At 43.5% G+C, this 67,717-nt stretch overlaps 1 protein-coding gene across 1 annotated transcript; it reads right to left on the bottom strand.

Moving 5' to 3' along the window:
* Positions 1-7,038: 7,038 nt before the first annotated feature.
* Positions 7,039-56,852, bottom strand: dbh (dopamine beta-hydroxylase (dopamine beta-monooxygenase)). Its single transcript, XM_036936939.1, has 12 exons — positions 53,746-56,852; positions 48,802-48,948; positions 38,256-38,513; positions 36,634-36,810; positions 32,378-32,480; positions 31,655-31,821; positions 30,697-30,840; positions 29,722-29,760; positions 28,421-28,480; positions 23,492-23,619; positions 14,499-14,658; positions 7,039-7,670 (listed from the first exon to the last, which is right to left on the bottom strand). Exons 1-12 carry the CDS (start codon positions 54,109-54,111, stop codon positions 7,533-7,535), a joined length of 1,887 nt encoding a protein of 628 aa, XP_036792834.1. The 5' UTR covers positions 54,112-56,852; the 3' UTR covers positions 7,039-7,532.
* Between the last annotated feature and the right edge of the window lie 10,865 nt (positions 56,853-67,717).

Raw genomic sequence — 67,717 nt, 5'->3', positions numbered from 1 at the left:
GACTTTTACTGCGGTTGAGCTAGTGTCCAGGCTTGGGCCTGGGTTAGACAAGCCTCCAGACAAGCTCGTTTGTGGAACAGAGCCAAGGTTACAGCGCTGCGAAGGAAGGAAGCAAAGGAACAGACTCAAATGGTTTTGACATTGAGACGTGAATGAACTGGTGTAAGTGTTTTGTGACCTCATCAGAGTCTATCTTAGACCTCTTTTTTTAAATGCGGTTTTCATTAAAGAAAGAGACTACTGGTGGGACGGAGCTTTCGGGCCTGTAACCAAAAGGTTGCTGGATCGAATCCCGAATCTGACAAGGGAAAAATCTGTCGTTCTGCCCCTGTTCCCTGGGCGTCGATGACGTGGATGTTGATTAAGGCAGCATCCCCCCTCACCGCTTTGATTCAGAGGGGTTGGGTTAAATGCGGAAGACACATTTAATTTGAATGCATGCATTCATTTCTACAACTAACTAGATATCCCCTCTCTTTCCCTATTTCCCTACTAAAATCCATTAGCTGATGTGTCCATGTAACTGTTGAATTGTTGGGAGCACTTCCTGTCTTTATTTTTCTACATTAAAGAAAAATAAATTCTAAAATGTTTAGCATGGAATAGTTATTTTGAAGAGAGGAGTCAGGTTTAGTTTAGTATCATTAAGAACAGTCTCAGGTTCTCTGAGCCGACAGTTCTTAAGGATGGATTAAGAACTGTCTTTAAACACTCTGGGCCAATTGCAACCATGGATGAGCCACCAGTTTATTGCCAACTGATCTCTCGTTAAACCATCAATACGCGCTGAAACCACCTGCACTGCTGATCTCAATTGCAACCAACATTGGCCCGCAATTTACCACAATCTAACTCAGATGTTGAGGTTATCTTTATTCTTGATGGCAGCCAACATTTTTCAAGACTATTTCATCCCTCTGGTTGGTATTATCCTTGGAACAACCCCTTACAATAAAATATTGCAGTCAGAGTGCAGTATAACTGCAGTTAGAGTGGAGTATAACTGTAATACCGTGTGCTGCAAATACTGTATTCTTATCAGCAGACTTGGTTTCTCTAGTGACTGCCTCACCTGGTTCACTAACTACTTCTCAGATAGAGTTCAGTGTGTCAAATCAGAGGGCCTGTTGTCCGGACATCTGGCAGTCTCTATGGGGGTGCCACAGGGATCAATTCTCGGGCCGACTCTTTTCTCTGTATATATATCCAAGATCACTGACGTGATCTTCCTGTCTAGGTTGGCACACCCCCTTGGGTTGTGCCGTGGCAGAGATCTTTGTGGGCTATACTCAGCCTTGTCTCAGGATGGTAAGTTGGTGGTTGAAGATATCCCTCTAGTGGTGTGGGGGCTGTGCTTTGGCAAAGTGGGTGGGGTTATATCCTTCCTGTTTGTCCCTGTGCGGGGTTATCATTGGATGGGACCACAGTGTCTCCTGACCCCTCATGTCTCAGCATTCAGTATTTATGCTGCAATAGTTTATGTGTCGGGGGGCTAGGGTAAGTTTGTTATATCTGGAGTACTTCTCTTGTCTTATCCGGTGTCCTGTGTGAATTTAAGTATACTCTCTCTAATTCTCTCTTTCTCTCATTCTTTCTCTCTCCCGGAGGACCTGAGCCCTAGGACCATGCCTCAGTATTTCTACTTGCAGATCCTCATCTGCACATATGTCACTCCAGTGTAAATTGCTAAATTGTAATTACTTCGCCACTATTGGCCTATTTATTGCCTTACCTCCTTATTTCATTTGCACACACTGTATATAGATTTTTCTATTGTGTTATTGACTGTATGTTTGTTTATCCCATGTGTAACTCTGTGTCGTTGTTTTTGTTGCACTGCTTAATTTATCTTGGCCAGGTCGCAGTTGTAAATGAGAACTTGTTCTCAACTGGCCAACCTGGTTAAATAAAGGTGAAATTAAAAATGTTTTAAAAAAAGTCCAAAATAACAGTTTTTTTTGCTGCAGTAGTTTTGCTGTGTAACTGCAGTTACAGTACAATATAAATACAGTTTATTCTGCAATTACTGCGCCAAAATACCACAGTTACTGCACTTTAACTGCAATTTCAAAACTGCAATCTTTTTTTGTAAGGGAACTTAGTCCTATTTTATGAGCAGACTAAGGGCGACGTTGTCTATTTGAAAATGGTTTCATACAACTGAAATAAAGTATTTCCTCGTTTACTGTGGCAATTTACCCAACACGTTATATGAATGGAAAAGAAAACCAATGTTAATGGTGTTGCATACTAGTATTATTTTATTAACAATTTTTTATATAAAATTTTCCAATGTGGTCATTTCTTATCAAGATTGTGGCAAAAATATCCCTGGACAGTCCATATTTGAAATGTTTAACTAAATCAAGTAAATAGTGATTGAGTTATTTAAACTTTTTTTTAAATCAAATTAAAATGGGGTCTAAAGTTATTTATAATGGCATGTATTATATTATTTAGCCTTTTAAGTGAAACATTTGAATGAAATATAGGCCTACTACTTCTCTATTCTGACATGAATACAGTGTTTTTACCTTGGTCTTTACTTATCTCTTCAGTATGATTGAGTGTAGTCTGTGCTAGGGGTGCGAAGGAGAACCGCAAGAAACTAGAGTGAAGAACCGCCCTTGCTCTCTCTCCCTGGCTGGCACCCCTCTCTCCTCTGGGATTCTCTATCTCTGACCCTATTACGGAGGCTGAGTCAATTGCTTACTATTGCTCTCCCATGTCGTCCCTGGAAGGGGTGCGTCCCGTCGTGCCAGGCTTTTTCCGCTATACTCGATTTGAGTGGGTAGAATCACTGACGTGATCTTCCTGTACGTTTGAAAATCTTGAAGAACGATGTGGCCTTAATGTAGAAGCTTCTACATCCGCATTGCTTGCTGTTTGGGCTTTTAGACTATGTATCTGACTAAACACATTTTATTTGTATTCATTTTATTTTACCTTTATTTAACTAGGCAAGTCAGTTAAGAACAAATTCTTATTTTCAATGAAGGCCTAGGAACAGTGGGTTAACTGCCTTGTTCAGGGGCAGAACATACAGTTAAAGTCTGAAGTTTACGTACACTTTAGCCAAATAAATTCAAACTAAGTTTTTCACAATTCCGGCCATTTAATCCTAGTGAAAATTCCCTGTCTTAGGTCAGTTGGGATCACCACTTTATTTTAAGAATGTGAAATGTAAGAATAATAATAGAGAGACTGAAAAAAGCACACGCTTTTTCAGTTCTGCCCACAAATGTTCTGTAGAATTGAGGTCAGGGCTTTGTGATGACCACTCCAATACCTTGACTTTGTTGTCCTTAAGCCATTTTTCCACAACTTTGGAAGTATTATTGGGGTCATTGTTCATTTGGAAGACCCATTGGCGACCAACCTTTAACTTCCTGACTGATGTCTTGAGATGTTGCTTCAATATATCCCCATCATTTTCCTGCCTCATGATGCCATCTATTTTGTGAAGTGCACCAGTCCCTCCTGCAGCAAAGCACCCCCACAACATGATGCTGCCACCCCCGTGCTTCACGGTTGGGATTTTTTATTTTTTATTTCACCTTTATTTAACCAGGTAGGCTAGTTGAAGTTCTCATTTGCAACTGCGACCTGGCCAAGATAAAGCATAGCAGTATGAGCAGACAACACAGAGTTACACATGGAGTAAACAATTAACAAGTCAATAACACAGTAGAAAACAAAGGGGGAGTCTATATACAATGTGTGCAAAAGGCATGAGGTAGGCGAATAATTACAATTTTGCAGATTAACACTGGAGTGATAAATGATCAGATGGTCGTGTACAGGTAGAGATATTGGTGTGCAAAAGAGCAGAAAAATAAATAAATAAAAACAGTATGGGGATGAGGTAGGTGAAAATGGGTGGGCTATTTACCAATAGACTATGTACAGCTGCAGCGATCGGTTAGCTGCTCAGATAGCTGATGTTTGAAGTTGGTGAGGGAGATAAAAGTCTCCAACTTCAGCGATTTTTGCAATTCGTTCCAGTCACAGGCAGCAGAGTACTGGAACGAAAGGCGGCCAAATGAGGTGTTGGCTTTAGGGATGATCAGTGAGATACACCTGCTGGAGCGCGTGCTACGGATGGGTGTTGCCATCGTGACCAGTGAGCTGAGATAAGGCGGAGCTTTACCTAGCATGGACTTGTAGATGACCTGGAGCCAGTGGGTCTGGCGACGAATATGTAGCGAGGGCCAGCCGACTAGAGCATACAAGTCGCAGTGGTGGGTGGTATAAGGTGCTTTAGTGACAAAACGGATGGCACTGTGATAGACTGCATCCAGTTTGCTGAGTAGAGTGTTGGAAGCCATTTTGTAGATGACATCGCCGAAGTCGAGGATCGGTAGGATAGTCAGTTTTACTAGGGTAAGCTTGGCGGCGTGAGTGAAGGGGGCTTTGTTGCGGAATAGAAAGCCGACTATTGATTTGATTTTCGATTGGAGATGTTTGATATGAGTCTGGAAGGAGAGTTTGCAGTCTAGCCAGACACCTAGGTACTTATAGATGTCCACATATTCTAGGTTGGAACCATCCAGGGTGGTGATGCTAGGCGGGGATGCGGGTGCAGGCAGCGATCGGTTGAAAAGCATGCATTTGGTTTTACTAGCGTTTAAGAGCAGTCGGAGGCCACGGAAGGAGTGTTGTATGGCATTGAAGCTTGTTTGGAGGTTAGATAGCACAGTGTCCAATGACGGGCCGAAAGTATATAGAATGGTGTCGTCTGCGTAGAGGTGGATCAGGGAATCGCCCGCAGCAAGAGCAACATCATTGATGTATACAGAGAAAAGAGTCGGCCCGAGAATTGAACCCTGTGGCACCCCCATAGAGACTGCCAGAGGACCGGACAGCATGCCCTCCGATTTGACACACTGAACTCTGTCTGCAAAGTAATTGGTGAACCAGGCAAGGCAGTCATCCGAAAAACCGAGGCTACTGAGTCTGCCGATAAGAATATGGTGATTGACAGAGTCGAAAGCCTTGGCAAGGTCGATGAAGACGGCTGCACAGTACTGTCTTTTATCAATGGCGGGATAGTGTTCTTCGGCTTACATGCCTCCCCCTTTTTCCTCCAAACATAAGGATGATCATTATGGCCAAACAGTTCTATTTTTGTTTCATCAGACCAGAGGACATTTCTCCAAAAAGTAAGATCTTTGTCCCCATGTTTAGTTGCAAACCGTAGTCTGGCTTTTTTATGGCTGTTTTGGAGCAGTGGCTTCTTCCTTGCTGAGCTGCCTTTCAGGTTATGGTGATATAGGACTCGTTTTATGGTGGATATAGATATTTTTGTACCGGTTTCCTCCAGCATCTTCTCAAGGTCCTTTGCTGTTGTTCTGTGACTGATTTCCACTTTTTGCACCAAAGTACGTTCATCTCTAGGTGAGAGTGGTATGACGGCTGTGTGGTTCCATGTTGTTTATACTTGCATACTATTGTTTTACAGATGAACGTGGTACCTTCAGGCATTTGAAAATTGCTCCCAAATATTAACCAGACTTGTGGAGATCTACAATTTATTTTCTGAGGTCTTGGCTGATTTATTTTGATTTTCCCATGATGTCAAGCAAAGAGGCACTAAGTTTGAAGGTATGTCTTGAAATACATCCATAGGTACACCTCCAATTGACTCAAATTATGTCAATATCCTATCAGAAGCTTCTAAAGCCATTACAGAATTTTCTGGAATTTATCCAAGCTGTTTAATGGCACAGTCAACTTAGTGTATGTAAACCTCTGACCCGCTGGAATTGTGATACAGTGAATTGTAAGTGAAATAATCTGTCTGTAAACAATTGTTGGAAAAATTACTTGTGTCATGCACAAAGTAGATGTCCTAACCAACTTGCCAAAACTATAGATTGTTAACAAGAAATGTGTGGAGTGGTTGAAAAACTAGTTTTAAAGTGTATGTATACTTCCGACTTCAACTGTATGTGCTGATGTAAAAAGGTCTTTACAAATAATTTGTTTATTTTATTTAACCTTTATTTAACTAGGCAAATCAGTTAAGAATGAATTCTTATTTACAATGATGGCCTACCAAAAGGTAAAAGGCCTCCTGCGGGGACGGGGGCCTGGGATTAAAAATAATAATAATAATAAATACAATATAATATAGGACAAAATACACATCACAACAAGAGAGACAACATAGCAAGGCAGCAACACATGACAACACATTTGATTGATTGATCAGCCTTACGGTTTCCAATGCTCCTGATGGGTTGATATTTTGGGGCGAGAGTAGAGAATCTAGACCAGCTGTCTGGTATCGTAGTCACTTGACACGGTAACAACAGCAGATCAACTAATCTGATGGTTTATCCTTGTAGGTTTTTCCTAGCAATCAAGCTTCAGAGGTGAATGTTGTTAGAATGTCCTGTTAGTAGCATTGTAAGACATCCATCGCTAACCTGCAGGAGGTTAAGTTCTGCCTGTTCATTGCAATCAAGCCTCAGAGGTGTTGATTTAACCATGTTTGTGTGTGCTCTCTCTCTCTCATGTCAATGCTGACTTTTTAAAGATTGAGAAGTTCACTCTGGGGGGAATCGGAGTGGTATTCGAGGCTAAGGCATACCTCAAGTTGCACTTTGACCCCTCAAACAACTGCGTGAAGGACATTTACCCTGCCGACCACCTTATCCTAGAGAGATATACACGGTTATGAAAATGTCACATCAGGGTAAGCCTACACAAAACACAGCCCTTATTTGAACTATTTCTAAAATCCCCCATGAGAAAAATCTATGGTGGAAAACCGATTGGAACCATTTCCCTGTTTGACCGCTAGGGTTTATGGGTATTATGACTCTTACTGTGGCATTCTATATGTGAGCATGTTATATGATCCCATTGGTTTCATTTAGCTGTTGTGTTCATATTAGTGTTGTATACTGCGCTATGTTAATTTTAGAACTGAATACCCAGTGTTTTCTTCTTGATGAATTGGAGTCAATGATAATGAATTAACGAAAGATAATTACTTGCCTGTATAAAACAAAAGGTAGAACTGCTTGCCTGTGAATTCTTCAATACACTTTATTGATTCATTTCAAATGCAATGCAGGAATTCTTTCTTTGGGACAGACAATAATGTTATTTGTTAAGCATGGGACTAGAATTAGGCTTAATCTGTCTCTGGGAAACTGGTCCTATATGTCCAAATCAATTGAGTGACAGGTTTAGAAGACTTTAACACGTATCATTGATATGCAGTTCTTGATGTCAATGATTAACATACAGCTTAAAATGATAAACCACGACGACCAGTAAAATCAAGCTTCATATTTATCCACCAGTATCTTCACCCAACAATGTGACAATGTTTTCAGATTCATTGGACAAAACATATCTGGTGAGAGATGTTGGAGTATGTTGTCGTAATTCACTGTGTAATAATACTGGAATGTGATGATGACAGAGCTGATATCATGCTAGTCCTTGTGTTGTTGATGTGGTGGAGGTGAAGTAGATCACCAGAGAGAGAAAGAAGGGGGTTGATATTCAGAGGGGCATCAGACCTCCTCCCCCCTGTCAGGCTGCACCACGGTGGGCTCACTGCTCTGGGAGGGCAGCTTGCCCCCCTCACACGGGTAGAGGGGCCTCTGGAGCTGTGATGTCACAACAGGAAGCTCCTGCTTTTCCCAGTCGCCCTGGCACAAAAAAAAACACAGAAGCAGTCAGGCAAGGTGTGTGTGTGTGTGTGTGTGTGTGTGTGTGTGTGTGTGTGTGTGTGTGTGTGAACATCATTGTACTGTGAAGACCTTAAATGTACTGTGAACCTTTGACTTGTTTTGGGTGATGGTTAAGCGCACATTTGAACTGTGTGTTTGTGGAATTGTGGAATGTGTTTCTGTGCAGTGTTTCTCTATGAGAATATGCTCTATACGATAGAGTTAGTCTCCAGTCACCAGACTCTATACGGTAGAGTTAGTCTCCAGTCACCAGACTCTATACAATAGAGTTAGTCTCCAGTCACCAGACTCTATACGATAGAGTTAGTCTCCAGTCACCAGACTCTATACGGTAGAGTTAGTCTCCAGTCACCAGACTCTATACGGTAGAGTTAGTCTCCAGTCACCAGACTCTATACGGTAGAGTTAGTCTCCAGTCACCAGACTCTATACGGTAGAGTTAGTCTCCAGTCACCAGGTCTCTATACAAATCAAATGAAATCAAATGTATTTATATAGCCCTTCGTACATCAGCTGATATCTCAAAGTGCTGTACAGAAACCCAGCCTAAAACCCCAAACAGCAAGCAATGCAGGTGTAGAAGCACGGTAGAGTTAGTCTCCAGTCACCATGTCCCTATACGGTAGAGCTCCCGAGTGGCACAGCGGTCTAAGGCACTGCATCTCAGTGCAAGAGGTGTCACTACAGTCCCTGGTTTGAATCCAGACTGTGGGAATCCCATAGGGCAGTGCACAATTGGCCCAGTGTCGTCTGGGTTTTGCTGGGGTAGGCCGTCATTGTAAATAAGAATGTGTCCTTAACTGCCTAGTTAAATAAAGGTTAAATAAATAAATAAAATAGAGTTAGTCTCCAGTCATCAGATGATTGGCTGGCATGGCCCTCAGGCCCTCTGAACACAGGGACCAGTCAGTCAAAGATCAATGGCCGCAGGTGGGGATACCATGGGATACCATGGTAAATTAAACACTCACTAAATGCCTCCCTCACCTTCCACTATCCTTGTCTGTTACTGTCCCAGCAGCCATCAGCCAGTCCAGTCAGCCGCATACACACCTCTCCAGCCAGCTATGCGCTCACCCAGACTACTGGTGAATGATTTCAGACTGACAGCGATGGGTGAGGAGGGTTGTTGTTATGGTGGTGCTCATATACGGTATCAGGGCCAGTCTGAGAGCAGAGTAGCAGTAAACTGAGACCGTAAATGATCAGAACAGACTGCACCCTGCAATCTATACTCCCATTTCGTTTAATGGTGAAGCAGCATGCGCTGCGCAAACTCTTTTTAACATTTTATGAATATCGTTTTGGATTTTCAGCAGCAGCTCAGAGTGTGTATGTACCGGTATTGTACTAGACTGTCCTGTACTATACTCACAGGGAAGAGCTTGGTGAAGGGCTGGTAACAGGCCATGGAGATGGGATAGGCGTTGTAGAGAGAGTTCAGCACCTCTCCACTGTCCTGAATTATACATAACTATACTCTACTGTACTGTCCTGAACTATACATAACTATACTCTACTGTACTATACATAACTATACTCTACTGTACTGTCCTGAATTATACATAACTATACTCTACTGTACTATACATAACTATACTCTACTGTACTGTCCTGAACTATACATAACTATACTCTACTGTACTGTCCTGAACTATACATAACTATACTCTACTGTACTGTACATAACTATACTCTACTGTACTGTCCTGAACTATACATAACTATACTCTACTGTACTGTCCTGAACTATACATAACTATACTCTACTGAACTATACATAACTATACATAACTATACTCTACTGAACTATACATAACTATACTCTACTGTACTGTCCTGAACTATACATAACTATACTCTACTGTACTATACATAACTATACTCTACTGTACTGTCCTGAACTATACATAACTATACTCTACTGTACTATACATAACTATACTCTACTGTACTGTCCTGAACTATACATAACTATACTCTACTGTACTGTCCTGAACTATACATAACTATACTCTACTGTACTGTACATAACTATACTCTACTGTACTGTCCTGAACTATACATAACTATACTCTACTGTACTGTCCTGAACTATACATAACTATACTCTACTGAACTATACATAACTATACATAACTATACTCTACTGAACTATACATAACTATACTCTACTGTACTGTCCTGAACTATACATAACTATACTCTACTGTACTATACATAACTATACTCTACTGTACTGTCCTGTACTATACATAACTATACTCTACTGTACTATACATAACTATACTCTACTGTACTGTCCTGAACTATACATAACTATACTCTACTGTACTGTCCTGAACTATACATAACTATACTCTACTGTACTATACATAACTATACATAACTATACTCTACTGAACTATACATAACTATACTCTACTGTACTGTCCTGAACTATACATAACTATACTCTACTGTACTATACATAACTATACTCTACTGTACTGTCCTGAACTATACATAACTATACTCTACTGTACTGTCCTGAACTATACATAACTATACTCTACTGTACTATACATAACTATACTCTACTGTACTGTCCTGAACTATACATAACTATACTCTACTGTACTATACATAACTATACTCTACTGTACTATACATAACTATACTCTACTGTACTGTCCTGAACTATACATAACTATACTCTACTGTACTATACATAACTATACTCTACTGTACTGTCCTGAACTATACATAACTATACTCTACTGTACTATACATAACTATACTCTACTGTACTGTCCTGAACTATACATAACTATACTCTACTGTACTATACATAACTATACTCTACTGTACTGTCCTGAACTATACATAACTATACTCTACTGTACTATACATAACTATACTCTACTGTACTGTCCTGAATTATACATAACTATACTCTACTGTACTATACATAACTATACTCTACTGTACTGTCCTGAACTATACATAACTATACTCTACTGTACTATACATAACTATACTCTACTGTACTATACATAACTATACTCTACTGTACTATACATAACTATACTCTACTGTACTGTCCTGAACTATACATAACTATACTCTACTGTACTGTCCTGAACTATACATAACTATACTCTACTGTACTATACATAACTATACTCTACTGTACTGTCCTGAACTATACATAACTATACTCTACTGTACTATACATAACTATACTCTACTGTACTGTCCTGAACTATACATAACTATACTCTACTGTACTATACATAACTATACTCTACTGTACTGTCCTGAACTATACATAACTATACTCTACTGTACTATACATAACTATACTCTACTGTACTGTCCTGAACTATACATAACTATACTCTACTGTACTATACATAACTATACTCTACTGTACTGTCCTGAATTATACATAACTATACTCTACTGTACTATACATAACTATACTCTACTGTACTGTCCTGAACTATACATAACTATACTCTACTGTACTGTCCTGAACTATACATAACTATACTCTACTGTACTGTCCTGAACTATACATAACTATACTCTACTGTACTATACATAACTATACTCTACTGTACTATACATAACTATACTCTACTGTACTGTCCTGAACTATACATAACTATACTCTACTGTACTGTCCTGAACTATACATAACTATACTCTACTGTACTGTCCTGAACTATACATAACTATACTCTACTGTACTGTCCTGAACTATACATAACTATACTCTACTGAACTATACATAACTATACTCTACTGTACTGTCCTGAATTATACATAACTATACTCTACTGTACTATACATAACTATACTCTACTGTACTGTCCTGAACTATACATAACTATACTCTACTGTACTATACATAACTATACTCTACTGTACTGTCCTGAATTATACATAACTATACTCTACTGTACTATACATAACTATACTCTACTGTACTATACATAACTATACTCTACTGTACTATACATAACTATACTCTACTGTACTATACATAACTATACTCTACTGTACTGTCCTGAACTATACATAACTATACTCTACTGTACTGTCCTGAACTATACATACCTATACTCTACTGTACTATACATAACTATACTCTACTGTACTATACATAACTATACTCTACTGTACTGTCCTGAACTATACATACCTATACTCTACTGTACTATACATAACTATACTATACTGTACTATACATAACTATACTCTACTGTACTATACATAACTATACTCTACTGTACTGTCCTGAACTATACATACCTATACTCTACTGTACTATACATAACTATACTCTACTGTACTGTCCTGAACTATACATAACTATACTCTACTGTACTGTCCTGTACTATACATAACTATACTCTACTGTACTATACATAACTATACTCTACTGTACTATACATAACTATACTCTACTGTACTATACATAACTATACTCTACTGTACTATACATAACTATACTCTACTGTACTATACATAACTATACTCTACTGTACTGTCCTGAACTATACATAACTATACTCTACTGTACTGTCCTGTACTATACATAACTATACTCTACTGTACTATACATAACTATACTCTACTGTACTGTCCTGAACTATACATAACTATACTCTACTGTACTGTCCTGAACTATACATAACTATACTCTACTGAACTATACATAACTATACTCTACTGTACTATACATAACTATACTCTACTGTACTGTCCTGAACTATACATAACTATACTCTACTGTACTATACATAACTATACTCTACTGTACTGTCCTGAACTATACATAACTATACTCTACTGTACTGTCCTGAACTATACATAACTATACTCTACTGTACTGTCCTGAACTATACATAACTATACTCTACTGAACTATACATAACTATACTCTACTGTACTATACATACCTATACTCTACTGTACTGTCCTGTACATAACTGTACTCTACTGTCCTGTGTTATACTATAACTGTACTACACTATCCTGTACTCCAACTGTACTCTACAGTCCTGTACTATAACTGTACTCTACTGTCCTGTACCATAACTGTACTCTACAGTCCTGTACTATAACTGTACTCTACTGTCCTGTACCATAACTGTACTCTACTGTCCTGTACCATAACTCCCCTCTATTGTCCTTTACTATATTTTAAATATACTCTACTGTACTGTCCAGTACTATACTCTACTGCACTGTCATGTACGATACTATAACTATACTGTACTGTCTTGTAATATACTACACCTGTACTCTACTGTTCTGTACTATACTGTAACTGTACTCTACTGTACTCTACTGCCCTGTACTATACAATCAAATCTGAAGCCATATAATTGTATGAAATTGATTAGAATCATAAAATTATAATCAATTATGTGTGTAGTGTTAGTCAGTAAAATGATAATAAATGATGTGTGTAGTTTTAGTCATGATGTGTGTAGTTTAACTCAGAATTAGGGTAAAATAATATAACTGTAACAATGTCTATTATAGTATCTAAAAAACAGACTGTCTGAGCAAGTTTCGGTGCCGACCTTGGCTGGGGGCCACTGAGAGTACTTCCCAGGGTCTCCCTATCTTGAGGGAGGACGGGGAGTGATTCTCACGGACTCCCCTAATCTTTATCGGCTGGGTAGCAGGACAGTGTGTGCGTAGGATGCCTAATGTTTGTTTGTGAAAGTATGTGCGTAAGAAGCCAGTATAAAATGAATGGTTTTGTACAACTAACCAGCTCTCTCGTGAATAAACCTTATTGACTATTTTAGCTGGGCCTCCGTCTGTTTCATTTCCACCAGTATCTTACAAATCCTGGTTAGTAGACTGAGTAGTTAATTGAATTGGTTTATGAATATCGAGAACATAATTCTCATAACAGGAATACAGTTCATTCAATGCTGTCTTAGTGCCAGCCTCTGACTGTGATGGTATGTAAACAGCTACGAAAAATACAGATGAAAACTCTCTAGGTGGATAGTGTGGTCTACAGCTTATCATGAGATACTCTACCTCAGGCGAGCAATAGCTCGTGACTTCCTTAGATATTGTGCACCAGCTGTTATTTACAAAAATACATAGTCCGCTGCCCCTTGTCTTACCAAATGCAGCTGTTCTAGCCTGCCGGTGCAGCATATAACCAGCCAGCTGTATGTTGATAGTGTCGTCGTTCAGCCACAACTCCGTGAAGCATAAGATATTACACTTTTGAATGTACCGATGGTAGTTTAATCTTCCGTGTAGGACATCTATTTTATTCTCCAAAGATTGCACGTTTGCTATCAGAATGGAAGGAAGTGGGGGTTTATTCGATCACCTACGAATTCTCATAAGGCCTTTTTCTCCGCCTCCTCTTTACGCATATCACAGGGATCTGGGCCTGTTCCTGAGAAAGCAGTATATAGTTTGCGTCGGGCTCCTCAGACTCATGAAAAGAAAAAAAGGATTCTGACAGTCCGTGGTGAGTAATCGCAGTCCTGATGTCCAGAAGTTACTTTCGGGTCATAAAAGCTGGTTGCGGCAACATTATGTGCAAAATAAGTACAAAAATAAGTTACAAACAACACAAATAAACAAATAAAAAAACACAATCGGTTGGAGACCCTTAAAACGACTGCCTTCTTCTCCAGAACCATATTTAGAATATTTACTATAACTGTACTCTATTTTCCTGTACTACACTATAACCGTACTCTACTGTCCTGTCCTATACTATAACTGTACTCTACTGTCCTGTACTATACTCACAGGGAAGAGCTTGGCAGAGGACTGGTTACAGGCCATGGAGATGGGAGCAGTGTTGTAGAGAGAGTTGAGAACCTCTCCACTGAAGGAGTCCCAGGACAAAGAGGAGAACTGGTCCGTCACACTGGCCTGACCACAGCTACACACATCACCACCCTGGAACCTGAGAGGAGGAGAGGGGAGGGGGGAGGGGAGGGAGGAAGGTGAGGTAGGGGGGTCGGGGGAGAAAGAGGGGGAGGATGAGAGGACAGTGAAGGAGGGTGAAGTAGGGAGAGAGGGTGAATAAGAGGAGGAGGAGGAGAGGACAGTGAAGGAGGGTGAGATAGGGGGAGGGAGGAGGGTGCAGGGGGAGGGAGGGAGGATGAGAGGACAGTGAAGGAGGGAGGGAGGGAGGGAGGGAGGGAGGGAGGGAGGGAGGGAGGGAGGGAGGGAGGGAGGGAGGGAGGGAGGGAGGGAGGGAGGGATGAGAGGACAGTGAAGGAGGATTGGTAGGGGGAAGGAGGGAGCAGGGGGAGGATGAGAGGACAGTGAAGGAGGATTGGTAGGGGGAAGGAGGGAGCAGGGTGGAGGATGAGAGGACAGTGAAGGAGGATTGGTAGGGGGAAGGAGGGAGCAGGGTGGGGGATGAGAGGACAGTGAAGAAGGATTGGTAGGGGGAAGGAGGGAGCAGGGTGGAGGATGAGAGGACAGTGAAGGAGGATTGGTAGGGGGGAGGAGGGAGCAGGGGGAGGATGAGAGGACAGTGAAGGAGGATTGGTAGGGGGAGGAGGGAGCAGGGTGGAGGATGAGAGGACAGTGAAGGAGGGTGAGGGAGGATGAGACATTTAATGTCCAAGCATGGTCATGCTCATGCTCATGTTAGTACTCCCTCATAGACAGAGCTTGTTGTAAAAACAAATAAGGAGCATACGGAGAACCAGGTTTATGTGAATGAATATGGAGTGGGAGGTAGATAATCTATGAAAGAACTGGAATCTATCAAATACCATTACCTGCATCCTTTCTAATCCCCTTTTATACTGTGTCTTCAGAAAGTATTCAGACCCCTTAACTTTTTCCTCATTTTGTTACGTTACAGCCTTATTCTAAAATGTATTAAATACAAAATCCTCAGCAATCTACACACAATACCCCATAATGACAAAGCAAAAACAGGTTTTTATATTTTCTGCAAATGTATTAAAAATAAAAAACAGAAATGTACGTAAGTATTCAGACCCTTTGCTATGAGACTCAAAATTGAGCTCAGGTGCATCCTGTTTCCATTGATCATCCTTGAGATGTTTCCACAACTTGATTGGAGTCCACTTGTGGTAATTCAATTGATTGGGCATGATTTGGAAAGGCTCACACCTGTCCATATAAGGTCCCACAGTTGACAGTGCATGTCAGAGCAAAAACCAAGCCATGAAGTCAAATGAATTGTCCGTAGAGCTCCAAGACAGGATTGTGGGAAGGGTACCAAACATTTCTGCAGCATAGAAGGTCCCCAAGAACACAGTGGCCTTCATCATTCTTAAATGGAAGAAGTTTGGAACCACCAAGACTCTTCCTAGAGCTGGCCGCCTGGCCAAACTGAGCAATCAGGGGAGAAGGGTCTTGGTCGGGGAGGTGACCAAGAACCTGATGGTGGTCACTCTGTCAGAGCTCTAGAGTTCCTCTGTGGGATGGGAGAACATTCCAGAAGAATGTGGCCAGACGGAAGCCACTCCTCAGTAAAAGGCACATGACAGCCCGCTTGGAGTTTTCCAAAAGGCACCTAAAGACTATCAAACCATGAGAAACAAGATTCTCTGGTCTGATGAAACCAAGTTTTAACTCTTTGGCTTGAATGCCAAGCGTCAAGTCTGGAGGAAACCTGGAACCATCCCTACGGTAAAGCATGGTGGTGGCAGCATCATGCTATGATGTTATGGGGATGTTTTTCAGGGGCAGGGACACTAGTCAGGATCGAGGGAAAGAGGAACAGAGCAAATTACAGAGAGATCCTTGATGAAAACCTGCTTCAGAGCTCGGTTTACGTTCCAACAGGACAACGACCCTAAGCACACAGCCAAGACAATGCAGGAGTGTCTTCGGGACAAGTCTATGAATGTCCTTGAGTTGCCCAGCCAGAGCTTGGACTTGAACCCGATCGAACATCTCTGAAGAGACCTGAAAATAGCAGTGCAGCAACACTCCCCATCCAACCTGACAGAGCTTGAGAGGATCATTAGAGAAGAATGGGAGAAAATCCACAAATACAGGTGTGCCAAGCTTGTACATCATACCCAAGAAGACTCGAGGCTGTAATCACTGCCAAATGTGCTTCAACAAAGTACTGAGTAAAGGGTCTGAATACTTATGTAAATTTGATATTTCCTTTTTTTATTTAATACTTAGCAACAAAAAAAATTACAACTGTTTTTAGTTTGTCATTCTGGGGTTTTGTGTGCAGATTGATGAGGGGGAAAATTTATTCATTTTCAGAATTAGGCTGTAACCTACAAAATGTGGAAAAAGTCAAGGGGTCTGAATACTTTCCGAAGGCACTGTATGCACTGAGTGTACAAAACATTAAAAACTATTTTCTTGACATAGACTGACCAGGTGAACCCAGGTGTAAGCTATGATCTATTATTGATGTAAATTGTTAAATCCACCAATCAGTGAAGATGAAAGGGAGGAGACATGTTAAAGAAGCATTTTCATGCCTTGAGACAAATCGAGACATGGATTCAGAGGACAAATGGGCAAGACAAAAGATTTAAGTGCCTTTGAACAGGGTATGGTAGTAACTGCCAGTCGCACTGGTTTGAGTGTGTCAAGAACTGCAACGCTGCTGGGTTTTTCAATATCAACAGTGTCCCGTGTATCAAGAATGATTCTCTACCCAAAGGATATCCAGCCAATGGCAGGCAAGTGGTCTAAAATGGGTTATTAATGAGAACAAAGGAGGCTGACACATTGTGCAGAGCAATAGAAGGGCTACAGTTAGTCAACTGAAAGTCCAACATTGGTGCCCAAAGAGCCATAAAATAATGCAAACTTGTTGTACCTTGACATGAAGGCGGTAATGGCAGCCGACGACCGTATAGAGTTCCACATCTTTCAGGAAAAAACAAGAAACTGCGGTTGCAGTGGGCTACGGAACATAAACACTGGAGAATTGGAAAAACATTGGCTGGTCCGATGAATCCCACTTCCTGCTGTTTCACGCTTAACTAGAAACCCAGAGTACATGCATCCATCATGCCACGTGTCAACATTTCAGGCTGGTACCCAGGGTTGGAGAGTAACGGACTACATGTAAAGGATTACCAAAAAAACGGTAACTGTAATCCGTTACGCGATGTACGAGATCATCAGTTTCTTGGCAATTTCTCGCATGGAATAGCCTTCATATCTCAGAACAAGAATAGACTGACAAGTTTCAGAAGAAAGTTCTTTGTTTCTTGCCATTTTGAGCCTGTAATCGAACCAACAAATGGTGATGCTACAGATACTCAACTAGTCTAAAGAAGGCCAGTTGTATTGCTTCTGTAATCAGAACAGCAGTTTTCAGCTGTGCTAACATAATTGCAAAAGGGTTTTCTAATGATCAATTAGCCTTTTAAAATTATAAACTTGGATTAGCTGACACAACGTGCCATTGGAACACAGGAGTGGTTTCTGATAATGGACCTCTGTACACCTATGTAGATAGTCCATAAGAAATCAGACTTTTCCAGCTACAATAGTCATTTACAACATTAACAATGTCTTCACTTGTATTTCAGATCAATTTGATGTTATTTAATTGGACAAAAACATTTGCTTTTCTTCCAAAAACCAGGTCTAAGTGACCCCAAACACTTGAACGGTAGTGTATATCCACTGATTCTTGAAGAATATAACTTAAATGCCTCATGAGCTTAGTTCAATTGACACATTCCATGAGAACCCGAAATATAAGCTTGTTTATATGCAATGTTTATAAGTATTGTAAATGTAAACAAACACTGTATAGCCTCGTAACACGGTTAAAACAATAATGTTGATATCATGGATGGCCAGTCCTTGCATCCATAGCTCTGTCTATTAACCTCAGAGTGGTTACATTTCTCCAGGCCCATCCCTCAGCTTTTTACCAAAATAGAGGCGGGTCAACCGTTTTGTTAATGTTTCATCTGTGAATTTGCACTTTAAACAGCTGCATATTATCAATATCTCAAAGTGTCACCAACAATAAGGTAAACAATAGGCCTTTAGCAAATGCAGAATATGGCATTCATTTTTCACATGTAAATAGCAGTTTTCAGTAGTGCTCAAAGCATGCCATTCCATGAGCGCAAAATCATAAACAACAGAGTAGGGCTGGCTAATAAGTCCTTAGTTGTGGGGTTATGCTCAGGTAAAACAGTTTGGCTAATCTATACTTCCATATTTCCAAGTCCTATTCCTGATGATCAAGGGTTATAACAGTAGGCCGTCATTGTAAATAGGAATTTGTTCTTAACTGACTTGCCTAGTTAAATAAATAAATACAAATAAAATGCATTTATTGGAATGACTGAACTTCTGATAGACTTTGGTTTTTAATGTAAATATATAATTTAATCATATTATTATGTTTGGTAGAAAGTGATGGGTTAGAAGAAGCCTACATAACCAAACCATAAAGTAAAAGTTTAAATCCATGTATGGCCAGCTATGTAAACTTTAACATTGATTTATCCTGCAATAGATGTCATTCAATTGGGAAACTGCTTTTTTGTCTTCTTCTACTGCCTCTTAAGATTAAGAGGAAAGTCATCTAAAAGTAACGGAATGTAATCAGATTATGTTACTGACTTTGGTTGATCCAAAAGTTACGTCACTGATTACAATTTTGGACGGTTAACTAGTACCTGTAACAGATTACATTTAGAAAGTAACCCACCCAATCCTGCTGGTACCAGGTGGTGGTGTGGGGTGTGTTTTCATGGCGCACATTGGGCTCCTTGATAAAAGTGGAGCAACGTTTGAAAGCCACAGGATACATCATTGTCAATCAGGTGCATCCCTTCATGGCAGCAGTGTACCCATCTCCCCCCCAAAAAATTCAGCAGGATAATGGTCCTTGACACAAGGTTAGGAATGTCCAGGAATGGATTCATAAACATGACAGTGAATTCAGCTTACTGCAGTGGCCTTCCCAGTCACCAGATCTCAATCCAACTGAGCATCTGTGGGATGAGATGGAATGAGCTGTTCGGAGTAGAAATCCACTACCAGCCATCTTGACACAACTATATGGGAAGCATTGGAGTCAACATGGGCCAACGTCCCTATGGAATGCTTTCGACACCTTGTAGACTCCATGCCCCAATGTCTTGGTGGAAAACATTACAATTCAATATAAATTAAGTAAGTATTCACACCCCTTAACTTCTTCCACATTTTGGTTGTATTACTGCCTGAATTTAAAATGGATTAAATGTAGATTGTGTGTCACTGGCCTACACACAATAACCCTTATTTCAAAGTGGAATTTTGAAATAAGTTTTTCATTTTTAGAAATGAATTACAAATAACTGAGCACGAAACTGAAATATCTTGATTCAATAAGTATTCAACCCCTTTTTTAGGGCAAGCCTATTTAAGTTCAGGAGTAAAAATTCACTAATTCTTTGTACCCCACATACAATTATCTGTAAGATCCGTCAGTCGAGAAGTGAATAAAAAAAAGATAATTACGCATCCTTTTGGCAATAAGGCACTAAAGTAAAACTGCAAAAAATGTAGCAAAGAAATTAACTTTATGTCCTGAATACAAAGCATGGTGGTGGCTGTATCATGTTATGGGTATGCTTTTCATCGACAAGGACAAGCAAATTTTTTAAGGTAAAAAAAGCATAGGCAAAATCACAGACACTGGGAGACAAATTTACCTTTCCGCAGGACAATAAGCTAAAACACAAGGCAAAGTATAAACTGGAGTTGCTTACCAAGATGACTTTAAATGTTCCTGAGTGGCCTAGTTACAGTTTTGACATAAATCGGCCTGAAAATCTATGGCAAGACTTGAAAATGGCTGTCTAGCAATGATCAACAACCAATTTGACAGAGCTTGAAGAATTTTGAAAGAATAATGTGCAAATATTGTACAATCCAGATTAGAGACCTACCCAGAAAGACTCACAGCTGTAATCACTGCCAAAGCTGATTCTAACATAAATTGACTCAGTGTGAATACTTATGTAAATGAGATATTTCTGTATTTCATTTTCAATACAATGTCTAAAACCATGTTTTAACTTTTTCATTATGGGGTATTGTGTGTAGACGGGTGAGATGTTTTGTTTAATTCAGGCTGTATCACAACAAAATGTGGAATAAGTGTATACAGTGCCTTCGGAAGTATTCAGACCCCTTGACGTTTCCACATTTTGTTACATTACAGCCTTATTCTAAAATTGATTTTTTTTTAAATGCTCATCAATCTACACACAATACCCCATAATGCCAAAGCAAAAACAGGTTTTTATAAATGTTTGCTAATTTCTTAAAAATGAAAAACAGAAATATAACATTTACATAACTATTCAGACCCTTTACTCAGTACTTTGTTGAAGCAGCCTTGAACAGCAATTACAGCCTCAAGTCCTCTTGGGTATGACGCTACAAGCTTGGCACACCTGTATTTGGGGAGTTTCTCCCATTCTTCTCTGCAGATCCTCTAAGGCTTTGTCAGGTTGGATGGGTGCACATTGCTGCACAGCTATTTTCAGGTCTCACCAGAAATGTTCAATCATGTTTGGTATTTGGTATTTTAGAAGGATCCCCATTAGCTGTTGCAAAAGCAGCAGAATCTCTCTGTACTTTGCTCTGTTCATCTTTCCCTCGATACTAACTAGTCTCCCAGTGCCTGCCCCTGAAAAACATCCCCACAGCATGACGCTGCCACCACCATGCTTCACCGTAGGGATGGTGCCAGGTATCCTCCAGACGTGATGCTTGGCATTCAGGCCAAAGAGTTTCATTTTGGTTTCATCAGGCCATCTGTTTCTCATGGTTTGAGAGTCTTTCGGTGCCTTTTGGCAAACTTCAAGCGGGCTGTCATGTGCCTTTTACTGAGGAGCGGCTTCAGTCTGGCCACACTACCTAAAGGCCTGATTGGTAGAGTGCTGCTGAGATGGTTGTCCTTCTGGAATGTTCTCCCATCTCCACAGAGGAACACTAGACATCTGTCAGAGTGACCATCGGGTTCTTGGTCACCTCCCTGATCAAGCTCTAGGAAGAGTCTTGGTAGTTCCAAACTTCTTCCATTTAAGAATGATGGAGGCCACTGTGTTCTTGGGGACCTTCAATGCTGCAGGCATTTTTTGGTACCATTCCCCAAATCTGTGCCTCGACATAATCCTGTCTTGGAGCTCTACGGACAATTCATTTGACCTCATAGCTTGGTTTTTGCTCTGACATGCACTGCCAACTGTGGGACCTTATATGGACAGGTGTGAGCCTTTCCAAATCATGTCCAATCAATTGAATTTACCACACGTGGACTCCAATCCAGTGTTAGAAACATCTCAAAGATTATCAATAGAAACAGGATGCACCTGAGCTCAATTTCGAGTCTCATAGCAAAGGGTCTGAATACTTATGTAAATAAGGTTTTTATGTTTTTATGTGTAATAATTTTGCCAACATTTCTAAACACTGTTTTAGCTTTGTCATTATGGGGTATTGTGTGTAGATTGGTGAGGATACATTTTTTTAAATCCATTTTAGAAAAAGGCTATAACGTAACAAACTTTGGAAAAGGTCAAGGGGTCTGAATACTTTCTGAAGGGACTGTATATAGTTTATATCCTAATCGTACTGGATTCCAATTATATTGGCCAATCAACCAATCACTCTAATCTTAATTCCAACCCTCAGATGTCTACAGACTAACCCATCTTTACCCATTTACTCTTTCCTTTTGCAATACATCCCTCTATTTTACTGTGATGTCTTACGAGGGTCACAAACCTCTCTATTCCGTACCATTTCTATTGAGATTTCCCTGAAAATACATACTTTACCTAAGAGCATAATCATATTTCCTTTTGATTGTGGATTTTCAGATCTCCTAACAATACTGCTTGTAGGTCCATCTGAACACAGACATTATGACTTCATAACCACCGAAGGACAGTACCAAGAGAAATGATCCATTCATTCTGTTTTCTCGTGGCAGTCTGCACAGTCTGACTGTTCAATGCCCCATGGATAGATGTTTTTATTGTTTTGTGACGATAATTTATAAATTTTGTTTAAATTGAATAGGACATTTTGATGCGTACATTGCTGTTGTTGTATATCAGTTCATAAACACGATGCCATGGTATTGGGACATCACAAATCTGTTCCCAAACTCTTTGAGTTTTATGTGACATAGTTGTCACACCTCTCGACCTTGTGTTGGTGATTGTTTTATATAAGGAATGGAATGAGCAGTTTTCTTCTGCTGGTTCGTGTGAAGTCTGTGTGAGTGGATTTCATCTGCTGAACAATAACAGCTGTTTGATGAGGAGAATATTGATTGTTCTCCAGAGATTGATTTTCTAATGGTAGCTGAGTCAGCAAAAAACAGAAATGAAGATGCAGTGTGTGTTTGGTTAAAGATGACAGCCAGCTCTTCTTAATAAAGAGGATGGGTGTTACCTGGAAATGAAGCTATCCTGTGTGTGTGTTACCTGCCGATGAAGCTACAGTACTGTGTGTGTGTGTGTGTGTGTGTGTGTGTGTGTGTGTGTGTGTGTGTGTGTGTGTGTGTGTGTGCGCACGTGCCCGCCCACTCCCCCAAGTTGGTGTGCCCATCACAGGAGGTTTGTGGCACCTTAATTTGGGAGGATGGGCTCATGGCTGGAGCAGAATTAATGGAATGGTATCAAAAACATCAGGGAATCGTATCAAACACATGCCATTTCATTCACTCCGTTCCAGACATTATTATGAGCTGTCATATCCCCTTTACCAGCCTTCTGTGGTGCCCATGTTCTGTATATTACCTGTTGATGAAGCTGAAGTACTTCTGCAGGTATCCAGGGTCAATGTTACTCTTACAGAGTTCTAGTTGAGTTCTGGGGTAGTAGTGTACATAGTTCACACACATCTCCTCCATGATCCCAAAGCCTCCCTGGATTAAAATGAGGAGAGAGCGACAGAGCAAAAGATAAGGAGAGAGGGGGAAACAGGGGGAGAGAAAGACAGGGAGAGAGAGGGAGGGAGAGGAAGGGAGAGAGAGATAGAGAAAGAGAGAGAGAGAGAGAGAGAGAGAGAGAGGGGGAGAGAGAGACAGAGAGAGAGACAGAGAGAGAGACAGAGAGAGACAGAGAGAGAGAGAGAGAGAGAGAGAGAGAGAGAGAGAGAGAGAGAGAGAGAGGGGGAGGAGTCAGGTTCCTGGGTTTAGCTCCATGCCTTCATCATAACCCCAGAAACAGCTAGTTCAGGCATCACTGACGACAGTGTGTGAGTTCAAAAAAACATCCTTACCCCAGTATACTTCATCTGCTGACTATCATTCCTTACCCCAGGATACTTCATCTGCTGACTATCATTCCTTACCCCAGGATACTTCAACTGCTGACTATCATTCCTTACCCCAGGATACTTCAACTGGTGACTATCATTCCTTACCCCAGGATACTTCAACTGGTGACTATCATTCCTTACCCCAGGATACTTCAACTGGTGACTATCATTCCTTACCCCAGGATACTTCAACTGGTGACTATCATTCCTTACCCCAGGATACTTCATATGCTGACTATCATTCCTTACCCCAGTATACTTCAACTGGTGACTATCATTCCTTACCCCAGGATACTTCAACTGCTGACTATCATTCCTTACCCCAGGATACTTCAACTGGTGACTATCCAGGAAAATAAAGAAAAAGCAGCTCTCCGTTGCTGGGTAAATCTGATAGATTTATTGACAGGACAAGAAAACAATCAGCTTACATTTCCGCATCAATCGTTTTCTTCAGAGCTTTGAGTAGAAAAAGGGTGGGAGGCACCTATATATCCTCCCAGGGGAGTGTCCCGCTCATTATGTCAATCAAACGTGTCAATAATATCAATACTGTCAGTAGTAGCGACTACACAGGTTATTCAAGCAAGAGTATGATCATCAGTCAAGATTCCTCTCATACATTCTAGATTCCTCCCATACATTCCAGACCCCTCCCCATATATTTACATTCCAGAACCCTCCCATACATTCCAGACCAATCCCCATACATATACATTCCAGACCCCTCCCCATACATATACATTCCAGACCCCTCCCCATACATATACATTCCAGAACCCTCCCATACATTCCAGACCAATCCCCATACATATACATTCCAGACCCCTCCCATACATTCCAGACCCCTCCCCATACATATACATTCCAGACCCCTCCCCATACATATACATTCCAGACCCCTCCCATACATTCCAGACCAATCCCCATTTCAGACTCCTCCCATGCATTCCAGACCCCTCCCTATACATATACATTCCAGACCCCTCCCATACATTCTGGACCCCTCCCCATACACATACATTTCAGACTCCTCCCATGCATTCCAGACCCCTCCCCATACATATACATTCCAGACCCCTCCCATACATTCTAGACTCTTTCCTATACATTCCAGACCCTCCCCATACATATACATTCCAGACCCCTCCCCATACATATACATTCCAGACCCCTCCCATACATTCCAGACCCTTCCCCATACATATACATTCCAGACCCCGCCCATACATTCCAGACCCCTCCCCATACATATACATTCCAGACCCCTCCCATACATTCTGGACCCCTCCCCATACATATACATTCCAGACCCCTCCTATACATTCCAGACCCCTCCCCATACATATACATTCCAGACCCCTCCCCATACATACAGTGCCTTGCGAAAGTATTCGGCCCCCTTGAACTTTGCGACCTTTTGCCACATTTCAGGCTTCAAACATAAAGATATAAAACTGTATTTTTTTGTGAAGAATCAACAACAAGTGGGACACAATCATGAAGTGGAACGACATTTATTGGATCTTTCAAACTTTTTTAACAAATCAAAAACTGAAAAATTGGGCGTGCAAAATTATTCAGCCCTTTTACTTTCAGTGCAGCAAACTCTCTCCAGAAGTTCAGTGAGGATCTCTGAATGATCCAATGTTGACCTAAATGACTAATGATGATAAATACAATCCACCTGTGTGTAATCAAGTCTCCGTATAAATGCACCTGCACTGTGATAGTCTCAGAGGTCCGTTAAAAGCGCAGAGAGCATCATGAAGAACAAGGAACACACCAGGCAGGTCCGAGATACTGTTGTGAAGAAGTTTAAAGCCGGATTTGGATACAAAAAGATTTCCCAAGCTTTAAACATCCCAAGGAGCACTGTGCAAGCGATAATATTGAAATGGAAGGAGTATCAGACCACTGCAAATCTACCAAGACCTGGCCGTCCCTCTAAACTTTCAGCTCATACAAGGAGAAGACTGATCAGAGATGCAGCCAAGAGGCCCATGATCACTCTGGATGAACTGCAGAGATCTACAGCTGAGGTGGGAGACTCTGTCCATAGGACAACAATCAGTCGTATATTGCACAAATCTGGCCTTTATGGAAGAGTGGCAAGAAGAAAGCCATTTCTTAAAGATATCCATAAAAAGTGTCGTTTAAAGTTTGCCACAAGCCACCTGGGAGACACACCAAACATGTGGAAGAAGGTGCTCTGGTCAGATGAAACCAAAATTGAACTTTTTGGCAACAATGCAAAACGTTATGTTTGGCGTAAAAGCAATACACCATCCCCACTGTCAAACATGGTGGTGGCAGCATCATGGTTTGGGCCTGATTTTCTTCAGCAGGGACAGGGAAGATGGTTAAAATTGATGGGAAGATGGATGGAGCCAAATACAGGACCATTCTGGAAGAAAACCTGATGGAGTCTGCAAAAGACCTGAGACTGGGACGGAGATTTGTCTTCCAACAAGACAATGATCCAAAACATAAAGCAAAATCTACAATGGAATGGTTCAAAAATAAACATATCCAGGTGTTAGAATGGCCAAGTCAAAGTCCAGACCTGAATCCAATCGAGAATCTGTGGAAAGAACTGAAAACTGCTGTTCACAAATGCTCTCCATCCAACCTCACTGAGCTCGAGCTGTTTTGCAAGGAGGAATGGGAAAAAATGTCAGTCTCTCGATGTGCAAAACTGATAGAGACATACCCCAAGCGACTTACAGCTGTAATCGCAGCAAAAGGTGGCGCTACAAAGTATTAACTTAAGGGGGCTGAATAATTTTGGGGGGCCCAATTTTTCAGTTTTTGATTTGTTAAAAAAGTTTGAAATATCCAATAAATGTCGTTCCACTTCATGCATGATTGTGTCCCACTTGTTGTTGATTCTTCACAAAAAAATACAGTTTTATATCTTTATGTTTGAAGCCTGAAATGTGGCAAAAGGTCGCAAAGTTCAAGGGGGCCGAATACTTTCGCAAGGCACTGTATACATATATATCTCGAATCCAAAATTAAATCTAGAATCGGCTTCCTATTTCACAACAAACCCTTCTTCACTCATGCAGCCAAACTGACCATCCTACCGATCCTCGACTTCGGCGATGTCATCTATAAAATAGCCTCCAACACTCTACTCAACAAATTGGATGCAGTTTATCACAGTGCCATCCGTTTTGTCACCAAAGCCCCACCACTGCGACCTGTACGCTGTCATTGGCTGGCCACCACTTCATACTCGTCGCCAAACCCACTGGCTCCAGGTCATCTACAAGTCTCTGCTAGGTAAAGCCCCGCCTTATCTCAGCTCACTGGTCACCATAGCAGCACCCACCCGTAGCACACGCTCCAGCAGGTGTATTTCACTGGTCACCCCCAAAGCCAATTCCTCCTTTGGCCGGTCTCCTTCCAGGTCTCTGCTGCCAATGACTGGAACAAACTGCAAAAATCTCTGAAGCTGAAGACCCTTACCTCCCTCACTAGCTTTAAGCACCAGCTGTCAGAGCAGCTCACATATCACTGCACCTGTGCACAGCTCATCTGTAAATAGCCCATCCAATCTACCTCATCCCCATAATGTATTTATTTATTTATTTTGCTCCTTTGCACCCCAGTATCTCTACTTACACATTCATCCTCTGTACATCCATCCATCCATATCAACAAAGGAAAAATGTATTTACCAAAACAGACAGATGTTCATTCAGACTTTGTGGCTCAATGCAATCTGATTGCAGATGATCCAAAGTATCTCTCTCTGTAACAATCTCCTCACTATATTGCAACCTCTGGAGGAAAGAGAAACTTTCTCAATTCCCCAGAATTTCCTCCTTGCCCTTATCGTAACCCCAGAATCACTGAGGACAGTGTGTGAGTATGTGTGTTTATATTTGTGCGTGTGTCTGTTCGTGCAATTGTACGTGCGTGAGAGTGAGTGTGTGTGTCCACTTCTGTCCACTGCTCTCAGCATCAGAGGAGAGGAGGAGAGAGCATCATCATCATCATCATCCTCCAGCCCAGAGCCTCCTTCTCACTGTGTCTGACCCCAGATTACTGAGATCTGGGCAGGGCAGTAGAGCCGCTCTGAGCCCTGTCTGTCTGTGGTAGGAGGATATACCCACATTAAACACATTAAGCTGGTTGGCTAAAGTTACTGGATAGATGCTTCGAACACAGCCACTGCTGTGAAGAGCAACGAAACCGTTATGTATCATTATGTATCATGGGTAGATCGTGATTAACTGACTTACTATTCTACAAATAGTATTGAGTTATTTATGAAGGTGATTTGTAGATCAGTCAGTCTAGACTCGTCTTCAAGTGCATGTGTGCATGTTTGCGGTCTGCATAACCATTTGCTACATTTCAGGGCTGCACTTGTAGTGAAAACCAAACATACTCACCACCGTAGGCTGGCTCCTGTCCTCTGTGTTGTATGTACACTTTGTCAAGAGGACGTCCCCCTGTTGGGGACACACACACTCAAATCAGGCAATGTTCTGCAGTAGTTGTAGTAGTACTGTGTATCATCTCTGTTGATCTGCAGAAGAGCAGAGACAGACTGTAGCTGTAGTAGTACTGCGTATTATCTCTGTTGATCTGCAGAAGAGCAGAGGCAGACTGTAGCTGTAGTAGTACTGTGTATCATCTCTGTTGATCTGCAGAAGAGCAGAGGCAGACTGTAGCTGTAGTAGTACTGTGTATCATCTCTGTTGATCTGCAGAAGAGCAGAGACTGACTGTAGTTGTAGTAGTACTGTGTATCATGTCTGTTGTTCTGCAGCAGAGCAGAGACAGACTGTAGCTGTAGCAGTACTGTGTATCATCTCTGTTGATCTGCAGAAGAGCAGAGACAGACTGTAGCTGTAGTAGTACTGTGTATCATGTCTGTTGTTCCGCAGCAGAGCAGAGACAGACAGTAGCTGTAGTAGTACTGTGTATCATCTCTGTTGTTCTGCAGCAGAGCAGAGACAGACTGTATTTGTAGTAGTACTGTGTATCATCTCTGTTGTTCTGCAGAAGAGCAGAGACAGACTGTAGCTGTAGTAGTACTGTGTATCATGTCTGTTGTTCTGCAGCAGAGCAGAGACAGACAGTAGCTGTAGTAGTACTGTGTATCATCTCTGTTGTTCTGCAGCAGAGCAGAGACAGACTGTATTTGTAGTAGTACTGTGTATCATCTCTGTTGTTCTGCAGAAGAGCAGAGATAGACTGTATTTGTAGTAGTACTGTGTATCATCTCTGTTGTTCTGCAGAAGAGCAGAGACAGACTGTATTTGTAGTAGTACTGTGTATCATCTCTGTTGTTCTGCAGCAGAGCAGAGACAGACTGTTGCTGTAGTAGTACTGTGTATCATCTCTGTTGTTCTGCAGAAGAGCAGAGACAGACTGTATTTGTAGTAGTACTGTGTATCATCTCTGTTGTTCTGCAACAGAGCAGAGACAGACTGTTGCTGTAGTAGTACTGTGTATCATCTCTGTTGTTCTGCAGCAGAGCAGAGACAGACAGTAGCTGTAGTAGTACTGTGTATCATCTCTGTTGTTTTCGTCTTGTTTCGCCCTCAGTCATCTTCTCTTCCTTCTTTCTCTCACTGCCCCCGTTCCCTTTACTGGATCTTATTCCAGAGACAAAACCCACCGTACTGTGTGGTATCTTATCCCACCTGCTGAGACAGCTGTGACAGTAGAAAGAGGAGCATACTTACAGGCAGCACTGTCACCATCTTCCTCAGCATTCTGATTATCTGCAGGAGGAGACAACAACATTCTCATCGATTGAATTGCTTTCAAAACACAATGATCCAGTGAAAAACATGAGCCAAGAAAAGTTAGTAGAGGTGCTGACCAACGGCGAGTAAACTGTAGGCTATAAAAAATAATAATCAAGAGATTCGCTCTCACTCTATACAGTATAAACTCCCAGTAATTGAATTGGTCAAACACCAACAATCCACCTTCATCCTGAAGAAGTCACTGTGATGCTGAAACATTGGTGGTGTTTTACCCAATAAATTACTGGCAGCTTGTATATACAGAGTGTAACTCTCTTTATTTATTTTTTATAAAACACACTGATCTGGCTGTGATTTCTTGTTTTGATGTTGCTTAAAGTTGTCTTGTATCTAGACTAATCAGAAGCTATGAGCTGGTTACAAGGAAGAGTGTTGTACAGGCAGGAGGTTAGAAGATACGAGGAAAATAGTTGTAATACATGCAGAGAGAGTCTCAATAGAAAGTCTTACACGACACTTCTTTTGTATTGCTAGGTATTACTACACTGTTGGAGCTAGAAACACAAGCCTTTCGCGGCACCTGCGATAACATCTACAAATAAAATGGTTTGAATACAGGTCTGTTAGAGAAAGGATATGAATACAGGTCAGTTAGAGAAAGGATATGAATACAGGTCAGTTAGAGAAAGGATATGAATACAGGCCAGTTAGAGAAAGGATATGAATACAGGCCAGTTAGAGAAAGGATATGAATACAGGTCAGTTAGAGAAAGGATATGAATACAGGCCAGTTAGAGAAAGGATATGAATACAGGTCAGTAGGAGAAAGGATATGAACCTTGGAGAATTTAGTAGTACCTTGAGAGAGAGAGAGAGAGAGAGAGAGAGAGAGCTCTGTGTGCGCTTGTGTATTTGTTGGTGCATACCTGATGTACCCAGAGGGGTTACCTGATAGTGGGTGCTGAAATGCTTATCCTCCTGTACCACCTTCACCTCTCTTCCACCCCTCACCAGAACCGTCCTCACCCCTCTCCCAGCCAAGTGGGTGTGCAGCTGGGACGCAAAGATGTTGATCCCCCCTGAAGGAAGGGCCTGGTGGAGGTCATGAGAGGAATTGGACATGTTAAGAAAGGTCCATTTGTCACGTTCTGACCATAGTTCTGTTATTTTATTATTTGTTTTAGTATGGTCAGGGTGTGAGTTGGGGTGGGCAGTCTATGTTTTTTTTCTATGTTGGTTTTTGTGTTCGGCCTAGTATGGTTCTCAATCAGAGGCAGGTGTCGTTAGTTGTCTCTGATTGAGAATCATACTTAGGTAGCCTGGGTTTCACTTTTGGTTTGTGGGTGTTTGTTTCCGTGTGAGTGTTTGGGCCACACGGTACTGTTTCGGTTTTGTATATTCACGTCATTGTTTATTGTTTTGATTCAGTGTTCAGTGCTTTCTTTTATTAAAATCATCATGAACACTTACCACGCTGCGCTTTGGTCTGATCCTTCTTCCACCGACGACAACCCTTACACCATTATGATATTCTAACTCCTGTCAGTTCCATTTGTACTGAGATACTGTAGTTCTGGCCATGTAAGTAGAAATAGTATCTGATTACAATAAGACTAAGGGGGTCATTTATGCTCATGACAAGTATTACAATGCATTACAACCACATCTTAATGCTTTTACCTGGGGGTTTTGAGTAAAATGTTACCAGCTACCAAAATGTTCCATTGTTATAGAAGGTCCAGGAGTGGTTTCAGTCCTGTATCTACAGTAGACATCCCTGAGGGATATTGTAGCCTACCAACAGTCTGTGAGCACGTTTTCTAAGGATTTATGTTAGAAGGATATTGTACCAACAGTCTGTGTGCACGTTTTCTGAGGATTTATGTTAGAAAGATATTGTACTAACAGTTTGTGTACACTTGGACGTGCAGAATCCTGTGAGATGGAAGTTCTGTTCTCTGGGTGGTATGGCCATGACCGGGGTGTAGACCAGCCCAAGCTCCATGATGCCCGCGTCGTACCTCCTTAAGCTGGAGGTGTGGTAGAGACGCACCCCAGAGTTGTCCTTACGACCTGCATGGGGACACAGCACAACCAGAACCTGTCAGAGAGGAGGGGAGACAGGAAGGAGGAGAGGTAGAGGGAGGGGGCGGGACTGAAGGGAGGTAAGTGGGGGAAGAAGGGGGTAGAGGGGGAAGGAAAGGGGGAGGGGAGATAGAAGTGGTGTAGGAAGGGAGGGAAGAGGAGTAGTGGGGGAGGAGATCAAATTTGAGAGAAGGATGGGGTTTAGGAAGAAGGGGTAGAGGGAGTGATGGATGACGTAGGGAGGGGAGAGATGAAGACGGGTGTTGAGTAGAAGGAAGATGGAAGAAGCAGGGGAGATATTGGGAGACTATAGAGCAGAGCTAATCAACTGGTACTTCTGGTTTTCATTCTCTGCCTCCAATCAGGGAACACCTAGTGGGTGGACTGTTGACAATCAGTGATTAGAGTAATTGATCAATTTACCACCAGGTAGAAAATAAAATGAGCTGTACTACATTGCTGAGGGGTGGTAATATAATAACCAAGCTCTAAGGTTCTTAGGGGTTGAATAGTATATAACTCTGTGATGGGTAGGTCGTTTTACCTGATATGAGGAGTGGGTTGTGGTAGTGCACCTCTAGTCGAAGAAACCTGGAAGACGCTGGTCCTCCTAGAGGCAGCCCTGCATCAGTTGGGTAGTAGAAAGACTACACATGCACACACACACACACAGATGCATTCTTTCTATCATTGAACATTGCGTTATTTTTATCATTTAACATCACACTCTTTTTAACATTGAACATCACATTATTTTTTATCATTGAACATCACATTATTTTTATCATTGAACATCACATTATTTTTATCATTGAACATCACATTATTTTTATCATTGGGAACATCACATTAGTTTTATAATTGAACATCACATTATTTTTGTCATTGAACATTACGTTATCTTATCATTGAACATCACGTTATTTTTGTCATTGAACATTACGTTATTTTATCATTGAACATCACGTTATTTTTAGAATTGAACATCACATTATTTTTATCATTGGGAACATCACATTAGTTTTATAATTGAACATCACATTATTTTTGTCATTGAACATTACGTTATCTTATCATTGAACATCACGTTATTTTTGTCATTGAACATTACGTTATTTTATCATTGAACATCACGTTATTTTTAGAATTGAACATCACATTTATTTTTATCATTGTGAACGTCACATTATTTTTACAATTTAACATCATGTTATTTTTTATCATTTAACATATTTTGTTTATCATTCCACATCATGTTATTTTATCATAGAACATCACATTATTTTATCATTTAACATCACGTTATTTTATCATTGAACATCGTGTTATTTTATCATAGAACATCACATTATTTTATCATTTAACATCACGTTATTTTATCATTGAACATCGTGTTATTTTATCATTGAACATCACGTTATTTTATCATTGAACATCGTGTTATTTTATCATTGAACATCATGTTATTTTATCATTTAACATCACGTTATTTTATCATAGAACATCACATTATTTTATCATTTAACATCACGTTATTTTATCATTGAACATCGTGTTATTTTATCATTGAACATCACGTTATTTTATCATTGAACATCGTGTTATTTTATCATTGAACATCACGTTATTTTATCATTGAACATCACGTTATTTTATCATTGAACATCGTGCTATTTTATCATTGAACATCATGTTATTTTATCATTGAACATCATGTTATTTTATCATTGAACATCATGTTATTTTATCATTGAACATCACGTTATTTTATCATTGAACATTGTGTTATTTTATCATTGAACATCATGTTATTTTATCATTGAACATCATGTTATTTTATCATTGAACATCACGTTATTTTATCATTGAACATCGTGTTATTTTATCATTGAACATCATGTCATTTTATCATCGAACATCACGTTATTTTATCATTGAACATCGTGTTATTTTATCATTGAACATCATGTTATTTTATCATTTAACATCACGTTATTTTATCATAGAACATCACATTATTTTATCATTTAACATCACGTTATTTTATCATTGAACATCATGTTATTTTATCATTGAACATCATGTTATTTTATCATTGAACATCGTGTTATTTTTTATCATTGAACATCATGTTATTTATCATTGAACATCATGTTATTTTATCATTGAACATCATGTTATTTTTCTCATTGAACATCATGTTATTTATCATTGAACATCACATTATTTTATCATTTAACATCATGTTATTTATCATTGAACATCATGTTATTTTATCATTGAACATATAATTTTTTGGACATGTGAATCATCCACCATAAAAGTAGGAGTTTCAGCCAACGCAGGAAGGAAATAGCTCTTATTGATCCAGAGAAGACTAAAACAGCACCGAGTCTGTTTGTCTCTATTTCTATCTTCTACATTCATCACTATACATCTCTATGGTATATGTTCCCCTAACGTGTTCTGAGGATCTGTTCATAAAAGAGATAGACGATTAAACAAAAATACTTTTGGAGATAAAAACTTATTTTCATATCAATCTTATTAGCATTCCGGAGAGGAGAGGAGAGCTTGTGAATCGTTTCTCTCCCCCGGCCTGGCAGCATCCCTAGGACTATTTTACATAACTGGTCTTTCTCTTCCTCCTCATCGTCCTCCTCCTCCTCCACACTCTCCCCTATCTCTCTCTTCCCTCTCTCTTTCTTTTTCTCGCCTTCCTCCTCTTCTTTCGCCTCCCTTCTTTTATAATGCCAGATTTCCCTTTAGATGTGTGTGGGATCCAGAATGTGCTAAATCTGAACAGGCCTGTATATTTCCTAGCTAATCTCATCTCTCCAGCTCTGCTTCTACCCTCGCCACTCAGCAGAACACATGATTTCTGTTTTGTTTTCGCCGTCTGCTAATCCAATGGGAGGGCTCAGAGGCTTGGCACTAGGCACCAGTTCTCTGGCTGTGATGTGATTCTTATCCAGTAAGATGTGTCTTCCTCTGCCTCACACATCCCAGAGCATCACCACCACCTACATGAACACACACACAAACACACACACACACACACACACACACACACACACACACACACACACACACACACACACTCACACACACTCTCGCACACTATCACGTACACACACACACACACACACACACTCACTCACTCACTCTGACACACACACACACACACACACACACACACACTCACTCACTCACTCACTCACTCACTCACTCACTCACTCATTCACTCACTCACTCACTCACTCACTCACACACACACACACTCACACAGATTCCCACACTCACACTCACACAGATTCCCACACTCACAGACACACACACACACACACACACACACACACACACACACACACACACACACACACACACACACACACACACACACACAGACAGATATTCACAAACTGACACATGCACACACACACCAATGTACAGAGGCACATACAAACACACACACACACGCTCCTCTCCTCTCGTTTCACCACCATGCACCAGCTCCTCTAGAGACTGCTTCCCTGCTCTCATCAAAACATACTTCTATTGAACCAGACATGACATTATTCAGAGATAGGTATTTTCCTAGTAACATTCTCTGACGCTTTCATGGTTTCTCTGAGTTTTTTCCTCCGTTTGTCTCTGTTTCTGTGGATCTCTAGTCTCTCAGACTTTACCACCCTGCCTCTCTACTACTGTGACTTACCTGGTTGAAATGTCTGTGTTCAATATGGAAAGAATTGAACAGCAGGCTCTTACTGTTCAGGATTTTACTATGTTAACCAATTATGCCCTCAAAGTGTCAGTGTGCCTATAGTGCCTTCAGACAGTATTCACGCCCCTTGACTTTTTCCACATTTTGTTGTGTTACAGCCTACACACAATACCCCATAATATTAAAGCTGGAATGTCTTGAGTCTATTCAACTCCTTTGTTATAACAAGCCTACATAAGTTCAGGAGTAAGTTAAAGTCACATAATAAGTTGCATGGACTCACTCTCTGTGCAATAATAGTGTTTAACATGCTGATCCATCCTCAGTTTTCTCCTATCACAGCCATTAAACTCTAACTGTTTTAAAGTCACCATTGTTCTCATAGTGAAATCCCTGAGCGGTTTCCTGTCTCTCCGGCTGCTGAGTTAAGAAGGGCGCCTGTATCTGTGTAGTGACTGTGTACATTGATACAATATCCAAAGTGTAATTAATAACTTCACCGTGCTCAAAGGGATATTCAATGTCTGCATTTTTTTATTTTATAGTTTACCCATCTACCAATAGGAGCCCTTCTTTGCGAGGCATTGGAAAACCTCCCTGGTCTTTGTGGTTGAATCTGTGTTTGAAATTCACTGCATGACTGAGGGACCTTACAGATAATTGTATGTGTGGGGTACAGAGATGAGGTAGTCATGAAAAAATAATGTGAAACACTATTATTGTCCATGCAACTTATTATGTGACTTGTTAAGCACATTTTTACTCCAGAACATTTTTTAAGCTTGCCATAACAAAGGGGTTGAATACTTATTGACCCAAGACATTTCAGCTTTTCATTTTTAATTAATTTGTAAACATTTCTCAGAACATCATTCCAGTTTGACAGTATAGAGTATTGTGTTTAGGCCAGAGACAACAAAACAATCTACATTTAATATTTTTTAAATTCAGGCTGTAACACAACAAAATGTAGAAAAGGTCAAGGGGTGTGAATACTTTCTGAAGGCACTGTAAGCACTTGAAAAAAAGGGAATACTATTTGAACCCAGTTCTGGTGTCTGTGTGTGTATTACCTTAGCCCCCATAGCCCAGGCCGCCAGAACATGGCGACAATAGTTGAGGCTGGCGGGCTTCATCTTGGAGTCACAGGACCCGCTGTACTGTGGGACTGTACTCATCTCAGGAGAACACTCAAACACTTCCATGTGGTGCACTATGGCCTCGTTACCAGGGGTTACCACCGACTCATACTGGGGTGGGGGTGATGAAGATGGAGGAGGAGGAGGAGGAGGAGGAGGAGGAGGAGGAGGAGGAGGAGGAGGAGGAAAGAAGAGGTGGAGATTGATTGGTATTGACTCTACTGTTGTGATTTTCAAACTCATTGCCATTCCCAAGGATTGGGTAGGGCTAAGCAATAAGGATGGGAGGGATATTGTCATGTTGATTACATTCATACACTTATCCAAGTCTATATCGAATGCCTAGGGACCAGGGTTTGATGGAATTGGACTCGATGGTTCCATCCATAGAAATATAATTACTGAGAATAATCCTAATAGAATAACTAAATGTCATTCTAATTCTATGGAATAACTAAATGTCATTCTAATTCTATGGAATTACTAAATGTCATTCTAATTGTATGGAATAACTAAATGTCATTCTAATTCTATGGAGCTACTGAATGTCATTCTAATTCTATGGAATAACTAAATGTCATTCTAATTCTATGGAATAACTAAATTTCATTCTAAATGTATGGAATTACTCAATGTCATTCTAATTCTATGGAATAACTAAATGTCATTCTAATTGTATGGAATAACTAAATGTCATTCTAATTCTATGGAATAACTAAATGTCATTCTAATTCTATGGAATTACTCAATGTCATTCTAATTCTATGGAATAACTAAATGTCATTCTAATTCTATGGAATAACTAAATGTCATTCTAATTCTATGGAGCTACTAAATGTCATTCTAATTCTATGGAGCTACTAAATGTCATTCTAATTCTATGGAGCTACTAAATGTCATTCTAATTCTATGGAATAACTAAATGTCATTCTAATTCTATGGAGCTACTAAACGTAATTCTAATTCTATGGAGCTACTAAATGTCATTCTAATTCTATGGAATTACTAAATGTCATTCTAGTTCTATGGAGCTACTAAATGTCATTCTAATTCTATGGAGCTACTAAATGTCATTCTAATTCTATGGAATAACTAAATGTCATTCTAATTCTATGGAGCTACTAAATGTCATTCTAATTCTATGGAATAACTAAATGTCATTCTAATTCTATGGAATAACTAAATGTCATTCTAATTCTATGGAGCTACTAAATGTCATTCTAATTCTATGGAATTACTGAATGTCATTCTAATTCTATGGAGTTTCTAAATGTCATTCTAATTTTATGGAGCTACTAAATGTCATTCTAATTCTATGGAATAACTAAATGTCATTCTAATTCTATGGAATAACTAAATGTCATTCTAATTCTATGGAATAACTAAATGTCATTCTAATTCTATGGAATAACTAAATGGCATTCTAATTCTATGGAATAACTAAATGTCATTCTAATTCTATGAAATAACTAAATGTCATTCTAATTCTATGGAATAACGAAATGTCATTCTAATTCTGGTTCCATAATTGAAAAGGACTAGGTTTAGCGGTTTACCATGACAATGTGGTTCTTGGGCATGTTGGGTGTCAGTTGGAAGATGTGGCACCAGTAGGTGGTCTCCTGGGTGGGGATGGTGATGTCGGGGGTCCGGACCTCCAGGGTTTGTACGTCTCGGGGCAGGGAGGGGGGTGGGGTGTCTGGGCGCAGCAGGAGGGCCCTCTGCACTCCCGTCTCAATCTGGGACAGGTTGAGCTGCTGGAGCGAGCGGATTGGCTGATCCAACACTCCGTAGATCAGGTGAACAGTACCCTCCTGCCAATCAGAACCAAGCACCGTCTTTATTATTCCTCTCTTTACCGCTTTTCACCTGCTATACTGTCCTCTCTCTGTCTCTCTCTGTCTCTCTGTTTTCACCTGCTATAGTGTCCTCTCTCTGTCTCTCTCTTTTCACTTGCTATACTGTCCTCTCTCTGTGTCTCTCTTTTCACCTGCTATACTGTCCTCTCTCTGTCTCTCTCTGTCTCTCTCTTTTCACCTGCTATACTGTCCTCTCTCTGTCTCTCTCTCTGTCTCTCTCTCTCTCTCTCTTTTCACCTGCTATACTGTCCTCTCTCTGTCTCTCTCTCTGTCTCTCTCTTTTCACCTGCTATACTGTCCTCTCTCTGTCTCACTCTGTCTCTCTCTCTGTCTCTCTCTGTCTCTCTCTGTCTCTCTCTTTTCACCTGCTATACTGTCCTCTCTGTCTCTCTCTTTTCACCTGCTATACTGTCCTCTCTCTGTCTCTCTCTGTCTCTCTCTTTGTCTCTCTGTCTCTCTCTTTTCACCTGCTATACTGTCCTCTCTCTGTCTCTCTCTTTTCACCTGTTATACTGTCCTCTCTCTGTCTCTCTCTGTCTCTCTCTGTCTCTTTCTGTCTCTCTCTCTGTCTCTCTCTGTCTCTGTCTCTGTCTCTCTCTGTCTCTCTCTGTCTCTCTCTCTGTCTCTCTGTCTCTCTCTTTTCACCTGCTATACTGTCCTCTCTCTGTCTCTCTCTGTCTCTCTTTTTTCACCTGCTATGCTGTCCTCTCTCTGTCTCTCTCTGTCTCTCTCTCTGTCTCTCTGTCTCTCTCTTTTCACCTGCTATACTGTCCTCTCTCTGTCTCTCTCTCTCTCTCTCTTTTCACCTGCTACACTGTCCTCTCTGTCTCTCTGTCTCTCTCTCTGTCTCTCTCTTTTCACCTACCATACTGTCTCTCTCTGTCTCTCTCTTTTCACCTGCTATACTGTCCTCTCTCTGTCTCTCTCTGTCTCTCTCTCTGTCTCTCTGTCTCTCTCTTTTCACCTGCTATACTGTCCTCTCTCTGTCTCTCTCTCTCTCTCTCTTTTCACCTGCTACACTGTCCTCTCTCTGTCTCTCTGTCTCTCTCTTTGTCTCTCTCTTTTCACCTACTATACTGCTATAGTGTCCTCTCTCTGTCTCTCTCTTTTCACTTGCTATACTGTCCTCTCTCTGTGTCTCTCTTTTCACCTGCTATACTGTCCTCTCTCTGTCTCTCTCTTTTCACCTGCTATACTGTCCTCTCTCTGTCTCTCTCTCTGTCTCTCTCTCTCTCTCTCTTTTCACCTGCTATACTGTCCTCTCTCTGTCTCTCTCTCTGTCTCTCTCTTTTCACCTGCTATACTGTCCTCTCTCTGTCTCACTCTGTCTCTCTCTCTGTCTCTCTCTGTCTCTCTCTGTCTCTCTCTTTTCACCTGCTATACTGTCCTCTCTATCTCTCTCTTTTCACCTGCTATACTGTCCTCTCTCTGTCTCTCTCTGTCTCTTTCTCTGTCTCTCTCTTTTCACCTGCTATACTGTCCTCTCTCTGTCTCTCTCTTTTCACCTGTTATACTGTCCTCTCTCTGTCTCTCTCTGTCTCTCTCTGTCTCTTTCTGTCTCTCTCTCTGTCTCTCTCTGTCTCTGTCTCTGTCTCTCTCTGTCGCTCTCTGTCTCTCTCTCTGTCTCTCTGTCTCTCTCTTTTCACCTGCTATACTGTCCTCTCTCTGTCTCTCTCTGTCTCTCTTTTTTCACCTGCTATGCTGTCCTCTCTCTGTTACTCTCTGTCTCTCTCTCTGTCTCTCTGTCTCTCTCTTTTCACCTGCTATACTGTCCTCTCTCTGTCTCTCTCTCTCTCTCTCTTTTCACCTGCTACACTGTCCTCTCTCTGTCTCTCTGTCTCTCTCTCTGTCTCTCTCTTTTCACCTACTATACTGTCTCTCTCTGTCTCTCTCTTTTCACCTGCTATACTGTCCTCTCTCTTTCTCTCTCTGTCTCTCTCTTTTCACCTGCTATACTGTCCTCTCTCTGTCTCTCTCTGTCTCTCTCTCTGTCTCTCTGTCTCTCTCTTTTCACCTGCTATACTGTCCTCTCTCTGTCTCTCTCTCTCTCTCTCTTTTCACCTGCTACACTGTCCTCTCTCTGTCTCTCTGTCTCTCTCTCTGTCTCTCTCTTTTCACCTACTATACTGCTATAGTGTCCTCTCTCTGTCTCTCTCTTTTCACTTGCTACACTGTCCTCTCTCTGTGTCTCTCTTTTCACCTGCTATACTGTCCTCTCTCTGTCTCTCTCTGTCTCTCTCTTTTCACCTGCTATACTGTCCTCTCTCTGTCTCTCTCTCTGTCTCTCTCTCTCTCTCTCTCTTTTCACCTGCTATACTGTCCTCTCTCTGTCTCTCTCTGTCTCTCTCTTTTCACCTGCTATACTGTCCTCTCTCTGTCTCACTCTGTCTCTCTCTCTGTCTCTCTCTGTCTCTCTCTGTCTCTCTCTTTTCACCTGCTATACTGTCCTCTCTGTCTCTCTCTTTTCACCTGCTATACTGTCCTCTCTCTGTCTCTCTCTGTCTCTCTCTCTGTCTCTCTGTCTCTCTCTTTTCACCTGCTATACTGTCCTCTCTCTCTCTCTCTTTTCACCTGTTATACTGTCCTCTCTCTGTCTCTCTCTGTCTCTCTCTGTCTCTTTCTGTCTCTCTCTATGTCTCTCTCTGTCTCTGTCTCTGTCTCTCTCTGTCTCTCTCTGTCTCTCTCTCTGTCTCTCTGTCTCTCTCTTTTCACCTGCTATACTGTCCTCTCTCTGTCTCTCTCTCTTTCTCTCTCGCTTTTCACCTGCTACACTGTCCTCTCTCTGTCTCTCTGTCTCTCTCTCTGTCTCTCTCTTTTCACCTACTATACTGTCTCTCTCTGTCTCTCTCTTTTCACCTGCCAAACTGTCCTCTCTCTTTCTCTCTCTGTCTCTCTCTTTTCACCTGCTATACTGTCCTCTCTCTGTCTCTCTCTCTGTCTCTCTCTTTTCACCTGCTATACTGTCCTCTCTCTGTCTCTCTCTTTTCACCTGCTATACTGGCCTCTCTCTGTCTCTCTCTGTCTCTCTCTCTGTCTCTCTCTTTTCACCTGCTATACTGTCCTCTCTCTGTCTCTCTCTTTTCATCTGATATACTGTCCTCTCTCTGTCTGTCTCTCTGTCTCTCTCTCTCTGTCTCTCTCTCTCTGTCTCTCTCTCTCTTTCTCTCGGTCTCTCTCTGTCTCTCTCTCTGTCTCTCTCTTTTCAACTGCTATACTGTTCTCTATCTGTCTCTCTTTTCACCTGCTATACTGTTCTCTATCTGTCTCTCTTTTCACCTGCTATACTGTTCTCTATCTGTCTCTCTTTTCACCTGCTATACTGTTCTCTATCTGTCTCTCTTTTCAACTGCTATACTGTTCTCTATCTGTCTCTCTTTTCACCTGCTATACTGTTCTCTATCTGTCTCTCTCTTTTCACCTGCTATACTGTTCTCTATCTGTCTCTCTTTTCACCTGCTATACTGTTCTCTATCTGTCTCTCTTTTCACCTGCTATACTGTTCTCTATCTGTCTCTCTTTTCAACTGCTATACTGTTCTCTATCTGTCTCTCTTTTCACCTGCTATACTGTTCTCTATCTGTCTCTCTTTTCACCTGCTATACTGTTCTCTATCTGTCTCTCTTTTCACCTGCTATACTGTTCTCTATCTGTCTCTCTTTTCAACTGCTATACTGTTCTCTATCTGTCTCTCTTTTCACCTGCTATACTGTTCTCTATCTGTCTCTCTTTTCACCTGCTATACTGTTCTCTATCTGTCTCTCTTTTCAACTGCTATACTGTTCTCTATCTGTCTCTCTTTTCACCTGCTATACTGTTCTCTATCTGTCTCTCTTTTCACCTGCCATACTGTTCACTATCTGTCTCTCTTTTCACCTGCTATACTGTTCTCTATCTGACTCTCTTTTCACCTGCTATACTGTTCTCTATCTGTCTCTCTTTTCACCTGCTATACTGTTCTCTATCTGTCTCTCTTTTCACCTGCTATACTGTTCTCTATCTGTCTCTCTTTTCACCTGCCATACTGTTCACTATCTGTCTCTCTTTTCACCTGCTATACTGTTCTCTATCTGACTCTCTTTTCACCTGCCATACTGTTCACTATCTGTCTCTCTTTTCACCTGCTATACTGTTCTCTATCTGTCTCTCTTTTCACCTGCCATACTGTTCACTATCTGTCTCTCTTTTCACCTGCTATACTGTTCTCTATCTGACTCTCTTTTCACCTGCTATACTGTTCTCTATCTGTCTCTCTTTTCACCTGCTATACTGTTCTCTATCTGTCTCTCTTTTCACCTGCCATACTGTTCACTATCTGTCTCTCTTTTCACCTGCTATACTGTTCTCTATCTGTCTCTCTTTTCACCTGCCATACTGTTCACTATCTGTCTCTCTTTTCACCTGCTATACTGTTCTCTATCTGTCTCTCTTTTCACCTGCTATACTGTTCTCTATCTGGCTCTCTTTTCACCTGCTATACTGTTCTCTATCTGTCTCTCTCTTTTCACCTGCTATACTGTTCTCTATCTGTCTCTCTTTTCACCTGCTATACTGTTCTCTATCTGTCTCTCTTTTCACCTGCTATACTGTTCTCTATCTGACTCTCTTTTCACCTGCTATACTGTTCTCTATCTGTCTCTCTTTTCACCTGCTATACTGTTCTCTATCTGTCTCTCTCTTTTCACCTGCTATACTGTTCTCTATCTGTCTCTCTTTTCACCTGCTATACTGTTCTCTATCTGTCTCTCTTTTCACCTGCTATACTGTTCTCTATCTGTCTCTCTTTTCACCTGCTATACTGTTCTCTATCTGTCTCTCTCTTTTCACCTGCTATACTGTTCTCTATCTGTCTCTCTTTTCAACTGCTATACTGTTCTCTATCTGTCTCTCTTTTCACCTGCTATACTGTTCTCTATCTGTCTCTCTTTTCACCTGCTATACTTATTTACGTGTTGCTGTGCGTTTTGTTGCCAACCTTACTTTGCTACCTGACAACTTTACGGATTTACATTTTAATTATCATTTATATTTTTAGTTTTTCCCTCACTCAACTTTTTTTTTCATTCAACTTTTTCACTCCGGACACTTTATCTGGACGTGGTTCGTCAGGACCTCCAACAGCCAAAGCTAAGTAGTAACATTAACATGATGCCTTCTAATTGCAGTCGCTGTACTCATAATAAACAGGAGAACGATCGCCTTACGTTAGGCAAGGGTAATTTCAGTGTATGAAAGGATGAAACAGTGTCTGTGCCACCAGTAAGTACAGATAGTAACGTTAGTATAAATCCCCTCGCTCGGCGTCATTTCCGTTCCAATTTTCTGGAAGCTTGCTTCAGAGCTCGGGTATTTTCTGTATACCAGGGAGCTAGTTGGAAGCAGCTCTTTCAGTAGTTTAGTTGGAATAGGGTCCAGTATGCAGTACATTTTGGTGTTCCGTTTTAGGACCGCTATATATTTTACCTCTTGGATGTCATTCGAAAACATAATGTTAACTTTCACTGCTATGCAGATGACACACAGCTGTACATTTTAATGAAACATGGTGAAGCCCCAAAATTGCCCTCGCTAGAAGCCTGTGTTTCAGACATAAGGAAGTGATGGCTGCAAACGTTCTACTTTTAAACTCGGACAAAACAGAGATAGTTGTTCTAGGTCCCAAGAAACAAAGAGATCTTCTGTTGATTCTGACAATTAATCTTGATGGTTGTACAGTTGTCTCAAATAAAAATGTGAAGGATCTCAGTGTTACTCTGGACCCTGATCTCTCTTTTGACGAACATATCAAGACTGTTACAAGGACAGCTTTTTTCTGTCTAAGTAACATTGCAAAAATCAGAAACTTTCTGTCCAAAAATGATGCAGAAAAATGTATCCATGCTTTTGTTACTTCTAGGTTAGACTACTGCAATGCTCTACTTTCCGGCTACCCGGATAAAGCACTAAATAAACTTCAGTTAGCGCTAAATACGGCTACTAGAATCCTGACTAGAACCCCAAAAAATTAAGGGCTGATTTCAATGTTTTACTGCTAATCTACAAAACATTACATGGGCTTGCTCCTACCTATCTTTCCGATTTGGTCCTGCAGTAAATACCTACACGTACGCTACAGTCACAAGACGCAGGCCTCCTAATTGTCCCTAGAATTTCTAAGCAAACAGCTGGAGGCATGGCTTTCTCCTATAGAGCTCCATTTTTATGGAATGGTCTGCCTACCCATGTGAGAGATGCAGACTCGGTCTCAACCTTTAAGTCTTTACTGAAGACTCATCTCTTCAGTGGGTCATATGATTGAGTGTAGTCTGGCCCATGAGTGTGAAGGTGAACGGAAATCCTCTGGAGCAACAAACCGCCCTTGCTGTCTCTGCCTGGTCAGTTCCCCTCTCTCCACTGGGATTCTCTGCCTCTAACCCTATTACAGGGGCTGAGTCACTGGCTTACTGGTGCTCTACCATGCCGTCCCTAGGAGGGGTGCGTCACTTGAGTGGGTTGAGTCACTGACGTGATCTTCCTGTCTGGCTTGGTGCCCCCCCTTGGGTTGTGCCGTGGCGGAGGGCTATACTCGGCCTTGTCTCAGGATGGTAAGTTGGTGGTTGAAGATATCCCTCCAGTGTTGTGGGGGCTGTGCTTTGGCAAAGTGGGTGGGGTTATATTCTGCCTGTTTGGCCCTTTCCTGGGGTATCATCGGATGGGGCCACAGTGTCTCCTGATCCCTCCTGTCTCAGCCTCCAGTATTTATGCTGCAGTAGTTTGTGTCGGGGGGCTAGGGTCAGTCTGTTATATCTGGAGTACTTCTCCTGTCTTATCCGGTGTCCTGTGTGAACTTATGTATGTATGCTCTCTCTAATTCTCTTTTTTTCTCTCTCCCGGAGGACCAGAGCCCTAGGACCATGCCTCAGGACTACTTGGCATAATGACTCCTTGCTGTCCCCAGTCCACCTGGCCGTGCTGCTGCTCCAGTTTCAACTGTTCTGTCTGCGGCTATGGAACCCTGACCTGTTCACCGGACGTGCTACCTGTCCCAGACTTACTGTTTTCAACACTCTAGAAACAGCAGGAGTGGTAGAGATACTCTTAATGATCGGCTATGAAAAGCCAACTGACAATTTACTCCTGAGGTGCTGACTTGCTGCCCCCTCGACAACTACTGTGATTATTATTATTTGACCATGCTGGTCATTTATGAACATTTGAACATCTTGGCCATATTTTGAATCTCAAACCGGCACAGCCAGAAGAGGACTGGCCACCCCTCATAGCCTGGTTCCTCTCTAGGTTTCTTCCTAGGTTTTGGCCTTTCTAGGGAGTTTTTCCTAGCCACTGTGCTTCTACACCTGCATTGCTTGCTGTTTGGGGTTTTAGGCTGGGTTTCTGTACAGCACTTTGAGATATCAGCTGATGTAAGAAGGGCTATATAAATAAATTTGATTGATACTGTTCTCTCTTTGTCTCTCTCTTTTCACCTGCTATAATGTTCTCGATCTCTCTCTCTCTCTCTGTCTCTCTCTTTCTCTCTCTCAATTCAAGGGGCTTTATTGGCATGGGAAACATGTGTTAACATTGCCAAAGCAAGTGAGGTAGATAATATACAAAAGTGAAATAAACAATAAAAACTAACAGTAAACATTACACATACAGAAATTTCAAAACAATAAAGACATTACAGATGTCATATTATACATATATATATACAGTGTTGTAACAATGTACAAATGGTTAAAGAACACAAGGGAAAATAAATAAGCATAAATATGGGTTGTATTTACAATGGTGTTTGTTCTTCACTGGTTGCCCTTTTCTTGTGGCAACAGGTCACAAATCTTGCTGCTGTGATGGCACACTGGAATTTCCCCTAGTAGATATGGGAGTTTATCAAAATTGGATTTGTTTTCGAATTCTTTGTGGATCTGTGTAATCTGAGGGAAATATGTGTCTCTAATATGGTCATACATTGGGCAGGAGGTTAGGAAGTGCAGATCAGTTTCCACCTCATTTTGTGGGCAGTGTGCACATAGCCTGTCTTCTCTTGAGAGCCAGGTCTGCCCACAGCGGCCTCTCTCAATAGCAAGGCTATGCTCACTGAGTCTGTACATAGTCAAAGCTTTCCTTAAGTTTGGGTCAGTCAGTGGTCAGGTATTCTGCCACTGTGTACTCTCTGTTTAGGGCCAAATAGCATTCTTGTTTGCGTGTTTTTTTTGTTAATTATTTCCAATGTGTCAAGTAATTATATTTTTGTTTTCTCATGATTCGGTTGAGTCTAATTGTGTTGCTGTCCTGGGGCTCTGTGGGGTGTGTTTGTGTTTGTGAACAGAGCCCCAGAACCAGCTTGCTTAGGGGACTCTTCTACAAGTTCATCTCTCTGTAGGTGATGGCTTTGTTATGGAAGGTTTGGGAATCGCTTCCTTTTAGGTGGTTGTAGAATTTAACGTCTCTTTTCTGGATTTTGATCATTAGCAGGTATTGGCCTAATTCTGCTCTGCATGCATTATTTGGTGTTCCTGGAGGATATTTTTGCAGAATTCTGCATGCGGAGTCTCAATTTGGTGTTTGTCCCATTTTGTGAATTCTTTGTTGGTGAGCGGACCCCAGACCTCACAACCATAAATGGCAATGGGTTCTATAACTGATTCAAGTATCTCCTAATTGATATGTTGAATATTATGTTCCTTTTGATGGTGTAGAATGCCCTTCTTGCCTTGTCTCTCAGATCGTTCACAGCTTTGTGGAAGTTACCTGTGGCGCTGATGTTTCGGCCGATGTATGTATAGTTTTTTGTGTGCTCTAGGGCAACAGTGTCTAGATGGAATTTGTATTTGTGGTCCTGGCGACTGGACCTTTTTTGGAACAGCATTATTTTGGTCTTACTGAGATTTACTGTCAGGGCCCAGATCTGACAGAATCTGTGCAGAAGATCTAGATGCTGCTGTAGGCCCTCATTGGTTGGTGACAGAAGCACCAGATCATCAGCAAACAGTAGACATTTGACTTCAGATTCTAGTAGGGTGAGGCCGGGTGCTGCAGACTTTTCTAGTGCCCTCGCCAATTCGCTGATATATAAGTTGAAGAGGGTGGGGCTTAAGCTGCATCCTTGTTTCAACCCACGGCCCTGTGGGTCTTGTTTTTTGCCTATTTTAACTGCACACTTGTTGTTTGTGTACATGGATTTCATAATGTTATATGTTTTTCCCCCAACACCGCTTTCCATCAATTTGTACAGCAGACCCTCATGCCAAATTGAGTCAAAGGCTTTTTTGAAATCAATAATGCATTAAGGGGCGGCAGGTAGCCTAGTGGTTAGAGCATTGGACTAGTAACCGAAAGATTGCAAAATCAATTCCCCCGAGCTGACAAGGTGAAAATCTGTCGTTCTGCTACTGAACAAGGCAGTTAACCCACTGTTTCTAGGCCGTCATTGAAAATAAGAATTTGTTCTTAACTGACTTGCCTAGTTAAATAAATATTTTAAAAAGACTTTGCCTTTGTTTGTTTGTCAATTAGGGTGTGCAGGGTTAATACGTGATCTGTCGTACGATAATTTGGTAAAAAGCTAAATTGACTTTTGCTCAGTATGTTGTTTTCACTGAGGAAGTGTAGGAGTCAATGAAAATGTTAATGAAAATGCAGAGGATTCTCCCAAAGTAACTGTTGATGCATATCCCACGGTAGTTATTGGGGTCAAGTTTGTCTCCACTTTTGTGGATTGGTGTAATCAGTCCTTGGTTCCACATATTGGGGAAGATGCCAGAGCTAAGGATGATGTTAAAGAGTTTAAGTATAGCCAATTGGAATTTGTTGTCTGCATATTTGATAATTTCATTAAGGATACCATCAACAACACAGGCCTTTTTGGGTTGGAGAGTTTTTATTTTGTCCTGTAGCTCATTCAAGGTAATTGGAGAATCCAGTGGGTTCCGGTAGTCTTTAATAGTTGCTTCTAAGACTTGTATTTGATCATGTATATGTTTTTGCTGTTCTTTGTTATAGAGCCAAAAATATTGGAGAAGTGGTTTACCCATACATCTCCAATTTGGCTAGATAATTCTTTGTGTTGTTGTTTGTTTAGTGTTTTCCAATTTTCCCAGAAATGGTTAGAGACTATGGATTCTTCAATTACATTGAGCTGATTTCTGACGTGCTGTTCCTTCTTTTTCCATATTGTATTTCTGAATTGTTTTAGTGATTCACTCCCTCTCTCTCTCTTTCACCCTCTCCCCCTGTGTGTGTGTCTCTCTCTGTCTCTCACCTCTATGATGTAATCTCTGGGGTCGCAGGTGCTGAAGGGTCTCTTGAACAGCAGGGAGAATCCCTCAGGTGTCTGCCTGGTGTCCATCAGCTGGTAGTCCTGTTGGCTGTCCAGACTCACATGACCCTGACTGTCACTCCACGCATCCTGGAGTAACACACACAGAGAGAAACAAACACACACACAAAGGTCCGAATACACACACACGCACGCACACACACACACACACAAAGACAGATACTAGATCAATTTTATGGGCAGCAATCCACATGCTGGGCAATTGCAATTAAAGAACCCTAGAGATCTCCCAGCCAGCCAAGTATGTATTTCCATAAACATTCTGTGACATCTAACCCTAACACCAACCCTATGAGACAGCGATGCCAAGCAATGGCCAAGTGAGCGTGCAAGATGCAAGTCCCAGGAGCCAATGGTAACAACTGAATCTGTCTCCTCCAATCACATCGTTCGCATGTAAAATGCATCGAAATAGAACCAGCCATCCAATACATGTTTGTTCCACCTTGCATGATTGCTTGAGGTTGGGTCAAAGTGTAAAGACTCCAAAGTAGCCACACATTTATTAAAAAGCCCAAATTAACCAGGAACGCTCCATGTGTCAGAGTTAGTTAGGCTCTGTGCGCCTCAGACTCCATTTTGAAGCAGTTTCGCTGTGCTGTTGTGACCAAAGTGGTTCTAGGATTTTAACAGAAGTTCTGAGTTATCTCTCTATCCTCATCCCTCACCCCTCTCTCCCCTTTCATCCCTCTCTCTCTCTCCACTCATCTCTCCCTTTTGGACCTACTCCCTTGTACAGGGATTCGAGGGGCCATTCAACATTAATTTGGAGAGAGGGCGCAGAAGGAAGCTAGGCAGTTTTTCACAGAGAATCAGGCAGGCAGAGAATCAGGCAGACCAGGGACAGGTCCAGTCAGAGAGTCAGGCAGATCAGGGACAGGTCCAGGCAGAGAGTCAGGCAGACCAGGGACAGGTCCAGGCAGAGAATCAGGCAGACCAGGGACGGGTCCAGGCAGAGAATCAGGCAGACCAGGGACAGGTCCAGGCAGAGAATCAGGCAGACCAGTGACGGGTCCAGGCAGAGAGTTATGCAGACCAGGGACGGGTCCAGGCAGAGAATCAGGCAGACCAGGGACGGGTCCAGGCAGAGAGTCATGCAGACCAGGGACGGGTCCAGGCAGAGAGTCAGGCAGACCAGGGACGGGTCCAGGCAGAGAGTCAGGCAGACCAGGGACGGGTCCAGGCAGAGTGTAAGGCAGACCAGGGACGGGTCCAGGCAGAGAGTTATGCAGACCAGGGACGGGTCCAGGCAGAGAGTTATGCAGACCAGGGACGGGTCCAGGCAGAGAGTTATGCAGACCAGGGACGGGTCCAGGCAGAGAGTCAGGCAGACCAGGGACGGGACCAGGCAGAGAGTTATGCAGACCGCGGACGGGTCCAGGCAGAGAGTTATGCAGACCAGGGACGGGTCCAGGCAGAGAGTCAGGCAGACCAGGGACGGGACCAGGCAGAGAGTTATGCAGACCGCGGACGGGTCCAGACAGAGAGTCAGGTAGACCAGGGACAGGTCCAGGCAGAGAGTCAGGCAGACCAGGGACAGGTCCAGGCAGAGAGTCAGGCAGACCAGGGACAGGTCCAGGCAGAGAGTCAGGCAGACCAGGGACGGGACCAGGCAGAGAGTTATGCAGACCGCGGACGGGTCCAGGCAGAGAGTCAGGCAGACCAGGGACAGGTCCAGGCAGAGAGTCAGGCAGACCAGGGACAGGTCCAGGCAGAGAGTCAGGCAGACCAGGGACAGGTCCAGGCAGAGAATCAGGCAGACCAGGGACAGGTCCAGGCAGAGAGTCAGGCAGACCAGGGACGGGACCAGGCAGAGAGTTATGCAGACCGCGGACGGGTCCAGGCAGAGAGTCAGGCAGACCAGGGACAGGTCCAGGCAGAGAGTCAGGCAGACCAGGGACAGGTCCAGGCAGAGAGTCAGGTAGACCAGGGACAGGTCCAGGCAGAGAGTCAGGTAGACCAGTGACAGGTCCAGGCAGAGAGTCAGGTAGACCAGGGACGGGTCCAGGCAGAGAGTCAGGTAGACCAGGGACAGGTCCAGGCAGAGAGTCAGGCAGACCAGGGACAGGTCCAGGCAGAGAGTCAGGCAGACCAGGGACAGGTCCAGGCAGAGAATCAGGCAGACCAGGGACAGGTCCAGGCAGAGAGTCAGGCAGACCAGGGACAGGTCCAGGCAGAGAGTCAGGTAGACCAGGGACGGGACCAGGCAGAGAGTTATGCAGACCAGGGATGGGACCAGGCAGAGAGTTATGCAGACCAGGGACAGGTCCAGGCAGAGAGTCAGGCAGACCAGGGACAGGTCCAGGCAGAGAGTTATGCAGACCAGGGACAGGTCCAGGCAGAGAGTCAGGCAGACCAGGGACAGGTCCAGGCAGAGAGTCAGGCAGACCAGGGACGGGTCCAGGCAGAGAGTCAGGCAGACCAGGGACAGGTCCAGGCAGAGAGTCAGGCAGACCAGGGACAGGTCCAGGCAGAGAGTCAGGTAGACCAGGGACAGGTCCAGGCAGAGAGTCAGGCAGACCAGGGACAGGTCCAGGCAGAGAGTCAGGCAGACCAGGGACAGGTCCAGGCAGAGAGTCAGGCAGACCAGGGACAGGTCCAGGCAGAGGCAGGAGGAGTGAAAAGGGATGTATAATGCATGTGTGCTGCCCCACAGCAGATTAGTACAGAGAGAGAGATTTTTATTTTTTATTGTTTATTTAACTTTTGTATATTATCTACCTCACTTGCTTTGGCAATGTTAACACATGTTTCCCATGCCAATAAAACCCCTTGAATTAGAGAGAGAGAGAGAGAGAGAGAGAGAGAATCTGTGAATGGCTGGCACACCATTGTGACCTTTCTGCTCCCAACAGCCTTTCCCTAAGGCTGGGAAAGAGGATATCATCCCACATAGACAGACATATGGCTTGGATAGAGGATCTCATCCCACATAGACAGACAGTAGGCTGGGAAGAGGATCTCATCCCACATAGACAGACATATGGCTTGGAAAGAGGATCTCATCCCACATAGACAGACAGACGTTCCTTCCTATTATAAGACTCCTGTCCTCACATGGAAAGTGAGATGTTCTTTTGAGAGCATTGCAAAATTTAGCAGACATTAAATGTTTATTTTGAGAAAAGTATATTTTCCCTTGGTGGGGGGAAACTTTTGGATGATCTTAAGATTCTACTAGTTTATTGAGTATACAGCATTTCATGAAATTGGTTTTCACATGATGTCAACATTCAACGTTCAATGTCTTTTTTTGTCCATGCAGTTTGGATCTATTAATTCCTAATCTTGTCAAAAGTTTGATATGCAACAAATGCCCATTTCAATGGCCTTATTTATTCTCTACTTTAGGATGATGTGGACACATCCTGCCTGGCAGTCTACCATCAACAGAACCAGCTCTTACGTAAAGCAATATAACGGGTACCAGCCACAATGTGGCAGATTGGCGTGTTTCTTACTCAATCTTGTTCTGGGGGCAGCTCTGCCTCGAGGGCAGAAACAAATGGGATTGGTTAAATTTAGGCAAGTAATCCTAATTGGTTAAGGTTAGGCGTTGTGCTTTCTTTCTTTCACGCAATCATTCACATTTGTTCTGCCCTGTAGGCAGCACTGCACTCTGAATCAGATTGAATAAGGAAAACACCACTGAGCTACAGCATTATCCCTTCCATGTGGGAATGAAGCCCTCAACCTTGGTAAACATCACACTCTCTAATAAACGTGCCAAGTCATTGGAAACACATTGAGCCACTGTCTCTCTTATACTAGCAGAAGCACCCCTTATTGAAAGCAACAGAACAGGACCCAAATGCTATTCCCTATATAGTACACTACTTCTGACCATAACCCTGGTTTAAAATAGGTCACCTCATAGGAAATAGAATGTTATTTGGATGCAAACTAGGACTAGTGCACTTCCTTTCTCCAAACTAGGACTAGTGCACTTCCTTTCTCCAAACTAGGACTAGGGCCCTTCCTTTCTCCAAACTAGGACTAGTGCCCTGCCTTTCTCCAAACGAGGACTAGTGCCCTGCCTTTCTAGAAACGAGGACTAGTGCACTTCCTTTCCCAAAACTAGGACTAGTGCGCTTCCTTTCTCCAAACGAGGACTAGTGCCCTTCCTTTCTCCAAACTAGGACTAGGGCCTTTCCTTTCTCCAAACTAGGACTAGTGCCCTGCCTTTCTCCAAACGAGGACTAGTGCACTTCCTTTCCCAAAACTAGGACTAGTGCGCTTCCTTTCTCCAAACAAGGACTAGTGCCCTTCCTTTCTCCAAACTAGGACTCGGGCCCTTCCTTTCTCCAAACTAGGACTAGTGACCTGCGTTTCTCCAAACGAGGACTAGTGCCCTTCCTTTCTCCAAACTAGGACTAGTGCCCTGCCTTTCTCCAAACGAGGACTAGTGCCCTTCCTTTCTCCAAACTAGGACTAGTGCCCTTCCTTACCCCAAACTAGGATTAGGGCCCTTCCTTTCTCCAAACTAGGATTAGTACCCTTCCTTTCTCCAAACTAGGACTAGTGCCCTTCCTTACCCCAAACTAGGATTAGGGCCCTTCCTTTATCCAAACTAGGATTAGTACCCTTCCTTTCTCCAAACTAGGACTAGTGCCCTGCCTTTCTCCAAACGAGGACTAGTGCCCTTCCTTTCTCCAAACTAGGACTAGTGCCCTTCCTTTCTCCAAACTAGGACTAGGGCCCTTCCTTTCTCCAAACTAGGACTAGTGCCCTTCCTTTCTCCAAACTAGGACTAGGGCCCTTCCTTTCTCCAAACTAGGACTAGGGCCCTTCCTTTCTCCAAACTAGGACTAGTACCCTTCTTTACACCAAAGTAGGACTTGTCCTTACAATATGCCACTTCCTTACCCCAAAGAAGGACTGGTGGCCGTCGTCCCAGAGGACCACCAGGTCAGCGTTGGTGAGCTCCCCGCGGTCGGACATTCCCAGGACCAGGCCATGTTTCATCTCACTGCAGCGCACCTCCAGATACAGCTCCTGGAGGGGGTAGGAGATGTTCCAAGAGAGCTGGAGGTGTCCGCGGGGGTCCAGGGGCATATGGTAGGGCAGCTGCACCGGTGTGGAGGTGGAGGTTGGGGTGGATCCTCCCCTGGAGGGGCTGGCAGCAGGATCTACCTGGTAGGAGGCTACCAGGATCACCACCAGGGTGGCTAAGACGGTCAGGTACATCAGAGTCACGTCCTGCAGCCTCAGGTTCTTGTTGAAGAGGCGCATACTGTGCAGAGACTATTGTCTGGGTGATGGCTTGGTTAGTCGGTTGGTCAGTTAGCCGGTGTCAGTAGGATGGTGAGTTGGTTAGTTGGTTGTTTGGTCTGTTAGTCTCAGTGTAACTCAGTCCTCACAAAGAGCATCTGAAGTGCCTCTCATTCTCTTGTCTACCAGTTGTTTTTTCACAGTATCGCTCTCTTCTCTTTCTCCTTATTTCTCCAGGTGGTTCCTCAAGCCAATGTCTGGTTAGTGGGTTATCCGTTTTTTTCACAGTATCCTGTCTTCTCAGTTCCTCATCTTTTTCCAACTAGTCTCTTTTTCTCTCGATTGAATGCCATCGAACACCGTCTTCTTCTTTTTCTGTTTCCTGTCTCTTCTTGGTTGGTGTCTCTCCTCTGGCCTGTGTCTCTCTCTGTCTCTGCGACCTGTCTCATCCCTCTCATTCTCTTTCTAGTCTTTTAAAGGAAATCCCATGTGACCCCTGACTCTTTATCTAATTTAACGACATTATGTTTGTTGACCAAAATTCAATTGTTTTCATTAAGCCCTCGGGTCAAGCACGGTTTTCGACATCTGCCAGTCCATAATTGATCCTAATGGACCATGGACATTATCAATGGCAATCCAGACAGACTAACTGAGTTTTATTGCCTATTCAATCTCCTCTGGTTTTGGCCTCATAGGCCAATTGGGGATGTATGGCTGGATTTAAGGGAAGTCTGATGCTCAAACTCTGACCTTGGTTGCTATCTGTCTGATCAGGCAGAAGACCAGCCACAACGTGTACGTGAGCCATTCTAGCACCGCATCACCTGACCAGTCAAAACTCTGGGACCTTTCACCATGACAACTGCTTTGAGATTATGATCTGAGGAAATAACACCAAAAAATGTTGTTATTTTAGTTTGTCGTGACATGATATCAAAACAGACTTTACGGCTCTCTGGTTAACTCTCACGTTCTTCTGCAGATGATGCTTTCATTGATTTTAATCAACAACAAATAGCACTGACAGAAAGGCCTGTAATAACGGAAACAGAAATATTCATCATTAATGAGAAAACATTTTATGAATATGCCAATGTTAGTCCTTGTAGAGTAATTATTTTATTCTGGAGTAAGACACACAATTTGCTATTTGTCCTTGTTGCTGAAAGCTGGTATCATGCTATCGATCTCACCAGGTGTTGGTTTTCAAGGAACAATCCTCCTTCACCTGGCTTTCACCTGGCTTTCAACTGGCTTTCACCTGGCTTTCACCTGGCTTTCACCAGTCTTCACCTGGCTTTCACCTGGCTTTCACCTGGCTTTCAACTGGCTTTCACCTGACTTTCAACTGGCTTTCACCTGGCTTTCAACTGACTTTCACCTGTTTTTCACCTGGCTTTCAACTGGCTTTCACCTGTTTTTCACCTGGCTTTCAACTGGCTTTCACCTGTTTTTCACCTGGCTTTCAACTGCCTTTCACCTGTTTTTCACCTGGCTTTCAACTGGCTTTCACCTGACTTTCACCTGGCTTTCAACTGGCTTTCACCTGTTTTTCACCTGGCTTTCAACTGGCTTTCACCTGTTTTTCACCTGGCTTTCACCTGAATTTCACCTGGCTTTCAACTGGCTTTCAACTAGCTTTCACCTGACTTTCACCTGGCTTTCACCTGGCTTTCAACTGGCTTTCACCTGGCTTTCACCTGGCTTTCACCAGTCTTCACCTGGCTTTCACCTGGCTTTCACCTGGCTTTCAACTGGCTTTCACCTGACTTTCAACTGGCTTTCACCTGGCTTTCAACTGACTTTCACCTGTTTTTCACCTGGCTTTCAACTGGCTTTCACCTGTTTTTCACCTGGCTTTCAACTGTCTTTCACCTGTTTTTCACCTGGCTTTCACCTGACTTTCACCTGGCTTTCAACTGGCTTTCAACTAGCTTTCACCTGACTTTCACCTGGCTTTCACCTGACTTTCACCTGGCTTTCAACTGGCTTTCAGCTGACTTTCACCTGACTTTCACCTGGCTTTCAACTGGCTTTCACCTGACTTTCACCTGTTTTTCACCTGGCTTTCAACTGGCTTTCACCTGGCTTTCACCTGTTTTTCACCTGGCTTTCAACTGGCTTTCACCTGGCTTTCAACTGGCTTTCACCTGGCTTTCACCTGGCTTTTCAGGAGGCTAATTCAAACAGGAGGCACAATGTCTCTGAAGTAAAATAACATTAACCCTCACTATTGTCCTGCCCTCCTCTTTGTGTGTGCATGTGTGTGTGCGTGTGCATGTGCATGTGTGTGTGTGTGTGTGTCAGATAACCCACCATTAATCCCCACCATTACCCACCCCTCCAGGGTTAGAGGAAGATACAATCAGAAGGCTGTCAATAGCATTGTGTTTTTCTCAATGAAGATACATGGACACCTTGTTTACCGAAAAGGTCAGCAGGGGATGGAGGGAGCGAGGGAGGGGTTAAGCGTAGCAGAGAGGCAGCATGGGTAATGTAATGATGGGCTGTGCCCTGAAGCCATGGGGCTGCTGTGTCTTATAGCCTGAGAGACATGACAATGCACCAGGCAGGCCCACACGTAGCTGGCTGAGACTATACAGGCTGCTTCTACTAGCTCCAGTTCCTTCCTTCCTTCCGCCACTGACACAGTAGCGACACAAAAGACAAGCCTCAAAAGAAGGATGTGAACTAGAGAAAAGAGAGAGAGGAACAGAGAGCTAGAAAGAGCGGGAGAGCGAGAAAGCAAGAGAGCGAGAGCAAGAGCGAGAGCGAGAGGGAGAGAGAGAGAGAGAAACAGAGAGATTGAAAGAGTGAGAGAGCAAGAGACAGAGAGAGAGAGAGAGAGAGAGAGAGAGAGAGAGAGAGAAAGAGAGACATGACTAGAGACTGGGACAGTGAGTTGAACTGGGACTAGAAAGCTTGAGGCCCTCACTGACATTATTCAGCCTGGAACAAGCCAGTCACTCCTCCTGGAACAAGCCAGTCACTCCTCCTGGAACAAGCCAGTCACTCCTCCTGGAACATCCCAGCATACTGTACTGTGCTCGGCTAAGCCAGGACAGGACAGGGTAGGACATGACAGGACAGGATGGGGTGGGACATGACAGGACAGGACGGGGTGGAACATGACAGGACAGGACGGGGTGGGACATGACAGGACAAGACGGGACAGTCTGGACTAGGACAGTCTGGACTAGGACAGTGTGGGTGGGGTTCTGGACTAGGACAGTGGGGCTGGGGGTCTAGACATGGACAGTGGGGGTGGGGGTCGGGACTAGGACAGTGAGGGTGGGGGGCTGGACTAGGACAGTGAGGGTGGGGGGCTGGACTAGGACAGTGGGGGTGGGGGGCTGGACTAGGACAGTGAGGGTGGGGGTCTAGACATGGACAGTGAGGGTGGGGGGCTGGACTAGGACAGTGAGGGTGGGGGTCTAGACCTGGACAGTGAGGGTGGGGGGATGGACTAGGACAGTGAGGGTGGGGGAGCTGGACTAGGACAGTGGGGGTGGGGGACTGGACTAGGACAGTGGGGGTGGGGGTCTAGACATGGACAGTGAGGGTGGGGGGCTGGACAAGGACAGTGAGGGTGGGGGGCTGGACTAGGACAGTGGGTGTGGGGGGCTGGACTAGGACAGTGAGGGTGGGGGTCTAGACATGGACAGTGAGGGTGGGGGGCTGGACTAGGACAGTGAGGGTAAGGGGGGCTGGACATGGCAGCGGGGGTGGGAGGCTGGACTAGGACAGTGAGGGTGGGGGGCTGGACTAGGACAGTGGGGGTGGGGGGCTGGACTAGGACAGTGGGGGACTGTCGTAGGACAGTGGGGGTGGGGGTCTAGACTAGGACAGTGGGGCTGGGGGGCTGGACTAGGACAGTGGGGGTGGGGGTCTAGACATGGACAGTGGGGCTGGGGGGCTGGACTAGGACAGTGGGGGTGGGGGGCTGGACTAGGACAGTGGGGGACTGTAGTAGGACAGTGGGGATGGGGGTCTAGACATGGACAGTGGGGCTGGGGAGCTGGACTAGGACAGTGGGGGTGGGGGGCTGGACTAGGACAGTGTGGGTGGGGTCTAGACATGGACAGTGGGGGTGGGGGGCTGGACTAGGACAGTGGGGGTGGGGGTCTGGACTAGGACAGTGGGGGTGGGGGTCTGGACTAGGACAATCTGGACTAGGACAGTGGGGGACTGTAGTAGGACAGTGGGGGTGGGAGTCTGGACTAGGACAGTGGGGGTGGGGAGCTGGACTAGGACAGTGGGGGTGGGGGTCTAGACTAGGACAGTGGGGCTGGGGGCTGGACTAGGACAGTGGGGGTGGGGGGCTGGACTAGGACAGTGGGGGTGGGGGTCTAGACATGGACAGTGGGGCTGGGGGGCTGAACTAGGACAGTGGGGGTGGGGGGCTGGACTAGGACAGTGGGGGACTGTAGTAGGACAGTGGGGGTGGGGGTCTAGACTAGGACAGTGGGGCTGGGGGGCTGGACTAGGACAGTGGGGGTGGGGGGCTGGACTAGGACAGTCTGGACTAGGACAGTCGGGATGGGGAGCTGGACTAGGACAGTGGGGGTGGGGCTCTAGACATGGACAGTGGGGCTGGGGTCTAGACATGAACAGATTGGGGTCTAGACATGGACAGTGGGGGACTGTAGTAGGACAGTGGGGGTGCCATTTTGGCAATTATTATTGCATGAATTCTGTTGGTTGTCTGTCTGTCTGTCTGTCTGTCTGTCTGTCTGTCTGTCTGTATGTCTGTCTGTCTGTCTGTCTGCATGAGTTGTCTGTCTTTGTCTCTGTGGAAGAGCTGTATGTCTGTCTCTCTGTGTAGGCTGTCTGTCTCTGCCTGTGTGGGAGGGCTGTCTGTCTCTGCCTGTGTGGGAGGGCAGTCTGTCTCTGTCTGTCTGGGAGGGCTGTTTGTCTCTGTCTGTCTGGGAGGGCTGTATTGTCTCTGTCTGTCTGGGAGGGTTGTATTGTCTATGTCTGTGAGGGCTGTATTGTCTTTGTCTGTCTGGGAGGGCTGTACTGTCTCTGTCTGTCTGGGAGGGCTGTATTGTCTCCGTCTGTCTGGGAGGGCTGTATTGTCTCTGTCTGTCTGGGAGGGCTGTATTGTCTCTGTCTGTTTGGGAGGGCTGCATTGTCTCTGTCTGTCTGGGAGGGCTGTATTGTCTCTGTCTGTCTGTGAAGGCTGTATTGTCTCTGTCTGTCTGGGAGGGCTGTATTGTCTCTGTCTGTCTGGGAGGGTTGTATTGTCTCTGTCTGTCTGGGAGGGTTGTATTGTCTCTGTCTGTCTGTGAGGGCTGTATTGTCTCTGTCTGTCTGGGAGGGCCGTTTGTCTGTCTGTCTGGGAGGGCTGTTTGTCTCTGTCTGTCTGGGAGGGTTGTATTGTCTCTTTCTGTCTGGGAGGGCCGTTTGTCTGTCTGTCTGGGAGGGCTGTTTGTCTCTGTCTGTCTGGGAGGGTTGTATTGTCTCTTTCTGTCTGGGAGGGCCGTACTGTCTCTGTCTGTCTGGGAGGGTTGTATTGTCTCTGTCTGTCTGTGAGGGCTGTATTGTCTCTGTCTGTCTGGGAGGGTTGTATTGTCTCTGTCTGCCTGGGAGGGTTGTATTGTCTCTGTCTGTCTGGGAGGGTTGTATTGTCTCTGTCTGTCTGGGAGGGCTGTATTGTCTCTGTCTGTCTGGGAGTGCTGTTTGTCTCTGTCTGTCTGGGAGGGCTGCATTGTCTCTGTCTGTCTGTCTGGGAGGGCTGTATTGTCTCTGTCTGTCTGGGAGGGCTGTATTGTCTCTGTCTGTCTGGGAGGGCTGCATTGTCTCTGTCTGTCTGTCTGGGAGGGCTGTATTGTCTCTGTCTGTCTGGGAGGGTTGTATTGTCTCTGTCTGTCTGGGAGGGTTGTATTGTCTCTGTCTGTCTGGGAGGGCTGTATTGTCTCTCTCTGTCTGGGAGGGCTGTATTGTCTCTGTCTGTCTGGGACGGCTGTATTGTCTCTGTCTGTCTAGGAGGGTTGTATTGTCTCTGTCTGTCTGGGAGGGCTGTATTGTCTCTGTCTGTCTGGGAGTGCTGTATTGTCTCTGTCTGTCTGGGAGGGTTGTATTGTCTCTGTCTGTCTGTGAGGGCTGTATTGTCTATGTCTGTCTGTCTGGGAGGGTTGTATTGTCTCTGTCTGTCTGGGAGGGCTGTATTGTCTCTGTCTGTCTGTCTGGGAGGGTTGTATTGTCTCTGTCTGTCTGGGAGGGCTGTATTGTCTCTGTGTGTCTGGGAGGGCTGTATTGTCTCTGTCTGTCTGGGAGGGCTGTATTGTCTCTGTGTGTCTGGGAGGGCTGTATTGTCTCTGTCTGTCTGGGAGGGCTGTATTGTCTCTGTCTGTCTGGGAGGGCTGTATTGTCTCTGTCTGTCTGGGAGGGCTGTATTGTCTCTGTCTGTCTAGGAGGGCTGTATTGTCTCTGTCTGTCTGGGAGGGTTGTATTGTCTCTGTCTGTCTGGGAGGGCTGTATTGTCTCTGTCTGTCTGTCTGGGAGGGTTGTATTGTCTCTGTCTGTCTGGGAGGGCTGCATTTTCTCTGTCTGTCTGTCTGGGAGGGCTGTATTGTCTCTGTCTGTCTGGGAGGGCTGTATTGTCTCTGTCTGTCTGGGAGGGCCGTTTGTCTGTCTGTCTGGGAGGGCTGTTTGTCTCTGTCTGTCTGGGAGGGCCGTTTGTCTGTCTGTCTGGGAGGGCTGTTTGTCTCTGTCTGTCTGGGAGGGCTGTATTGTCTCTGTCTGGGAGGGCTGTATTGTCTCTGTCTGTCTGGGAGGGTTGTATTGTCTCTGTCTGTCTGGGAGGGCTGTATTGTCTCTGTCTGTCTGGGAGGGCCGTTTTGTCTCATGGGAGAGCAGGAGGAGAACAGAATAAAATAACCTCACTTCTGTCTTCCTACATCTATGAATAATACAGATCTTCGTCACTACAGAGATGGACTAGGAGAGGAGAGAGGGCAAGAGGGAGAAAAAGAGAGAGATTTGTGACCTATTGCCACAAGAAAAGGGCAAACAGGGAAGAACAAACCAATTTTTATGTTTATTTATTTTCCTTTTTGTACTTAAACTATTTGCACATCATTACAACACTGTAAAAATACATCGTTTTTAACAATCACTTTGGCACTAATTTCAGAACCTTGTGGTCATTTTTCAAAACTCTAGACACAAACTCAAAATGGTCATCACTTGTAACACAGTCTGTCCATTGTTCAAAACATTGCATTGTGCATTCATATCTTTAAAGAAACCTTGCACTTGCAGAATCATTGGTTCAAATAACTCATTTATCATGAAATACCATAGGAACATTCATTTAGCTCACCCACACACACGATACCGATAGTTTCACTGTGTAGTTGTTCGTCCAATCATTAAATATTGTAGTACAAAATATGTGATACATGTTTCATTATGGTACTACACGTAAATACATCACTGTAAAATAACAAGTAGAGAGAATACTACAGACACAGTGAAATCATTGAACAAAATATGACATGTATTGATGAAACAATAAAATCACAACATAGGTTTCTTTTGAATCAAAGCAAAAATAATTTGCTACAAAAAAAGACAAAACAGTTAAAGGTCAACTGCAGGTTCCTCACCTGGCTTACTGTAAAACATCACTGCAGTGTTCCTCACCTGGCTTACTGTAAAACATCACTGCAGTGTTCCTCACCTGGCTTACTGTAAAACATCACTGCAGTGTTCCTCACCTGGCTTACTGTAAAACATCACTGCAGTGTTCCTCACCTGGCTTACTGTAAAACATCACTGCAGTGTTCCTCACCTGGCTTACTGTAAAACATCACTGCAGTGTTCCTCACCTGACTTACTGTAAAACATCACTGCAATGTTCCTCACCTGGCTTACTGTAAAACATCACTGCCGTGTTCCTCACCTGGCTTACTGTAAAACAGCACTGCAGTGTTCCTCACCTGGCTTACTGTAAAACATCACTGCGGTGTTCCTCACCTGGCTTACTGTAAAACATCACTGCAGTGTTCCTCACCTGGCTTACTGTAAAACATCACTGCAGTGTTCCTCACCTGGCTTACTGTAAAACATCACTGCCGTGTTCATCACCTGGCTTACTGTAAAACATCACTGCAGTGTTCCTCACCTGGCTTCCTGAAAAACATCACTGCAGTGTTCCTCACCTGGCTTACTGTAAAACATCACTGCAATGTTCCTCACCTGGCTTACTGTAAAACATCACTGCGGTGTTCCTCACCTGGCTTACTGTAAAACATCACTGCGGTGTTCCTCACCTGGCTTACTGTAAAATATCACTGCAGTGTTCCTCACCTGGCTTACTGTAAAACATCACTGCAGTGTTCCTCACCTGGCTTACTGTAAAACATCACTGCAGTGTTCCTCACCTGGCTTACTGTAAAACATCACTGCAATGTTCCTCACCTGGCTTACTGTAAAACATCACTGCGGTGTTCCTCACCTGGCTTACTGTAAAACATCACTGCAGTGTTCCCCACCTGGCTTACTTTAAAACATCACTGCAGTGTTCCTCACCTGGCTTACTGTAAAACATCACTGCAGTGTTCCTCACCTGGCTTACTGTAAAACATCACTGCCGTGTTCCTCACCTGGCTTACTGTAAAACATCACTGCCGTGTTCCTTACCTGGATTACTGTAAAACATCACTGCCGTGTTCCTCACCTGGCTTACTGTAAAACATCACTGCAGTGTTCCTCACCTGGCTTACTGTAAAACATCACTGCAGTGTTCCTCACCTGGCTTACTGTAAAACATCACTGCCGTGTTCATCACCTGGCTTACTGTAAAACATCACTGCAGAGTTCCTCACCTGGCTTACTGTAAAACATCACTGCAGTGTTCCTCACCTGGCTTACTGTAAAACATCACTGCAATGTTCCTCACCTGGCTTACTGTAAAACATCACTGCAGTGTTCCTCACCTGGCTTACTGTAAAACATCACTGCCGTGTTCCTCACCTGGCTTACTGTAAAACATCACTGCAGTGTTCCTCACCTGGCTTACTTTAAAACATCACTGCAGTGTTCCTCACCTGGCTTACTGTAAAACATCACTGCCGTGTTCCTTACCTGGCTTACTGTAAAACATCACTGCTGTGTTCCTCACCTGGCTTACTGTAAAACATCACTGCGGTGTTCCTCACCTGGCTTACTGTAAAACATCACTGCAGTGTTCCTCACCTGGCTTACTGTAAAACATCACTGCAGTGTTCCTCACCTGGCTTACTGTAAAACATCACTGCCGTGTTCCTTACCTGGATTACTGTAAAACATCACTGCAGTGTTCCTCACCTGGCTTACTTTAAAACATCACTGCAGTGTTCCTCACCTGGCTTACTGTAAAACATCACTGCCGTGTTCCTTACCTGGATTACTGTAAAACATCACTGCCGTGTTCCTCACCTGGCTTACTGTAAAACATCACTGCAGTGTTCCTCACCTGGCTTACTGTAAAACATCACTGCAGTGTTCCTCACCTGGCTTACTGTAAAACATCACTGCAATGTTCCTCACCTGGCTTACTGTAAAACATCACTGCGGTGTTCCTCACCTGGCTTACTGTAAAACATCACTGCTGTGTTCCTCACCTGGCTTACTGTAAAACATCACTGCGGTGTTCCTCACCTGGCTTACTGTAAAACATCACTGCAGTGTTCCTCACCTGGCTTACTGTAAAACATCACTGCAGTGTTCCTCACCTGGCTTACTGTAAAACATCACTGCCGTGTTCCTTACCTGGATTACTGTAAAACATCACTGCCGTGTTCATCACCTGGCTTACTGTAAAACATCACTGCAGTGTTCCTCACCTGGCTTACTGTAAAACATCACTGCGGTGTTCCTCACCTGGCTTACTGTAAAACATCACTGCAGTGTTCCTCACCTGGCTTACTGTAAAAACATCACTGCAGTGTTCCTCACCTGGCTTACTTTAAAACATCACTGCAGTGTTCCTCACCTGGCTTACTGTAAAACATCACTGCAGTGTTCCTCACCTGGCTTACTGTAAAACATCACTGCAGTGTTCCTCACCTGGCTTACTGTAAAACATCACTGCCGTGTACCTCACCTGGCTTACTGTAAAAAAAAAATGTAAAAAGATTGATTACTGTACTTCTATTTTCCATCAACCCTGTCTTGTGGATTTGGCCACAGGTTCTCATCCACATCACAATGGATGTTTTCATTAGCCAAATATCTTGGGAAGAATCTTCGGGCATCCAGGCCTGACACTGGTCTGCCGGGAAGTCATTGCATGTGTCATCCATGGCCTGGAGAAGGGCGACTTGTTCGTGAGGGCGCCTATCATATACCTTCCACCTCCATATGGAGAAAAATGCCTCAATCGGGTTAAGGAAAGGAGAATATGCACAGGGTGAGCACAGGGTGGTAAATTGTGGATGGGCCTGAAACCATGCAAGCCTGACATTATCCCACACAATGACATAGGTCACGCCATCAGCTCTACAGACCTGATTTAGCTCATCAAGGAAGGTTACATTCGAACAGCGAATCATGTGGCTGCCTGCAACTCAATATATAAAGTATATAGAGTATAGAGCTTTAGTTGCTGTTCGACCTAACATTAGAACAGGCAAGATGAGTAATCTAAGCAACTTTGACCATGGTATGATTGTTGATGCAACACATGGGGGTTCCAGCATCTCAGAAACAGCTGCCCTCCTGTGTTTTTTACGCACTACAGTCTCTAGAGTTTACAGAGAATGGTGCGATTAACAAAACACATTCAGTGAGCGGCAGTTCTGTGGGGAAAAACACCTTGTTAATGAGAGAGGTCAGAGGATAATGTCCAGACTCATTCCAGCTGACAAAAAGGCCACAAATGCTCAAATAACAGCTGTTTAAAACAGTGGTGTGAAGAATGGCATCTCTTAACGTACCATGAATAATTCAGGCTGTTGTGGTGACAAAAGGGGGCTCTGCCCAGTACTAGATAGGTGTACCTAATAAAGTGGCCGGTGAGTGTACAGTAATGTCAAATCTGAAAACATGGTCTGGAAAAGTGGAACATGGGACCATAGAAACAGTGTCTGATAAAGAATGATGATGAAATATTACATCCATAGATAATGTAGTCTAATTGGTTCATGTTCCATGGTAATTGGTGTCAATGGATCTCGTTATCCTGAAACTTTCATGACCTAAACATGGAATTTTGTTTGTCAGTTTGGTAATACTGGTAATACTTTGATGTTAAGTTGTGTCATTTTGAACAGGTGATTTTAATTCAATGAACAAATTATCTTAGCTTTATGTGTATTGTATCCAAGCAATTGGAAAAAGTGTTAGTTTTGAAAAATGTGCATTTTGATCGTTGGTTGTGAGTTTTGTGGCTAGAGTTTTGAAAAATGGCGTCAAGGTTCCGAAATTAGTGCCAAAGTGATTGTAAAAATCTGTAATATGACATTTGAAATGTCTTTATTCTTTTGGAACTTTTGTAAGTGTAATGCTCCAGTTTCAACTGTTCTGCCTGCAGCTACGGAACCCTGACCTGTTCACCTGGCCGTGCTGCTGCTCCAGTTTCAACTGTTCTGCCTGCGGCTACGGAACCCTGACCTGTTCACCTGGCTGTGCTGTTGCTCCAGTTTCAACTTTTCTGCCTGCGGCTACTGAACCCTGACCTGTTCACCTGGCCGTGCTGCTGCTCCAGTTTCAACTGTTCTGCCTGCGGCTACGGAACCCTGGCCTGTTCACCTGGCCTTGCTGCTGCTCCAGTTTCAACTGTTCTGCCTGCGGCTATGGAGCCCTGACCTGCTCACCTGACGTGCTACCTGTCCCAGAGCTGCTGTTGTCAACTCTCTAGAGACAGCAAGAGCGGTAGAGATACTCTTAATAATCGGCTATGAAAAGCCAACTGACATTTACTCCTGAGGTGTTGACCTGTTGCACCCTCTACAACCACTGTGATTATTATTATTTGACCCTGCTGGTTATCTATGAACATTTGAACATCTTGGCCATGTTCTGTTTTAATCTCCACCCGCCACAGCCAGAAGAGGACTGGCCACCCCTCATAGCCTGGTTCCTCTCTACCCAGCACTGCCAGAAGAGGACTGGCCACCCCTCATAGCCTGGTTCCTCTCTACCCGGCACAGCCAGAAGAGGACTGGCCACCCCTCATAGCCTGGTTCTTCTCTACCCGGCACAGCCAGAAGAGGACTGGCCATCCCTCATAGCCTGGTTCCTTTCTACCCGGCACAGCCAGAAGAGGACTGGCCACCCCTCATAGCCTGGTTCCTCTCCACCCGGCACAGCCAGAAGAGGACTGGCCACTCCTCATAGCCTGGTTCCTCTCTAGGTTTCTTTCTAGGTTCCGGCCTTTATAGGGAGTTTTTCCTAGCCACCGTGCTACTACACCTGCATTGCTTGCTGTTTGGGGTTTTAGGCTGGGTTTCTGTACAGCACTTTGTGACATCAGCTGATGTAAGAAGGGCTTGAAATTGGAGGGTTGAAACTGGAGCTGCAGCACGGCCAGGTGGACTGGGGACAGCAAGGAGTCATGAAGACAGGTAGTCCTGAGGCATGGTCCTAGGGCTCAGGTCCTCCGAGAGAGAGAGAGAAAGAAAGAAAGAGAAAAGGAGAGAGAGAAAGAGAGAGAATTAGAGAGAGCATACTTAAATTCACACAGGATACCGGATAAGACAGGAGAAATACTCCAGATATACCAGAATGACCCTAGCCCCACAACACAAACTATTGCAGCATAAATACTGGAGGCTGAGACAGGAGGGCCAAACAGGCAGAATATAACCCCACCCACTTTGCCAAAGCACAGCCCCCACACCACTAGAGGGATATCTTCAACCACCAACTTACCATCCTGAGACAAGGCCGAGTATAGCCCACAAAGATCTCCGCCACGGCACAACCCAAGGTGGGGCGCCTACCCGGACAGGAAGATCACGTCAGTGACTCAACCCACTCAAGTGACGCACCCCTCCCAGGAACGGCATGGAAGAGCACCAGTAAGCCAGTGACTCAATCCCTGTAATAGGGTTAGAGGCAGAGAATCCCAGTGGAGAGAGGGGAACCAGCCAGGCAGAGACAGCAAGGGTGGTACGTTGCTCCAGTGCTTTTCCGTCCACCTTCACACTCCTGGGCCAGACTACACCCAGTCATAGAACCTACTGAAGAGATGAGTCTTCAGTAAAGACTTAAAGGTTGAGACCGAGTCTGCATCTCTCATATGGGTAGGCAGACCATTCCATAAAAATGGAGCTCTATAGGAGAATGCCCTGCCTCCAGCTGTTTGCTTAGAAATTCTAGGGACAGTAAGGAGGCCTGCATCTTGTGACCGTAGCGTACATGTAGGTATGTACTGCAGGACCAAATCATAAAAATGGGTAGGTGCAAGCCCATGTAATGCTTCGTAGGTTAGCAGTAAAACCTTGAAATCAGCCCCAGCCTTAACAGGAAGCCAGTGTAGGGAGACTAGCACTGGAGTAATATGATACATTTTTTTGGTTCTAGTCAAGATTCTAGCAGCCGTGTTTAGCACTAACTGAAGTTTATTTAGTGCTTTATCCGGGTAGCCGGAAAGTAGAGCATTGCAGTAGTCTAACCTAGAAGTGACAAAAAC

This window comes from Oncorhynchus mykiss, chromosome 12 (assembly GCF_013265735.2).
Source record: "Oncorhynchus mykiss isolate Arlee chromosome 12, USDA_OmykA_1.1, whole genome shotgun sequence".
Lineage (NCBI taxonomy): Eukaryota > Metazoa > Chordata > Actinopteri > Salmoniformes > Salmonidae > Oncorhynchus > Oncorhynchus mykiss.
Note: the sequence above shows the minus strand (reverse complement) of the source record. Positions and strands in the feature narration are given on the sequence as shown.

Excerpts from the sequence above, each read along its gene's own strand:
- dbh (XM_036936939.1), bottom strand. The coding sequence starts at position 54,111 with ATGCGCCTCTTCAACAAGAACCTGAGGCTGCAGGACGTGACTCTGATG. Across the intron at positions 29,761-30,696 it reads ATTTCAGCACCCACTATCAG|ATAATCAGAATGCTGAGGAA; the intron begins GTAACCCCTCTG and ends CTCCTCCTGCAG. Across the intron at positions 28,481-29,721 it reads AGATGGTGACAGTGCTGCCT|GGGGACGTCCTCTTGACAAA; the intron begins GTAAGTATGCTC and ends TGTCCCCAACAG.